Below are 72,089 nucleotides of genomic sequence, written 5' to 3' on the forward strand. Positions count from 1 at the left end.
TAAATCAGCCTCATGGTGGCGCTATAACATGCCGATTACTGTTTTTACCTATAACTGCACCGATCTGTGTAAAACTTTATATGTGCACTCCCTAGAGGTCAGGGAAAAACCTTTCCCCTGCATTTTTCACATCTGCCTTTTATAGCGCCACCAGGAGGCCGACCTATATAAAACACATTTTATTATATTACTCCTTCACATTTTATCAAAATTTCACGCAAATCGGTAGACATAATATCTATAGTCATGTGATCAAGACGGATCTGTTAGATTTTTCATGTTCCATCCTGATTGGCTAAGATTGACATCTAAAGTTTGCAGGAGTGGCCCGTTTTGAACAAAATGTTGCAAATCATGAACGCAGCGTCCGATTGCAATGAAACTTCGCACGCACATTTGCACTACGTTGACAAACAAATGCCACCCTTTCAACTTTGCCCTGTTATAGCGCCACCAGGAGGCCAACTTATATAAAACTATTTTTTTTAAATTACTCCTTCAGATTTTTTATCCAAACATCACGCAAATCGGTACACATGATCTCTATAGTCAACTGATCAAGACGGATCCGTCCGATCCGCCTGATTTTTCACATTCCAGCCTGATTGGCGAATTCCCAACATTGCTGCCCCACACTATCCTACCTGACCTGGCGGAGACCTGTGCTCCGAGGAGCACTTTTTCTAGTTCAGTTTGGATATAGGATTAAGGCTGTAAATCCTGGCTGTTAGTCTACAGCAGTTTTTATGCTGCGAGGGGGAAAAGAAGGCAGAGTGGGGGAAGAGGGTTAATAGCACACCTTGGCTTGGGAGACAGCATGGCATCCAGTTCAAAGCCCTGATGCACATCACTTCATTACCTTCACCAGGGGCACGTCTCTCTACCCAATCATACCGCTCAGCGGGAACTCCGAGGTTCATCCACAGAATCAATCTGGCTTCACCGACACGGTTATTAGATGAGATATTAATGCATTAAGTGCCACCTATATAGATTAGCAGTCAAGCAGACGTTGGGAAAACAAGCAAGGATGTTTGGTTTGTGAAAAATGTAAACGAAGACGGAGTGTCATTTAGTATGCTGCTGACTGCAGATGGCTTTGAACTAATTGTTACAGTCCATTTCCTCTCATTGCACATAAGGCAAACCAATAGAAATGCTACTACCGCTTACCAACTCTGTGTATAATGAACATATGATTCATGCTATTAATCAATGGGTTTTCCTAACCCTAGAACACTAACGTCGGGTGATTTTCACCCACACAATTATGGTTATGTGATTTTCATCGTGTTGCTGATGTCTGAGGTGGGCGGGTCCTTGGGTACCTTCAGGCTCAGTGACATCATCGAAGGTACTGTAGGCTTGTTTCCCTGCCCCCCATCCCTGTCTTTGGGCGGTGAAACCGCCCCTATATGTGAGGTTTGGATATTTGCACCTCCCAATCCTGCGCTGTGATTGGCCACCAGTGTACCCCCCTAACCCTGCACCGTGATTGGCCAATCACAGTCTATTCAGGACTGTGATTGGCTAGTGAAACATGACACATGTGCATAGCCCTATAAATAGGACTATGCACTTAAAAAAAACACATTTATGTTTTTTTTTAAAACCATAAATTAAAAAAAAAACTTAAAAAAAAACACATTTATGTTTTTTTTTAAGTTAGGGGTGTACAATGGTTGGTCCACAATATTACTTTTCTTCCATCACTTCTTCCATCACTGTGATGACCACTGTGACCACACCGCCCACTTCACACTGGGTGTGATTTTTATCCTACAGGCAGGTTTGAATGTAGGATTGGGTGATTTTCACCCGACGTTAGTGATAAATGGTTAATGGTGCATTTATATAGCGCTTTTATCCAAAGTGCATTACATTCACCCATTCACACACACATTCATACACCGATGGCGGAGGAAACCATGCACAACCTGCTCATCGGGAGCAATTAGGGGTTCAGTATCTTGCTCAAGGACACTTCGACACTAACTCTGGGGGAGCCCGGGATCGAACCACTGCCGCCCATGTAGGGAGACTGTGCCTTCACTTGACACGGCTCACATGTCCCAGGAATGGATGGACCAAAGAAGGAGAAGTTCCCAGCTCCATTCTTTTTTTTAGGGGGGAGAATTCTTTGTTAACACTTAGTTATCAATTCCCAAATTCACCGATTTTTCCTAAATTAGGTCTTATTATGGTATTTATTTTTTATAGGGCCCCCCGATGATTATACATTTTTTTTCCATTTTTTGTGAAATTTTATATTGAAACATTAAAGAAGAGTACCTCAATTTGCCATATTGTTGTACTATACTATACTGTACTATATATTTTGATGAGCAGTATTTTTTATGGAATATATTATATTGGGTAAAATATACCCAACGTTAGTAATGGTGTGATAATATTAATATTCAACGTTAGCGTTCTAGGGCTAAGATAAAATGGACACATTAGCATTTTTATTTTGTCTTACAATGATAATTCTTACAAAACCTTGGCCGTGAGAGCCTCTAATAGTGTTCATTCATTTTGAAACCTTGGCAAATGCAAAGTTACTTGCCAGTGTTTGCAGTGTCATGTGTTGTGATTAGCAGCAGTGTCCGCTGGGTCTTTTGCACTTCCTTAGTGAAGCCTTCAAGGTTACTTCATTAGTCCTACTATAGGGAAATTTGTCTTTGAAATACCGACTGTCATAAAAAATACAAACTATTATGGTGCAGTAACAATTAAAGTTCAGAAGACTTAAATACATCTACTAGTACAGGCGTTTTTCAGCCCAAGGACCCCCCTATTAGCCTAACACTCAGCCTGAATTGCCATTTCGTTTCACTCCATTATTCAGTCTGAAAGCCCTCTCAATGCAGCCGATTTCTGAGATGGGGGCGTGGCCAAAGTGGGATTCCACTATGAACCAACGCAATTGGTTCATACTGGATTATCCCGATCCCGATTCGTCGTACAGATTTTCAACCGAGAAACACCCGCCTTCGACAGCGTCACCAGACCCTGAATGCGAGGCAAACGATTCAGGGGGTGGAGCCAGGCTACCCCCCTATAGCTGATAGAGAGATGTGTAAAATTGTGTTGCAGATAGATTACACGTTTTCATAGATTTCATAGATGGCTGCCGCTGCATAGACTTGTTTGCCAGCACTATCTCATCAGTGTTTAGGTTGGATTCATGTTAATGTGTATTTTCAGACATTTAACAACTTAAACTGTCAATGCTTACTCAATATATAGTGCTTACTCAATACTTAGTCTACTCTTTATTCCCTCTACATCAAACCTCTTTGCCAAAAAAAGCAGATCTACAAGCTCACAACGCCTCGCAGAGCGAGGCGTTGTGAGCTTGTAGATCTGCTATTTTTGGCTAAAGTTCATAGGGATGCTAAAGTGCAAGTGATTAATGTAATAAAAGAAAAACACACACCAAGATTTGGAGCCCCCCTGCAGTAACTCTGGGGATCCCCTAGGGGTCCCAGACCCCTGTTGAAGACCCCTGTACTGGTAGAGTGGCATTATCATTAGCAATTGTAATTATTAGGTTTGTCAGGTCCATATAATAACAAATATTCGGGGTCGGTTCTGTAATATCTTGGACCCCGGATGATCTGGTCTCGGGGGGGGAAAAAAATACACAGGTCCATTACAGGCCTCGGGTCTGTCATTTAACAAAAACATGTCAGAACCAATCGGGTCTCGTAACAAATTTCACGGGTCCATTAGGTTTCAGGGGCTGTCATTTTGGACCCGTAAAGAGCTTTACTGTAGCGTCGGGGGTCAGCGTTATTGTTTCTAGACAGTTTGTTTAAGGTCTCCCTCATTCCCATCACTTTTATTGCTGTTCGAACCAGTTAACTATTCAACTTAAAGGAGAGATCCGCCCATTTTAAGTGTTATCTTTGATATGTCGCTAATCACTCACCAACATTGAAAGGGACGTTGAGTTATTCCAGAGAGTCCCCTGTCGTTCAGTCTGGCGACCCCCTCCGTGGCATAATGGGAGCCTGTGTAAGAGTGAAAATCGTCTTTTATAACCGATGCAAAGTTAGTTTTTTCTCTACTACTGCTCATCGTGGAGTCTCATGATACTCAAACATGCACTGAAAGTCGCGAACGAGCTATCGTTCGTGCAGAACGAGATGACGCTGGTTGCTTGTTTCTCTCAAAAGAACCTGGCGTCTGTGAAAAGAGAAAAAACTAACTTTGCATCGGTTATAATAGACGATTTTCACTCTTACACGGGCTCCCATTATGCCACGGAGGGGGTCGCCAGACTGAACGACAGGGAACTCTCTGGAATAACTCAACGTCCCTTTCAATGATGGTGAGTGATTAGCGACGCATCAAAGATAACACTTAAAATGGGCGGATCTCTCCTTTAAGACTCATACTGTATTACCAAGCCAAGCTGAAATTAGATAATGCAATATGCTGTGTCTATCTCAGAGTGTCGGACATGGTGAAACTGGCTATTACACTCTATGGGCAGTCAGTGGTGGAAAGTAACTTAAGTACATTTATTCAAGTACTGTACTTAAAGGTAGGGTACGTGGTATTTTGTTAAAAGGTTAAAGCACTATATTCTGATAGTAATCATTGCTATAGAGTGTTTGTTCAGTAACAGGAGTCTCCCCATCTCTCCAGCTCTTTAATAAACAGAAAATACATTTTCCGGTAGGTGTCAAAATCTCAGCCAATCAGGAGAAAGTAACAATTTTTAAGCTTCTTTTTTATAGTGTTCCAGTTCCAATTTTGCCTGCTCATTTCTTAGTGTCATCACTTCCAATTTCACTTGTTTAATCTATATCCTGATTGAGTTCTCTATCCTGATTGGGTAAAATTGAAAATGAAACTGAAACTGAAACGAAAATGCATTTTCTGTTTTATAAAGAGCTGGAGAGACAAGGAGACTCCTTTTACTGAACAAACACTCTATAGCAATGAGTACTATCAGAACATAGAGCTATTTAACACTTATTTTAACCAAAGAAAATCACTTACCCTACCTTTAAGTAAAATGTCAGGTATTTTTTACTTTACTGAGTATTTCCAATTTTCAATACTTTTGACATGTTGTGAGCTTGTAGGATGTATCTACAGGGGCGGCCATAGCTGAGTGGTTAGTGAGCCCGCCTAGGGAGCCAGAGGCCCTGGTTGCCCCAGGTACGATTCCAGGCCACGCCAGCATATGTGTCGATGAAACGAAATTTGTCCCTGAGCAAGACTCTTAACCCCTAATTGCTCACAGGCCCTCATTGGAAACAAGCCCGCAAGGACTTTCATGAACGTCCTGTTAAAAGGAATTATCCTTATCCTTATCTGCTATTTTCAAAATATTTTAAATACATTTTATACACGATACCTTTTACTTTTGGTACTTAAGTACATTCTGATCCTGTGGCGCGTGTCACCGTTTTAGCGCTCCTTCAGCAGCCGCTGCTTAAAAGTTTCTGTGCTTTTCGGCAGTAGTTCAGTCTTCTTTCACTTTCTCCCCGCCGTTTGGTGCCCCCCCCCCAAGCCCCCCCAAGGTTGGTGCCCTGTGCTTCAGCACCTACAGCCCTTCCGTTAATCCTGCACTGGATTTACACTGAAACCTAGGATAATTTCCCACAATATACTTATACTTGATAAATACTTAACTTCACTTAAACCCCATGAACCATATTCTCGGGCGAACATTCGGCAAATATCGCAGATCTACAACTAGCTCACATTGCGTTTCGCTGTAAAGCGATGTTAGCTTATAGATCGGTTATTTTTGGCGACATTATTTAGTGTGGAGCAAAAACGGGAGGAGGCCTAGTATAGAGAGCCCTGGAGGTGTTGTGGGTAAGAAGCATGTGTCTTAAAGTTGTACAATGCAGATTCACAAATAACGATTTTTAGCAACCTCTGCTGGTCACTACCGTCACTGCATACAATTTCCGTAGTCCTCGATTACCCAGAATTCCATTTGTTTTCACCGGAAGCGTTTCAAAAAGCGTTCTTTTAATTGTTTTATACTATCTGCGGATCGTTTCTCTTAGCCAGTGGAGCATTAGTTACCATGAGCTGTGCTTTCTTTTCGATCTTCCAATCCTACATTCTCTTAAAATCAGCGTGAGGTTCCTTTTTGTTATTAGCGCGGTAGTTCCTGGCCAAACGGGAAACCGTTGCGGTAGTTCCTGGCCAAACAGGAAACCAGTGCATTTCCGCCTCCGTTTTCCGGCCAGATGACGTCATTTTCCCGGGAAAGTCCCCCCCGTCACCGTTCAATAGAAAATATATAAATAAAAGGCTTCCGGGGGTGAAATTCACGGAGTGGGTGTTGTGAAACTTTTGCCACTCACAAAATATATACAATTTAACTTTAGTTTTATTGAAAACGTTACCTAGTATTACTTTAAGCACCTTAAATCTTAAATGATGTTACATTTAAGAACAACCACAGTTGAGTTAATCTTTGCACATTTGCACAATTTACAGCATCTGCCATCATGTCTAATTGAAAACACAGTGGGTCTGGATAGATAGGCTTAATTCCTCACACCTGTACCTGATAAAATGGCAGTCTGTTTGCTTATAAATAGAGCACACAGTTCTCTACAGATTTGTGCTCCTGTGCGTATGGCATACAATAGGCAAATGCACTTACATCTAGTCTGCATTGGCTTAGACATACAATAATTTCCACATCTAAGCAAGATTTTAAAAACATGTACTTGATTAGATCATCAATTTTGTGCGGTTAACCCAGTAAAACCGGGAACGCATCTGTGTAACCACTTTACCCATTATTATCATACTTTGGCTATTCAAAAATAGCAGATATACAAGCTCGTAGCGCGCTTGTAGATCTGCTATTTTTTGGGGGGGAAATCGTGAAGATTTGTGCAAATCTTTTAATATATATATTTCTTAAAGCAAACATTTGTAACTCAAATCTTTGCTTCTGGGGATTCAAATGTCTTCTAAATCCTAACAGTTAAAAAACTAACACAAAAATAACTTATGTTGATATTAGTGGTTCTCAAACTTTTTCATGTCAAGGATCCGCAAAATGATATGTATTTATCCCATCTCAAAATATTTTCCAGGGACCCCCAGAAGTAAAGATTTGAGTTAAAAGTGTATATGTTACAGGGTGAATGGAGAACCAGGGTGATTGAAGAAGGCTCGCTCGTTTTTACCCACCCAGCAATTCTGTAGAAGAAACACTAGAGGGAGCCACAAGCCAGGCTTGTGCACAAGCACATATGGCCGCGACCACCCACACACACACAGTCACACACACACACACACACACACATGCGCGCGCACGCACACGCGCTCATGCTTTCAATGGACTGTTAAGATACTTTTATTGTGTTCTGCTGGCTTTTGTTTTAGTTTCTCCCTGACACACACACACACACACACACACACACGCACACAGTGATCCATGAAAATAACTATTCTGTCCCTATCGGTTTACAACTCAAACGGCGCTGAGTCGACAAGTGGAGCATCGGCCGGTCAGCGCGGGCACTCGCGCCTGGAGGCGCGAGGGCGCGCTTCCTCGGCCTCAAGCTCCACTTGTCGGCGCGCCTCCGTCGTGGACAAGCGTGTGCGTGTGCGTGTGTCTTTTCTCTCTCCTCCCGTGCTCTCCTCCCCTTCCTCGTCTTTTCTCTCTCCTCCCGTGCTCTCCTCCCCTTCCTCGTCTTTTCTCTCTCCTCCCGTGCTCTCCTCCCCTTCCTCGTCCGTGTCTCTCTCTCTCTCTCTCTCTCTCTCTCCTCCCGTGCTCTCCTCCCCTTCCTCGTCCGTGTCTCTCTCTCTCTCTCTCTCTCTCTCTCCTCCTGTGCTCTCCTCCCCTTCCTCGTCCGTGTCTCTCTCTCTCTCTCTCTCTCCTCCCGTGCTCTCCTCCCCTTCCTCGTCCGTGTCTCTCTCTCTCTCTCTCTCCTCCCGTGCTCTCCTCCCCTTCCTCGTCCCTCCCAAGGAGGACGGTTTATTTCGCGAGGAGGAGCTCCTCCTCGCGAAATAAACCGTCCCCCTTCTCAGAAGGAGGACGGTTTATTTCGCGAGGAGGAGCTCCTCCTCGCCTCACGTAATAAACCCCCGCCTCGCAGTGCCGCGTCCTCCTTCTCCTCCTCCTCGCGAGCCTCGCTAATAAACCCTATCTCGAAAATCCCCGCCTCGCCCCGAAGCCCCGTGCCTAAAAACGAGCGCTCTGTCTTCAATCACCCTGGATCTCCATTCACCCTGTGACATATATATATATATATATTCAAAGATTTGCACACATTTAAAAAAAAAAAATCCTCAAAAATAGCAGATCTACAAGCTCATAGCGCGGCACTCGGTGCCGCGCTATGAGCTTGTATATCTGCTAGTTTTGAATAGCCAAAGAAATCTAAAATAACACAGTATGTGCTCCCGGATTGAATGGGTTAAGTAACTTAAGTTTTAATATGACCTTAAGGTCTCATGAGTGAAATACTGGTGTTCAAGATATCACAGGAGAATAATACTAATATGGTAATATCTCCTATCTATAGCGCTTTTCTAAGTACCCAAAGTTGCTATACGTGGGGGAGGTAGAAAACAAAATTGAATCAACTTTAATAGGAAAAAGAGAACACATTTAAGAAGTGATAACCATTGGTCTTTATTAATCTACACAATAAACAATCCAAACAATAACTTGGCACCGCTATGGTGGACACAAGGGCCCATCTAAGCTAGTTCACAGAACCTTACATTCCTTTCCCTTCAAAAACCTCTACTATTACCCTGTGGACAAGCTTATAGCCCCAAAATTAAATTCACTGCATTGGTTTATATTTCCACTGTAGCACAGGAAATAGAATAGACAAGTACTGTAGTGATGGTGCAATATTTTTGTAGCCTAGGGTACCTCATGGTTGTTTGGCCTTTTTGTCTCCACCAGGCAGAAAGGCATGGCGAGAGAGTATGTTTTGCACCTTGTCCGTCCGTCCGTGTGTTTTTGTCCTGTTATAGCGCCACCAGGAGGCTGCTTTTTTGCAAAACACATTTTTTGACAGTACTCCTGCAGATGTTGTCCAAACATCACGCAAATCGATACACAGTAGGGGAGAACGGGGTAAGATGAACCACTTTTTACTTATGTTGACCTCTAGGCAAGGAAAAATGAGATGGAAGTAAAGTCTAAACATCTACTAAGACTTCAAGATGTCTTCTATCAATTGAAATAATGAGTGTGCATCTATGACAAATGGTTGTAAAAATATGGGTTCTAAAAAAGTGGTCATGTGGTTCAACTTGCCCCAGGTAAGGGGTAAGTTGATCCTAGTCAAGGGGTAAATTTACCCATATGATATTTTGCATTTTCAAGTTTAAACTTGAACAAATAATGTATTCACGTATCAACAATAATTTAATAACACATTTCCCTTTTGCAAATAGTCTTATTTATTTTCTTAATGGTATTTAAAGAATATAAAACCAATTAAATAATGTGTGTTATTCAGAACCTTTTAATATTTGCAATTGTTAATACAATATTGAAAACTTCTCTTAAATGAGTGTATTCATCCAAATGAAAGGTCATACAGCATAATTTGAGAAGAATAGTCATAATGAAAAATATGAATGGTGATTAATATTGGGATAATTGGTTCAATTTACCCCAAGGCATTTGGTTCATCTTGCCCCATGACCACCATTTGGACCTAACCTGGCTAGCTTAATGCTTCAGGCTAATCTTTATCTAAATGATTCACATGGTTTAATACATTGGAATATCACCAACATGCATGATATATAAGTTTCAACCTGGGTACATTTGCTTTAAAATAAAAATCATTATACCAGAAAAGTAAAAAAAAAAACTTTGACCAGCAAAAAACACTTTTTTGTGTAGAAATATGCTTATCACTTTGCCCATGTGTCTCTCTTCTTCACAGCCAGGTGGAAATGATGGGTGTGTCCTGATTTTAAGGTCACATGACAACTCATGTGTATAGTTTTAAAGATACAGGGGGTGGTTCAACTTACCCAGAGGTTCATCTTACCCCGTTCTCCCCTATCTCTATAGTCATTAAAGGGTAAGACCACTTTGGTAGAGGTTTGGGTTGTGTAGTTACCTTACCATGATGTAACTCCAAAGGTGGGCAAGAAATAAAAAATAATTGCTCCATTGATTAGAAATTGATAATTCAAAATATGCTCCTCATTGATTTACATTGTACGGTAAAACAGCTCTCAAAGTCACTCTTTTTGCACATAAACGAACGCAAACCAAGTTGATTCAGACAATATAGAACATCACCAAACCCAGTACTGTTTTTTTTATTTATTAAAATGTCAACTTCCTGTTGATTTTGCCATTTTTAATAAATAGAAAACCTGGACTGGATCCGCGGATCCGGATCCAGATCTTCAAATAGTAAAATCAACAGGAAGTTGACATTTTTATTAAAAAAATAAACAGTACTGGGTTTGGTGATGCTCTATATTGCCTGAATCAGCTATGTTTGGGTTCATTTATGTGCTAAAAGAGTGACTTTGAGAGCTGTTTTACCGTACAATGTAAGTCAATGAGGAGCATATTTTGAATTATCCATTTCTAATCAATGGAGCAATTATTTTTGATTTCTTGCCCATCTTTGGAGTTACATCATGGCAAGGTAACTACATAACCCAAACCTCTACCAAAGTGGTCTTACCCTTTAAAGCAAACGTGTTTTTCAGATTTCTCATATTCCATCCTGATTGGCTAAGAATGGCTTCCAAAGTTTGCATAAGTGCTCAGTTTTGAACAAAATGCCTCAAATCATGAAAACAGCCAGCAATTTCCGTGAAATTTGCACGCACATTCTCACTAAGCCAAGGAATTGACACTTGATCAATTTTCAAATCAGCCTCATGGTGGCGCTATAACAGGCTGATTCCTGTTTTTACCTATAACTGCACCGATCTCAGTAAAACGTTGTATGTGCTCTGCCCAAAGGCCAAGGAAAAACCTTTCCCCTGCATTTTTCACATCTGCCTTCTATAGCGCCACCAGGAGGCCGACTTATGTAAAACACATTTTTGAATATTACTCCCTCAGATTTGATCCAAATTTCATGCAAATCGGTACACATGATCTCTATAGTTATGTGATCAAGACGAATCGGTTAGATTTTCCGTATTCCATCCTGATTGGCTAAGATTGACATCTAAAGTTTGCAGGAGTGGCCCGTTTTGAGCAAAAGGCAGCAAATCATGAACGCAGCGTCCAATTGCGGTGAAACTTTGCACTACGTTGAGGAACAAATGCCACCCTTTCAACATTGCCCTGTTACAGCGCCACCAGGAGGCCGATTTTTGCAAAATATTGTTTTAAAATATTACTCCTACAAATGGTGTCCAAACATTGCGCAAATCGGTACATATTATCTCTTTAGTCAAGTCATCAAGACGGATCCGTCCAATCCGTCCGATTTTTCACATTCCAGCCTGATTGGCGAATTCCAAACATTGCTGGCCCACACTAACCTACCTTACCTGGCGGAGACCTGTATCTAGTTTTTATTGATTTCCAAAGTCACAAAGCCTAGAACAATCTCACGTTGATCGGTCCAACGCTGCTGGAGATGAGCTCCTCACCAATCTGGGAGCCCATTCGGTTAAAAACTAAATAATTCCCCCCCCCTGTTTTTGCCTCTGGGGGCACCATCTCCTTTTTTTGTGTAGAAACAGGAACGTTTATTATTAGTAGTAGTATTACCCTACATCAAAAAGCTTCATCAGTACTGTCAGGAAATAATTAAGAAAGATGCTTGGCGTTACACACTTTGTAATAAGAACTGAAAGCAGAAGTTTTTCAAATATACTTTTATGTTGACATCAGATAAGGCCCTCATTCCAATTCTGGCTGGTCTCTTTGGGGTGTTTTGTAAGTCCTTAAGCAAGTAAAAAAAAACTGCTAAAATTGGATGGAACTGTGAAGCAAAAGTTGTGCTGAAGTCTTCCTAAAGAAAAAGGCAAACTCAGTTGTGAACTGAGAGGTTCTTCCTTGTCCTACTGGGAGTGTGCGTGCACAGTTTCACGCCTGATCGGTCCATTGTGCTGGAGATTAGCTCCTCACCAATCTGGGATAGGCATGGGACGATATACGATATTATCGTATATCGCGATAAAAAACGTCCACGATAACTGTATCGCGGGGTACTGTAATTATCGCGAAAATTATCAGGCTTTTGGGAGCACCCCGGACAGTTGCTTGATTCAGTATTTAGATATTTGATATTCATTTTATCAGACACGCCCCTCTCTCTAGTCTTTTATGTTTCCTCTTCGTCTGCATTTTCTCCTGAGGGCCATCATCTTCCTCTTCATCATCTTTCTCCGATATGCTTCGACCCCGTTGCCATTTGCAGTTTGTTTGTTTGTTTATTATTTTTTATTTATTTATTATCATTATTATTGCCAGACCCAAGGGGTCGGCCTACATGAGGCTTTGTCCCCTTTCGTCCATACATGGGCAAAAAAGAGGGTTAGGGTTCGCATGACGTGCCTACATGAGGCTTTGTCCATACATGGGCAAAAAAGAGGGTTAGGGTTCGCATGACGTGTCAAGCTGACACGTCATGCGAAGTCCGGCGTGACGTAGTGCTCTGATCTTATAAAGTACTAGGAATTTATTCTGGGTCTGGCAGAACCAGGGCCCTATTCCTCAAAAGGTGAATTAAATAAGCCTGGATTTAAGTCAAATCCAGGCTTGACAAAGTCGGGTCCGTATAGCCTGGTTTATTCGGTTCCTGGAACGCCAAGCCAGGCTGAAAAGGAGCGACTTTGTCGAGCTAGACCTTGTCAAGCCAGGCTGTGTCGAGCCAGGATAATGAAGCCAGGCTTCACGTATTTCTATAAAAGACCATGAAAGTCGATAGCAGAATCCTTGAACTTGACCAATCACGGAGTCCAAAACCAGAGCGGCGTTCTTCTTTGTGGCTGAACAGCAGCACTGCAGCAGCTCATGAAATCATACAAGGAAGTAAAATGTATTTAAGCAAGAAATGAAACGCGACCGCAATAAATAGATCCAGGGAGAAAGCGTGGCAAAGTATTGCAAGCACACACTGTGTGTGTGTGTGTGTGTGTGTGTGTGTGTGTGTGTGTGTGTGTGTGTGTGTGTGTGTGTGTGTGTGTGTGTGTGTGTGTGTGTGTGTGTGTGTGTGTGTGTGTGTGTGTGTGTGTGTGTGTGTGTGTGTGTGTGTGTGTGTGTGTGCGTGCGTGCGTGCGTGCGTGCGCACAGGACGGACGGACGGACGGACGGACGGACGGACGGACGGACGGACGGACGGACGGACGGACGGACGGACGGACGGACGGACGGACGGACGGACGGACGGACGGACGGACGGACGGACGGACGGACGGACGGACGGACGGACGGACGGGACGTGGGGGTGCGGTGTACTGCGACGGGGGCCGCAACGGGACGCACAGGACGGATGGGACGGGACGGGGGGTTGACCGCGACGGGATGAGCGGGGGACGGGACGAGACACGCAATAACCCCACATTTGCAAGACCACTTTGGTAGAGGTTTGGGTTGTGTACCTTGCCATCATGATGTAACTCCAAAGGTGGACAAGAAACACAAAATAATTTCTCCATTGACTAGAAATTGATAATTTAAAATATGCTCCTTATTGACTTACAAAGAGGCTCCTTTAAACCCGTAACTAATAATTTATATATATATTTAAATATATATATATATATATATATATATATATATATATATATGTATATGTATGTGTTAGACATTTTTTATAATCATAAAAAAAAAGATAATATATTATCAAACATCTAACAACAATATGAACTATAGTGTTAACAGAGTGACAATAACATATCACATGAGTCATTGTGAAACAATTATGATTCATGGTCACACACTATTTCAGTAATATAATTACATTGATTATATCTTATTGTATTGATTTCATTTTATTTGAATGCAGGGTCATTCAAATGAGTCCATATACAAACACATGTGTTGAATTAACAGTGGAAAAACTTGAAGAACAAGGCACTGGATTAAGTAAGCTTGGCTGTTAGCCTGCTCCTGGCCAGGCTAACTTCACAGCTGAATTGCCATGGTAACTAAGGTAGGCTTGCTTAAATTCTCTTTCGTGGAATCGGGTCATGGCTAAACTTAGCCAGGGTGAACTGGCTAAACTAATCTTCAAGATAATTCAGCTTTCTAGGAACCGATTCAGCCCTAATCCTGGCTAAATTAAGCCAGGATAGGGGTTAAAGCCAGGCTTTAGCTCTAATTCACCTTTCAAGGAATAGGGCCCAGGTCTCCTTGTCTTGTTTTCATTATTGTTATAATTTTTGAGCGGTGTAGCCGCTCCTATAAGTGGGGTTGGGAATTCGTCCTTCCCTGTACTGTGATTGGCCGACTCTATTCACACCCTTAACGTCCTTCCCTGTACTGTGATTGGCTGACTCTATTCACACCCTTTTCGCTGTACCGTGATTGGCTGACTCTATTCAGACCCTTTGCTTTGATTGGCTAGCGAGACGCATGATGAAATTAATAACCTATAAATAGTACCACGCACTTCAAAAAAAAAAAAAATTAAGTGAGCTTCCATCACTGTGATGACACCGCTCACTTCACACTGGGTGTGATTTTTGGGCGGTGTAGCCGCCCCTATAAGTGGGGTTGGGACACCTCATTAGTACACCCTTTCCTGCACTGTGATTGGCCCATAATAGTACACCCCTCTACATTAGTACACCCCTAGCTGTACTGTGATTGGCGGACTCTATTGGCTGACTTTATTCAGCACTGTGATTGGCCAGTGAGACACATGATGAAATCAATAACCTATAAATAGGATTATGCACTTAAAAAAAAAAACTTTTTTTTAGGTGAGCTTCCATCACTGTGATGACCACTGTGATGACCACACCGCCCACTTCACACTGGGTGTGATTTGTTTTAATGGAATCACAGTTTGTTTCTTTTTTTTGTTGGTAGTCATGCCTGCCATTTCCCACCTGATGTTATGTGGTAGTTCAGACTGCTCCAAACCGTAATGAGTAACTGCTAGCTTGCATAACATCTTCAGATTATAAGGACTTAAATCTAAGATATACAGGTCATCAGGTGTGTTGTATCCTCCAAAGAGGAAGATACGTTCTCCCACCATGCTGCAACGAAGCTTCCAAGTCGTCCCACACGGGGCTTTCCCTTTGGGCTCAACCTCCTTCCATGAGAAGGTCTGTGGATTGAATTTCCACAGATCATTGTGGTTCGAGTGGTTGCGACCAAATATGTACAGCTCTCCATTGTAGGCAAAGGCAGAATGACCATGGCGTCCTTTTGGACGAAGCTTTGCAGAAGGTGTGCTCAGCCAGCAGTTGGTCTCTGTGTCAAACACTCTGATGTTGTTGTATAAGCGCTCCGAGCCACAGCCCCCAAATATATACATCTTTGTCCCGATGATGGTGGCAGAGTCATATGATGAAACAGGTGGTGAAGTGCCTCTGGTGTTAATTAAAGACCAGACCATTGTAGTGGTGTCCAACTTGTAGATGTCATTAGTGGGTCCAGTCAGCTGGGTGATTCCTCCATAGATATACATGACCTTCCTCAAGACGCAGGCTGAGTGGTGGCTTCTCCCCTCTGGCACAGTTCCGGCAATATTGGGTTTGGACCATCTGTGGTTGTCAACGTCAAATGAATAAAGCACGTTACAGTAAGGATATCCCCCCCCAGATGTAGGCAATATCGTCTACCAGAACAGCTGTGTGTTCCACACGCACGCAGGGAACCTCAGGGTGATGTTCTCCTCCTCCAGTTTTCACTGTGGTCAACTTCCTCCAGAGTAAAGACAGTGTGTTGAAGATGTGGACATCAATAGACTGGTTGTTACGGTAACTTCCAAAAGAGTACAGCTTGTGTCCGACTACCACAGCAGCCGGCCAGGAAAGCCCACGTCCTCCTTTCAGATGTATCGTCCAGTGAAACATTTCACACACCAGCACCACTGTGAATCAGTGCAACTAATTTACAGAAGTGGTTAGTAGGCAGGGCAATTTGCTGCTAACAGTTGCTGAATGGTGTTGTGTTGGGAAATAGAATAAAAACATTTAAAAGGACAATTATGTTGAATGTGATGACGATGGTGTGATGTCATTCCTTGATGACATCATTATTATGGAATAGCTAATGACGTTACTCAAAGTGAATGGCCATTTTAGCCAAATCTATAATCTGAAATGTGCTAATAATAAGATGTGTTTTGTCAGTACTATGACACCAGTACTATGACATCAGTCATCCATATTGGGCACATCGAGATAAAGACAGAAGATAAAACACATACAGATATGCCAGGGATTCCGTTAGCCGGTATTTACCGGCCATTGACCGGTAAAAGTTTTGATTGGCCGGTAATTATAAACACCACCGGCCACCGTGGCCGGTTGGGAAAATGCTGTTATTATTATTAGGCTATTTTATCATTTAAGCCTATTATTAATATTATTATTTGGATAAAGTAGTTACAAACAACCATTAAAATCATAATCATTTAAAGTTTTTATTATGATCTGGCTGTGGTTTAATTCCCGACAGCCTGCTCTGCTGCTGCTGCGCACTGCAGTAGTAGATTCGCCTATTCGTTGTACGATGGTGTCGCGCATTGAGCTACAAGCTCACAGCACGTTGCAACGCGCCTCGTTGTGAGCTTGTATGTCTGCTATTTTTGATACGCCACAAAACAGCTGATAGACACTGAGGTGGAAAGACTGGTGACGCGAGGTTAGATAGACACAGCTGTGTCTCCTCCTCATCAGCCAGCGCGGTTCGCTCGTGTGTGTTGATAAACAGAACCGGGATTTTCCGAGGTGATAGAATCTGAACCAAACCGGACCCAATTGTCGATAAAGGGACCCGAACACGTGTGGGTCGTGGATATTATGCAAGCACAGTGACTGTCTGTCTGCAATGGATAAAGTGGTGAAAGTTGGGCGACGGTGTCGCGCATGGAAAGGCTCTGCCGCAGCTCGCCCCAAAACACCCTCGCCCCCATTTTTCAGGCGGACCAGCGGTTCTTATATTCTTGTATTTGTTTTACTGAGGATAAGGGTAGAAATAGGTAGGATCAGGTATAGTTTTACTGAGGTTAAGATTAGGAATAAGGTTAGGTTTAGGCATAGTTTACTGATATGTTTAGGAATACCAGGCGAATACAGCCGGATTTTCCCCGGGGCGACTGTGTTTTGGGGCGAGCGGGCGGTATTCGTTGCGAAGCAGTTCACTCATGCCCACTTTATTCATTTCATTTTTGGCAAGCGACATCTCTGCATGATATAGTAGATCATATAATTTAGTTATCTTTAAAAACAGGAACAGATTGCATCTGTGATAAAGTGGAAAGAAGCGCAGCTCTAAAGTAACAAGGTGTAATGATCAGTTGCATGGGTTGCATGTATGCAGTGCAAACGCGCATGTGACGTTAATTATAATGAATGGCCGGTAAATTTATTCTTTGGCCGGTAAAATATAATCCTGCCGGCCCAAAAAATGCCTAGCGGAAACCCTGAGATATGCAGAGATGTAGAAATGGCAACAACACCTTGGAAAACGGAGTGTTTGTGGACTGGTAAGAGTTTGAGGCTCAATTCTCAGGAAGAGCTTCTACGCAGCAGCTGTTAAGAGTCATGAACAAGGACATGGTCAGTTCCTGTCTTTCTAGAATGTCTAATATTCTTCATCTTCAACCCCCCCCCCCTCCCCTCTCTCTCTCTCCTTCTTGTCATCCTCCTCTCTCCCTGCTCGTCTCCTCTGTGGCCCAAACCTCTAGTACAGTAGTTGCACATATACATTAAACCTCTAGTACAGTATGTGCACTTATACATTAAACCTCTAGTACAGTAGGTGCACTTATACATTGGCATTTAACCCATTCAATCCGGAAATGCATCCGGAAATGCATCTGCGTAACCATTTAAACCGTTATTTTATACTATTCAAAAATATCAGATCTACAAGCTCTTTGCCGCGCTATGAGCTTTAGATCTGACATTTAAAAAAAAATAATGGATGTGAACATTTTTAACTCAAACATATTCTTAGATGGGGGTCCGCTGCCAAATACATATCACTTTGGGGGTCCTTCACATGAAAACGTTTGAGAACCACTGATTATAGCAGCATACGTTTTTTTTTTTAAACTGTTAGGAATCAGAAGACATTTGTAGAATCCCCCAGAAGCAAACATTTGAGTTACAAATGTTGCTTTAAAAATACACATATTCCCATTTTCACAAAAACGAATAGCCAAAGTATAAGATAATGGTTAAAGCAGAGTCCTGCAACGGGCCGGGTACCCGCGGATACCCGACGGGTACCCGCTGTCTGGGGGGCTCATAGAAGCCTGAGTAGACGATAAAATGACCAAACGTTTTTTTTAAGTGAAATATCCCTTAGTAGGCCTACTCTGAAAACCTTTTTAAAAATAGCACAAAAAAAGTTCATACTATTATAATTAATGGTATTGGTGTTATAATTTCAGTTTCAGTGCAGTCACAAGATTGATTGTTAGGAACCAAATGGACCTTTACATGCCTGTAACTCTGACAGTGTACAAATGGAACCAAATGGACTCACCCTACAGTTGCATTTGGTTCAATTTTGACACTGTCAGAGTTAAACTAACACAGTTTAGATTTTTGTTTTTGACGGTGTAGATTGATGGCCTAGAGATTAAAAAAATCTAAAATAAAATACAATCTCAAATGGGGGTCTGTGACCTACAATTTACAATTCAGGCAAATCCATTGAGACTTAAAAGGTTTCATGACGTTCAGTTTTACCACACATTAAAAGTCTTTGTCATGGTCCTTCAAACGTGTATAGAAAGTTTTAACAAAAAATTCCACACCGTTGATCCATGGCAGGTGTTTTTCTCTCACATTTCTAAAGCCTTTTCAACTGCAATGAAAAAAGAAATCTTTGCCTGCGGGTGTCGGTGAGGGATTTTGCCTGTCAATCATCGCCTCTGCTCTGCCCCCCCCCCCAAAGGAAAGTATAGGGGAGGGGAGGGGCGAGGAGGAGAGTGGGCGGGATTAATTGGCTGTGACCTCACTGCCGAAGGGCCAAGCTCAGATTGCTTTTCAGCCTAATTATTCAGAAAACCCCAGACCACAAAAAATCCACTGAATGTTCAAAGTTCAGATTTTTGGGGTGTAATTGAGGTCATTAACCCCCCCAAAAAACAAAAAAAGTGAAAATGAATGTCATAGAACCTTTAAGGTAAGCAAGGTAAACACAAGGTAATACATCAAATGCATATTAGAGACAGTAATCTAGGATCACAGGTAAACCATGCACCTATCAGTCTAAACAGTATAATATCAAAACAATTATAATCTGTACATTGAAACTATACTCTCACTCTCTATATGTCTTTGCCAAAAATAGCCGATCTACAAGCTCGCAACATAACACGTTCTGAGCTTGTAGATCTGCTATTTTTGCCAAATGTTCCACCCCAGACTATGGATGCTGGGGTTCAACTGGTTAACAAAAGTGCCATTTTAAGATTTTTAAGCATAATTATTTACATTATCGTGACAATATTGTAAATCGCAATCATTTTGGTCACAATAATCATGACATGAAAATTTCATATCTTCCCATCCCTAATCTGGGAACCCATTCGTTTTTTTTGCCTCTGGGGCCCCATCTCCTTTTGTAGAAACAGTAACACGGTTTGTCTCTCCACACACTACATGTTTAGGGCAGTGGTGCTGACAGATTCTGCTGTTAGCAGAATGTCTTGAGAGATTAGCTGCTCACTGACGAGGACACAAACACACACACACGTGAGGGCGAGCGCACATGCACACAGACGAATGGACAGGAGCAAAAACATACTCTCTGGCCTCCGGTGACAAATATTCTCTACATCAAAAAGTTCATCAGTACTGTCATGAAATAATTAAGAAAGTATGCTTGGCATTACACACTTTGTAATAAGAACTGAAAGCATGTGTTTTTCCAAATATACTTTTATGTTGTATCAGATAAGGCCCTCATTCCAATTCTGGTTGGTCTCTTTGGGGTGTTATGTAAGTCCTTAAGCAAGTGAAAAGAACAGCCAAAATTAAATATCTAAAATTGGATGGAACTGTGAAGCAAAAGTTGTGCTGAATGATGTCTTCCTAAAAAGGGCATTCTCAGTTGGAAAATGCTAATGTCACCAAAGTGATCACACTTGCTGTGTGAGATTGATTTGCATGCAACTTCTCTTCATTACTTCTCAACTGATTTGAATTCAGTTTTTAATTATTTGATTTGATCATCTATCTACAGAAGTGGCACTTTAACCCAGTTTCATACTTTGGCTATTCGAAAATAGCCGATCTACAAGCTCACTGTCGCGATGCGACACGCTGTGAGCTTGTACATCTGCTATTTTCAAAACATTCGGAAAAATCGGGAATAATTTTGAAAACGTTGAACTCATTCACAGCCAGAACAACAGAATATTCTCCGTGACCGCCGTCCTCACGGAGATCGGCTCATTACACGCGCGGGGGTCCGGTGGAATCGTTTTTGTAAAACACTTAGAAAACAACAGAAATCCGGATTTAAAAAAAAGATCCTTCGTATCATTCCTATCATGGATGCCTAGATTTTTTTGGTTGTGATCACGTGATCTCTTGGTGTACTCTTCTTCGGTGGTGCTTGGATCATTCACAGGCTGCGGAGTACTTCTACTCCACTTGTACTTTTACTCAAGCACATTTTGAATTCCAGACTTTTACTTGTAACAGAGTAGCCTACTTCTACATTGCAGTATTGATACTTTTACTTAAAGGGTAGGGTAAGTGATTTGCAATTATTCAAATAATTGCAAAATGGGTCTATGTTCTGACAGTGCTTGTTATTATAGAGTGTCCTGTCCATATAAGGAGTCTCCCATGTCTCTCCAGCTCTTCATTAAACAGAACATGCATTTTCAGTGCTCTCTCCTGATTGGCTTAAAATGTGTCACCTACCTGAAAATGTACTATATTCTGTTTACTAAAGAGCTGGAGAGACCCCTGTGACCGCACAAACGCTCTGTAGCAATGATTACTATCAGAATATAGTACTTTAACCTTTTTAACTAAAAAAATATCACTTACCCTACCTTTAAGTAAAACATTTGAGTACTTTTCCCACTAATGGTTTTAGCAAGGCTTAAATGTCTGACAGTTGTGTGGAGACAAAGTGGCAGTTTTTCCTCCTGTTGTGAAATCTCCCGTCTGAACTTTTCAAACCCATCATCAGCAACAGCTACATGGACAGGCTACTGTATAGCTTATATAGGCAACCTTTCAACACAGAATGTCAAGTACATTGTAACAGTAGCTCAGTATTGTCTTGAAGAATGTGTGCAGACCAAAACCTCAACAATCATCATCATAAGAACAATCACTGTTGTTTTTTTAATTTGTTGTGAAGCACTTTGGATAAACATTTGCAACTCAAATCTTTGCTTCTGGGGGTCCCTGGAACAAAATTTGCCTTGACCTTGAAGACGGTGTGCAGGCTCTACCTCGTTAAATATGAGTTTGTTTAGCCTATAGCACCCATCCGCGTGTAATGAGGTATTCTTTGAAGATAATAAAGTATCACACAACATCACAACCAAGGGGACAAATCTACTTTCTTGTTCAGGCCTGCACTGCAGGGAAGTGGTGACTCGAAACCAGCAATTCAGTCCAATAAGTCTCACGCTGGAGCATAGCCGCGGGAAGATGTTTTAGGGTACGGGTGCTGTATGCACGCGCGTGCGTACGTACGTGACTAGCGAGCGCGAAAATGTGTGGTTATTTGCGGTTATTTTCCGTTTTTTTAAACCTTTTTGGGGGGGGGGTTTGTTACTTTAATTCGGTTGCTTCGGTGCCAGAACACATATTGCACTAAATCCCTCCCTAAATAACGACCAACAACAAACAAAAATGTTTTTAATTATTATTATTATCATTATTATTTTCATACATTATTTTCAGGGGGTGCTGCAGATCCCCCCCCCCCCTCCCCCCCCAGCACCCCTACTTCCCGCGGGTATGCGCTGGAGGAGATCTTTGAGTCTACCACCACCTCATACATTTGGGGATTATCCTCAATGAACAGGGGCTTCAGTGAATTGCGGTCCTTCTGACCCTGTAGTAATATTAGCCTCTACATCAAAAAGCTTCATCAGTACTGTCATGAAATAATAAAAAATATATACTTGGCATTATACACTTTGTAATAAGAACTGAAAGCATGCGTTTTTCCAAATATACTTTTATGTTGACATCAGATAAGGCCTCATTCCAATTCTGGTTGGTCTCTTTGGGGTGTTATGTAAGTCCTTAAGCAAGTGAAAAGAACAGCCAAAATTAAATATCTAAAATTGGATGGAACTGTGAAGCAAAAGTTGTGCTGAAGTCTTCCTAAAAAGGGCATTCTCAGTTGGAAAATGCTACTTTCACCAAAGTGAACACACTTGCCGTGTGAGATTGATTTGCATGCAACTTCTCTTCATTACTTTTCAACTGATTTAAAATGCAGTGTTTATTATTTGATTTGATCATCTACATGTATCTACTGCAGTGGTTCCTTCACAGGTGTTACCAATGAGACTAATGAAGACTTTTTAATTTCCACGACCACCATAAATCTCAGAGAGTACAATGGAACCAAATGGACGCTTGCGGGGTTCATTTGGTTCCATTTGTACACTCTCAGAGTTACACACCCGTAAGAGGCCATTTGGAAACCCCTTAAGGAACCATGAGGGTCCCTGAACCCCAATTTTAGACCCACTGGTGTAGCAGAGTGTTTCCAGTGAGCCAACGTGCACAATATCAGCACCCTAGCCTGGTTCCATCAGACAAATCTGCCTTTGCAAAATTGCATCGCACTTTAGCCCTCGGCAGATTAGGTCTGGCCCCCCTCAATAGAGATTTCATTTCTCTCCCTCCGAAGTCGTGAGGGATCAATCAGGGCCCAGTATCCAAATGTGGGCGGGCTTATCACCTTATTTGGAGCAATGACGTACAAGGAAGCACTGCTCTGATTGGTTCGTACAAGGAAGCACTGCTCTGATTGGTTTAGGTCTAACCAATAGAGTCCGTTTGGATCTTTTTGTATTCGCCCCTTGGAAAAAAATCTATCGTTGATAGGGACCAGACTAATATCCACGCAGTGTGTCGTGTGATATTGTCTGGCCACGCGAGGCTACTGGCCCCCCTCAATAGAGATTTCATTTCTCTCCCTCCGAAGTCGTGAGGGACCAATCAGGGCCCAGTATCCAAATGTGGGCGGGCTTATCACCTTATTTGGAGCAATGACGTACAATGCAGAATCACAGGTTTCATCACAAGGTAAAAAAGTGGGTGAAATTCATTTTAGTGCAGCTTAAAAAAACAACACCACAGCAGCCGTAAACGATGAACATGAACCATAAACATGAACCATGAACACCATGGCGCTAAACGATCCCTCATATCAAGAGTTGGGTGGGGGGGGGGGGTGGGATGGAATGGAATAGAACGGGCAAAAAAAGCACTACTCTCTGGGGGGGGGGGGGGGGTTTTGCCATCTTCACATTGTACTCGCTGGGGGAAAAAGTCCAGGTTTTTGGTGTGGGGGGTCCAAATCGATCCTAATAATCCGAAGCAGACAATTTGTCTACTTTTAGTTAATGGGGCCATCCAGTCTGTCAATGCCCGCTCGAATCATGGTCAAATCGCCTCGCAGAGCGGTCATATCGCCGCGCAGAGCAGTGGCTCGCTCAGCGATGATCTCAAGTGTGTTGCCTCTGGCTTCGTCCGCCACACGTGCCATGATGTTGTCCAGCTTGGTGTCCAACCCCCGGACCCTCTCGTTGATGTTATCCATTTCGTGCCTCAGTTCAGTGATGGTGCCCAACTTAACGTCCAGTTTGGGGATCCACTCGGTGATGTTATTCATGTCGCGTTTCAGCTCAGTGGTCACACCTGTCTGAGTAGCCAGCGCTCTGCTCGACTCCGCTCCGTCCAGGGCAGCTCTCTTGCCAATTTTTCGATACACAAGTGCAATGCCCGCTCCAATCAGCAAGAAACCTGTTATCATAAGAACGAAAATATAGACATCTTCTATGTCCTCGATCGACAGGATTTCCAAACACAGAACTCTCCACTTGTAGTCAGAGTCCCCCATGTATCCGGCCAAATAAGTCCCATCGGGGCAGATTGGGTCCTCCGGTCCAGATTGCCGGGTTGAGAAAATTTTGTCAATTGCGTTTAACGACCAGTTAATAATATAATCCATCTTTTCACCCGAGACTGTTCGCTCGTGCAGTGTAGAGAGGCTGGAGAGGTGGGGAGATAAGGTCAGGAGGGGAGATGAAAGAGTGCGACCGCCTTCGTGAGCAGCTAGAGGGAATGCAGGAGACTCATTTTCAGTTTTTCACAACAAAGATGGACGCCGCCATAGCATCGGTAGTAAACGCGTTAGAAAATATATATTTTCTTAAAGACGAACAAACCCTTAAAGCCCTTAAAGCTTTTGTTGGAAAGAAAGATGTGTTAAGAATAGTTTCATCTGTTTACCAGACTAAATACGTTTTTTCAGGACCGGCGCTTGTGTATGACGTAGCAGGAAGCACTGCTCTGATTGGTTTAGGTCTAACCAATAGAGTCCGTTTGGATATTTTTGTAACCGCCCCTTGGGAAAAAAATCTATCGTTGATAGGGACCAGACTAATATCCACGCAGTGTGTCGTGTGATATTGTCTGGCCATCATCACCCTGACTCTGTTTGACCAGAATGGAACAGAGCCTTCATTAGTATCATTGGCAACATCTGTGAATGTCTTCACAATATGGCTGCTGTGCATAGAGCCTATTTTGACCCTGTAGTGTTGTGCCATGGGGGATTTTGGCTTTTTCTGCCAGTCTGTCCCTGAGTCTTCTTTTTGTACACCCAACAGAAAGGCATTCACATTCCAGTCTGTATACCAATAGCATTATAAGAGAGAGAGAGAGAGAGACTCACCCTCACGTTGTAAAGCGTGAAGTGTGAAGGCGCTATATACATTTTACATAAGCCCAATCTCTAGGCATGTCCATATTACCCTTAACATGTCGAAATGGGTGATACGAATGACTCTAGTTTGGCATAATATTCCATGAAGGTTTATTCAAGCATCCAAGCAGAGATATAAGTCTTTTCTACACTGTAAAATCCTCAGTGTTGAGGAACCAAATGGAATGTAACCAAATGGACCCTTATATGGGTCTATTTGGGTCCATGTGTGCGTGCACACTGTCTGTGTATTTATACTGCACACATGAAACATGCATTGTTCCACATCAGTATGCACATTAGTCTGCAATATATATGCATCATTCAATACAGTAATCACTGCAGGAGAAGCACTTATATTCAAAGACGCCATTGGGGGAAGAAGAGAAGAGGATTAGCGTCCTACTTCACTGGTAAAGCACCATTATACACTTCAAACAACAAAACAAAAACAAAATAAAAGTTTTTGCACCCTGATGAGCAATACTTTAGTCCATTAAGACCGGGAAACGTGTCATTTTAAGATTACTTTGGCCATTCAAAAATAGCAGATATACAAGCTCATAGCGAGTTCCGCGGTAGGAGCTTGTAGATCTGCTATTTTTGAAAAGTTGAAAAAAGCGAACATTTGTAACTGTCAAATGTCTAAACAAATGTCTTGATTTTTCTGAAAAACATTTGTTGCTATATCAGCGGTGCTCAAACTTTTTCATGTCAAGAACCCCCCCAAAATTATATGTTTTTGGCCGCCGACCCCTATCAAAATATGTTGCCCCCCGCCAAGGCAAAGAGTTAAAAATGTAGTTTTAAAAATATATATATATATTCAAAGATTTGCAAAAATGTTCAAGATGTTTAAAAAAAAATGCAGATCTACAGTGCCGCGCTACGAGCTTGTAGATCTACTATTTATATATAGCTCCAAAGTTTAAAATAACGGTTATAGCAAGAAAATCGTAAAATGACACAGACACGTTCCACCGGGTTGAATGGGTTAGCAGATTTTTTGCTGAAAGGCAAAACAACATTCTTTAACGCCGGCCTCCCGTCTCCTGTTTATCCATGCAAATCGAGATGAGGGAGTGAAGTCTCCAGTGTCTTGTGCCTGGCCTAGATAGCATTATACAATCAAAGGAAAAGCCAGAGAAGGGGAGAAGCACATCATCTTCCCGCTGTAAACAGAAATCAGTATAACTTTACTCCCTGTGTTCTTTTCACTGAGTTCTTGTCAAAAGAACAGGAAATCCAGGCTAGTGCCAGCTCTGTGAACGAACGTCCCAGGCCATGCAGTGTGCACTTATATTAACCCATTCAATCCGGGAACGCATCTAGTGTCATTTTAAGATTTATTTGTTTTATTCAAAAATAGCAGATATACAAGCTCCAGCTCAAGATTATTCCCGTTTTTCCAAATGTTTTGAAAATAGCAGATGTACAAGCTCACAGCGTGTCGCATTGCGACGCATTGTGAGCACAGTAGATTGTCTATTTTCGAATAGCCTAAGTATGAAATAGGGTTAAAGTGATTTAGATGCTATTATCACATTTTGCCATGGGCTACCTAGAACCCCCCCTCCCCTCCCCAGGACCCCTGGGGGTCCCCCGACCCCACTTTGAGAACCACTGCAGTAGATAGATGATCAAATCAAATAATTAAAAACTGAATTTTAAATCAGTTGAAAAGTAATGAAGAGAAGTTGCATGCAAATCAATCTCACACGGCAAGTGTGATCACTTGGGTGAAATTAGCATTTTCCAACTGAGAATGCCATTTTTAGGAAGACTTCAGCACAACTTTTGCTTCACAGTTCCCTCCAATTTTAGATATTTAATTTTGGCTGTTCTTTTCACTTGTTTTAAGGACTTACATAACACCTCAAAGAGACCAACCAGAATTGGAATGAGGGCCTTATCTGATGTCAACATAAAAGTATATTTGAAAAAAATAAACACATGCTTTCAGTTCTTATTACAAAGTGTGTAATGCCAAGCATACTTCTATTATTTCATGACAGTACTGATGAAGCTTTTTGATGTAGAGGCTAATATTACTACAGGGTCAGAAGGTCTGCAATTCACTGAAGCCCCTGTTCATTGAGGATATCCCCAAAAATGTATGAGGTGGTGGTCAGTGGTGGAAAGTAACTAAGTACATTAACTTAGCTTGTATATCTGCTATTTTTTGAAAAAGCTATTTTTTGAATAGCCCAAAGTATAAAATAATGGTTATAGCTGGAAAATCTAAAATGACTCAATAGTATGCGTTCCTGGATTGAAAGGGTTAAACAACAAGAGAAAGAAGGGAAGTAAGAGTAAAGTTGGAAAATTGTGTGAGATGCTCTCTCTGGGGGTCACATGGCCAGGACACAGTGTTCCCGAACCGGTGGACAGGTTGCTGAGATGCCATACTTTAATAATAACTCCCCACACTCACAGAGAGGGTGGGGGGGGGGGGGGTGGAGAGAGAGAGAGAGAGAGAGAGACCAGAACACGGAGCAGAGCTACATTCATTCATCATTCTGCATCACCTTCTGGATGCATGGTCATCTGTAACTGTCGGTGAGATAAGAGCCACAGCGAGCTCTTTGGGCCACAGATGTGAGAGAGAGGGAAGGAACAGGTGCTTTGATCTATTGCCACATATGTTGAACAGTGTAGAGACATTGGGCGATTAATGTTTTCCAGGGGGCATGAAACCCCATTTGCTGTGGGAGTCATTACCGATCTGTTGAGCCGCAACATCAACAATCAGTGACTTGACAAGGACGCCAGCTTGTTGTTGATATTATTAAATGTCGCAGAGACACTGTGCATTTTTGATGCCCTCAAGCTTTGCTATATGATTACCCCTAGCCAGGAGAGAGAGTGTGTGTGTGTGTGTGTGTGTGTGTGTGTGTGTGTGTGTGTGTGTGTGTGTGTGTGTGTGTGTGTGTGTGTGTGTGTGTGTGTGTGTGTGTGTGTGTGTGTGTGTGTGTGTGTGTGTGTGTGTGTGTGTGTGTGTGTGTGTGTGTGTGTGTGTGTGTGTGGTGTCCTCAGCTAATTTTGCATTCCACTATATGCCGATCAGCATCTATTTATTGTGCGCACTAACGACAGGCCAAGGACCTCGGTTTATATTTGAGATAGCAGATCTACAAGCTCATAGCGCGGTACTCGGTGCCGCGCTATGAGCTTGTATCTCAAATATGAGCTTGTATCAAATATTTTTCAAATTGGTCAACGACAACTATGCTATATGTCATCGTTTTTCATTTATAATTGCAGTGCAGTCGTCCCTCCAGGCTATCTGATGAGCACCAACTAGCCAGTTGCAATGCTCCTGTCCCTCTGGCTTATGGGTTAGGTAGCGGAACTAGCCAATTGCAGACATTGAAATTTGCAGGTGCAAGCCAACTTTAGATTAACTCGGTACGGTACATTCTTAATGTCACCTTCAACTCCAAGTCCAAGTTGTCAGAAGTCATAGAGAATGATGGAGTGAGCTTGACAGTGAGTAAGAGAGAGAGCAGAAGATGCATTCCTCCTGGCAGAGTTTTGCGCACTGCTGAGCACACCTTTCTTTAGTTTTACTGGGTTTCGGATGGCCTGACATCCATTTTGAGTTTAGTTTTCCCTCCCATTGATTTATAAATTGTTATAATTGTGTGTGAGTGATTTAAGAGAGATTTTATGTGATTTGTTCTGGTGACGAAGACAGATCATCGCTGACTAGCTCAGTGTGTAATATAATGTAGGCTGAGCATTTTAAACGTTGATATGGTCTCACAAAGGTCTCAGTGTCGGACACAATTCAGTACTGTATGTGTATGTGTCATGACTCATGTGTCATGTATTAGAGGGGTAATGGGGTATTTTTAAACACCCGATCTACTATGAATCACCCCATTCAATGGAACGTGTGTTTTTAAAGATGTTCTCGTCAGGAAACGAGCAATGGGCTACACTGGGCACAAAACAGCAACTGTTTCGAAAACATTTAATAATGATTCCCTCCCCTAGGAGTCCCATTGTATTTGTTCTGTCTGTTGAAATGTCTGGGCCTTAAAATAGCTTGACGTATGGACCCAGTTGCACAATTCCTCGTCGAGTTGATAGCGCTTGTGTGTTTTTGTTTGTTTGGTTTGATGCCACACATATATATATCACTGGTGCAGAAATCTCGAGGCATCAGCAGACCGTTCATCATCGGATGCAAGCATCAAACAGTCAGAATAAAAACAGACATATGGAAATGAGTTACAGGGTAAACAGGCCGGTCTTTTTCTCCTCTTCTTTCTCTTCCAGATAACCTACCATGTGTCATATAACTTTAGAATTGAACAAGCGTCGCATGATTGTTTCATTTCACTATGGTTGTGTCTGCCAAGGAGGCTATAATTGTATTTCTTTTTCACCCCGCAGGAAATGGGGAGTAAAATGGGTTTCGCACAAACCGAGAGAAATTGCCACTATCTGTCACCATTTAAACATGGCTCTGTCACAGATAAGCTGATTTTGAGTCTTTTAGCCGATTTCCCCAATGCATTTGTTATGAGGAATCTTTTCACTACATGAAGGCCTCATTTTTGCCATATTGAACATGAGCGCACGGGTATAATGGCAGCATGGCAGCAGCTTTAGTTAGCATCTTTTTCTTGGAGAAAATGAGGGGAGCGGGAGCTGGCAGCGAGATGCACAGTATGGATTTATTAGTCGAGTCCCTGTTTGAAGTGCCACAGGTATATGGACACGGCGAGGCAGAGAGACACCTCGTTATAATTGTGATGAAGCAGCTGTCCTCGGCAGAGTTGATTTGGATTACCTCTCCTCTCTGTAACCACTGACAGCGCAAATGAAGAAACATTCAACGTCTTTCCTTGGGCAAGCACCTGCGTTCGCCACTTCAAGCAGGCAAACGTTAATTAATCTCAATAGGCCATCGGACAAACACCCCCTGTAACTGTTTAGGCAGAAGACAGAACCTCATTTACCTCCGTGTCATTTGCAATCAACAATAACTGTTTCTTATTAGCGCTGTCTGATTTTTATTCCCTGTTGATCGCGCTCTCTCGCTCACGCCAAGCCAGGGTGTGGTTTCCACTTACAGAATAATGTCTGTCTAATCTAAATTGATGACTGATAATACAACAATGTTTAACATTATGGTGTACTAGGATTCCAGAGAATGCTTACGCAGAATGTGTGTGTGTGTGTGTGTGTGTGTGTGCGTGTGTGTCATTTTTATTGACAGAAATGCATATACAGTACATGAACAGGTATGTGTCCATATTTGTCAAAAGGATAACACACAAAAATAACTGCTTTCCATTATGGTCGTAAATGTGTGTGTAATCATACTGTAGTTACTATCTAATATTAGCAATAGCAAGTACACCTTGACACTAGAGAGCTCCTTGGCAGCACTCTTGGCAAGCAAATGATGGTGATAAATGTCAGTACACTAGTGAAAAATTGTTATACCTTTAATCACACTCACATAGGGTTTAAAATATTTTTCAACGTTGTAATGAAGAGACTGCTTTGCAGCTCAGCATAGAGCGCCAGACTTTTTGTTGAATTACTTCCCTCCATTACTTAGAGCGAATTCTATTTTACTTTGGAATTACACAATTATGGTACAGTAGGTTGTAATCTTTGCTCACACACTGTGCTTCGCCATCATTCATTAAAGCACAAAGTAAAATCCTCCCTCTGAGATTGACACTGAACGATACAGGTACATTTGGGTCAATATTTTACACGCTCAGAGGGACAAATGTATGTGCCATTTGCACCGGTAAAGCACGTGGAATAACTTCTGATTTAGGTAGCAGCTAATTACACTATCGGAGCATGAGACCGCCTTTTAGCCACATTATGCATTTCAAGGGATAGTTCACCCCCAAAATGACACTTTTTCTATCGATTAGTCACCCCATGGAGACTTGAATTCATGTTTTTTTTTTTTTTTTGTCCCATTCCTAAACCAATAATTTGATGACCGGCAGCGGTTCCGGTAGGAGAAACAAAGAGTCTCCTTTGTGTCTCCTACCCGAACCGCTGCCTGCCGGTCTGCAAATTATTGTCTTAGGAATGCGACAAAAATAAAAAAAATGTCCATGAATTCAAGTGACTAATAGATAGAAACAAAGCATTTTTTTGGGGTGAACTATCCCTTTAAACTTAAAAGGTGCAGTGGGACTGGTGGGATTTGGAGCCCTCATCAAGCCCAAGAATAAATAGAAAATCTAAATTCAATGATGCTGAAATTGATTAATTAACACTGACACCATTTTGGTGGGAGAGTGCCACTCCAAATGAGTTAAATTGAATTTGGTTGCCTATAGTAGCTCATTTAATGAATGCATTTGGATTCACAAAGCAAACTCCTGACAGATGGACAAGGATTTGGTGCCTCGTGTTCCAACAGATGACTTGAACATTCATTTGTGTGTTTTCTGTTTCTGGAAATGTGTTTAGTCCATTAAGACCGGAAAAGCATCTGTGTCATTTTTAAGATTTCTTTGGCTATTCAAAAATAGCACATCTACAAGCTCATAGCGCGACACCGAGTGCCACGCTATGAGCTTGTAGAATTGTGAAAAACCTCGAAAATGTGTGCAGATCTTTGAATATATATTTTTTTTCAAGCGACCATTTCTAACTCCGATATTTGCTTCTGGGGGTCCCTGGAACTAAATATTTTCAGAAGTAAAGATTTGAGTTACAAATGTTCGCTTTAAAAGTATATATATTCAAAGATTTGCACACATTTTCAAGATTAAAAAAATATAGCAGATCTACAAGCTCATAGCGCGACCACCTTGAGCTTGTAGATCTGCTATTTATGAATAATAACTGTGACATGGATGTGTTCCCGGATTGAATGGGTTAAACAAAATCTCCTGTTTAGTATGTTGAATGTTGCCATTGGATAAGGCATAAACTCGGGCACCCTAACAGCAAATCCACCTGAGACAGGCCATGTGGGCTGTGATATTCAAGGTGTATTATAGTGCTATTGTGGATTTATTTATCCAGATGCCATATAGTGTTGGCTAGACTTTCAAGGAGCTGCTTGACTATTGCCAAATGGTAACGTTGTGTGTGAGGTTGATGTGTTAATTATCATGTGACTGCTTAATTCAGTGATGCAATTTTTGTTTCCCCTAGTTTGATATGCATTAGGCCACAAATTCCCATCCGATATATGTATATATATATATATATATATATAAATATCTCTGGGACCCCAATCTATATTGTATAATCCTCAGCGTTAACTCTTTAAGACTGGGAGAAGCATCTCTGCCATTTTTTTATTTGAGCTAAAAAGCATTATTTTACACTTTGGCTATTTTTGAGAAATCGTGAAAATTTGTGCAAATCTTTGAATATACATTTTTTTCAAGCGAACATTTGTAACTCAAATCTTTGCTTCTGGGGGTCCCTGGAACAAAATATTTTGAGATGGGGGTCCATGGCCAAATACATTTTGAGATCCTTGACATGAAAACGTTTGAGAACCACTGACATACAGTAGTAATATACGTTTAAAAAAAAAAAAAATGTTAGGATTTAGAAGACATTTTGTAGAATCGGCCTCAGGTCTTAATGGGTTAATTTAACTCTGAGCCATTTGTACACTCTGTTGTACCATTTGGTTCCTAAATATCAATCCTTTAGCTGGGGGCCTGGAACGCCCTCAAGGACCCCCTGCGGTTGACCAGGCCCCACCGTTCAGAACCAGTGGTTTTGATCATTTCTTGATTCTTTCGGCGCACAAGACTTATCGGCAATCTGTGTCCTACTGTGGCTATACTGTCATCTACCATAAGCTTCATTTAATATAGTCTGCCCGCGCTCATTTCCACACAAAACCGACCCTTACAAATTGTGTGTGAGTGTTAGTGAGTAAGGAATGCAGAATCAACCAAACTTCACCCTTATTTGCGCAATCCCCCTTAAATGCATAATAATATCTTCCCCCATTATTTGTGTGATCGTCCCTTAACCCTTTAAGACCGGGAACGCATCTGTGTGTCATTTTTAGATTTCTTTGGCTATTAAAAAATAGCAGATATACAAGCTCATAGTGGCCGAGTGCCGCGCTATGAGCTTGTAGATCTGCAATTTTTTTTTTAATCTTGAACCTTTGTGCAAATCTTTGAATATATATTTTTTAAGGCAAACATATATAACTAAAATCTTTGCTTCTGGGGGTCCCTGGAACAACATATTTTGAGATGGGTCCGTGGCCATTGATTATAGCAACATACGTTTAAAAAAAAAAAGGATTTAGAAGAAATTTTGTAGAATCCCCCTGAAGCAAAATCATTTTCACGATTCTTAAAAAAAATAGAAGATCTACAAGCTCGTAGCACGGCACTCAGTGCCGCGTTTTGAGCTTGTAGATCTGCTATTTTTGAATAGCCAAAGACATCTGAAATGACACACAGATGCGTTCCCGGTCTTAATGGGTTAAACACATAGGAGAGTGGTGCCGGTTGCAATGACACACAAGGCGCGCTTAAAATGACAAGTAAACTACGTTTCTAGGCTGGGCCGCCTGTTTGATAAATTACACGCATGTTTGCTAGGTGCAGAATCTGAAATGTGGTGCAGAAGGCTAAGTAAATGAACACTGAGGATTTCACAGGGTAGGGATTTGTACATTACACATTGCACAACCCTTTTCTACTCTCTCTCTATACAGTATATAGTCTGCACAGCCACCTCTCATGGTAATTGTCTCCGGCAGGCCGAAAGGCATGGCCAAAACTATGTTTTGTGACCTGTCCGTGTGTCCGTCGCCCTCTCCGTCTGTGGACAGCTAATCTCCGGCACCGTTGGCTTGATCGCAGCGAAACACTGCACACACACTGCCTGGATGCCAGAGAAGAACCTCTGCCCCAATGTTTTCACATGAGCCTGTTATAGCGCCACCAGGAGGCGGCTTTTTGCACAAAAAAAATTTGACACTACTCCTACAGATTTTGTCCAAACATCCCGCAAATCGGTACACAGTATCTCTGTAGTCGTTAAACGAAACGGGTCTTTCAGATTTCTCATATTCCATCCTGATTGGCCAAGATTGGCTTCCAAAGTTTGGAGGACTGCTCCGCTTTGAACAAAAGGACTCAAATCATGAACACAGCATGTAATATCCGTGAAGTTTTGCACACACATTCTCACTATGCCGAGGAAGAAATGCCAAATTGTTTAAATCAGCCTCATGGTGGCACTATAACAGGTCGATTTGTGTTTTTACCTATAACTGCACCGATCTGTGTAAAACTTTGTATGCGCACTCCCTAGAGCATTTTTCACATCTGCCTTTTATAGGCACCAGGAGGTCGACTTATGTAAAACACATTTTTGGATATTACTCCTTCAGATTTTATCCAAATTTCACGCAAATTGATACGCATGATCTCTATAGTAATGTGATCAAGACGGATCTGTTTGATTTTTTATATTCCAACCTGATTCGCTAAGATTGACATCTAAAGTTTGCAAGAGTGGCCCGTTTTGAACAAAATGCTGCAAATCATGAACGCAGCGTCCAATTGCGGTGAAACTTTGCACGCATGTTTGCACTACGTTGAGGAACAAATGCCACCCTTTCAACATTGCCCTATTATAGCGCCACCAGGAGGCCGATTTTTGCAAAATATTTTGTTTTAACACATCGTTAAGTTTGTAAAGTTTGCAAGAGTGGCCCGTTTTGAACAAAATGCCGCAAATCATAAAACGCAGCGTTTGAACATGCCACCCTTTCAACATTGCCCTATTACAGCGCCACCAGGAGGCCGACTTTTGTCAAACTGTTATTTTATTTCATCACGCAAATCGGTACACATCATCTCTATAGTCAAGTGATCAAGACGGATCCGTCCGATTTTTCTCATTCCATCCTGATTGGCAAATTCAGAACATTGCTGGCCCACAATAACCTACCTGACCTGGCGGAGACCTGTGCTCCGAGGAGCTCTTTTTCTAGTTGTCTTTGTTTCATTTTCTTCCATCTTGTAGGCTACACTTTAGTTTGCTCTTCCATGGTTATTAAGAATAACGTTACAAAAAACAAAACCCCACATCTCACACTTCTTTCTTCCCAATTGACATCCTTTGGGGGATCTTTTTCTTAAAAAAATTCAGCTTTGTGGTTCACTGTTATTCTTTTTTTTATTTCACATATTTCCTCTGCTTTCCTCCTCTAACATGTATTACCTTTGACTAGAAAAACAACAACAACGCACAGCACACACACGCGCGCCATGCTGTAAGGAAGTGGGATCAATCAAGGATAAATGATGAGCCACATAATTAAATGTACTTGACAGTGCCCAGAGAGTGTGTGTGTGTGTGTGTGTGTGTGTGTGTGTGTGTGTGTGTGTGTGTGTGTGTGTGTGTGTGTGTGTGTGCGTGTGCGCGTGTGCGTGCGTGCGTGTACGTGTGTGCGCGCGCAGCATAGGCATAAGATAAAGACTGCAGGTCCATATTTGTAAACACACACGTCATATGAGGAGGCATGTTGACAAAAGGCTAATTAATCCATTCAATCCTAGAACACATCTGTGTCATTTTAGATTTGAGCTATATAACATTTTTTTTTACTTTTGAGCTTGTAGATCTGCTATTTTTGAAACATGGTGACAATTTGTGCAAATCTTTGAATATATAGATGTTTATTTTTAAAGTGAACATTTGTAACTCAAATCTTTGCTTCTGGAGGTCCCTGGAACTAAATATTTTACAAATATTTGCTTTTAAAGAGGTGGTGCCATGGTTTTGCACTTTTTCTGTTTTTCATGTGTCTATGAGGTTGATAGAACTTCATTAAGCCCCCCGGTGGTGTTTTTATGGTGTTTTATGTCTTCTCTGACTATTTGGAGTTTCTTCCTGGAGGCTGAAACCTTGAGGGTCAAATGTGCCAATAGAGAAACAGCGCTTTAGTGACATCACAAAGCCATACCCTCCCCCTCATTATCATAACACAACAGGTGTGGGCATGAGGAGGAGGAGGGACAAGGACAGGTGGGTGGTGCTAAGGTGGTGGAGGAGGTGCTAAGGTGAGAACCAGGTATACTTAATGAACTGGAGGCGTGTCCACATAAAAACATAATTTTAACCATTTCTGTACACTTTTTTGTTGTTGAAAAAAATCCTTACATAATAATAATACCTTATGATCAGGTTTTAGGGTTGAAAAATATCGTGGCACCCCATCTTTAAAAATATATATTCAAAAATGTGCACACATTTTCACGTTTTTTTCCCAAAAAATAGCAGATCTACAAGCTCATAGCGCGGCACTCGGTGCCGCGCTATGAGCTTGTATATCTGCTATTTTTTTAATAGCCTCAAAGTAAATCTCTAAAATGACACTGATGCGTTGTTGTTCCCGGATAGAATGGGTTAAGATGTGGCCAGGTTTGCTGTGACTCCCCAGGGCACAGCAGAGCGAGCAGGAGTCTCTGTGTGTAAGAGTATCTATCACTGATATGGAGAAGAAGCCCCGGGGCTTGACATCCATGCTATTCCTCACATGTGGCAAGAAGTGTAGGCCATGGATTTCACACCTCTGGTTCTCCCAGACAGAGCTAGACCACCACACACACACACACACACACACACACACACACACACACACACACACACACACACACACACACACACACACACACACACACACACACACACACACACACACACACACACACGCACACACAATGACACACACGGTGGGAGTGCTAACGGAGGCTTACACAAGGGCCACATTATATCTATAAATTATAGGTTGAATCTGTTCATTCTCATATCTCATGAACTGAATCTAATCCAGTGATTTTCAAACTTTTTCATGCCAAGGACCCCTAAAATGATATATATTTGGCCGCGGATCCCCATATGAAAATGTTTTGTACCAGGGACCCCAGAAGGAGAAGATTTATGAAAAAAATAAATAAGAAAAAATGTTCCAAACTTTTTCAATATTTGTAAAAAATAGCAGATGCACACGCTCGCAGTTTGTAGATCTGCTGTGATGCTGGGGAACCCCTCCAAGGACCCCTGGGGGTCCCCGGACGCCCACTTTGAGAACCAACGATCTAATCGACTTCACACTTGGCGGGTGTCCAGCTGAGGACCCACGGGGGTGCAGTGTAGAGTGTGAAGTTGATCAGATGAGCAGGTCATTGAGAACACTACAAGCAGCCAAATGTACGGTTCTTGTTGAGAACCCTGTAAGCAGCAGCACCGAGCACACGTTCCGGGCCACTCCCTGCACTCCCCTTATATGGCATTGTCATGCCAATTAACCCATTCAGTCCGGGAACGCATCTGTGTCACTTTAGATTTCTTTGGCTATGCAAAAATAGCAGATATACAAGCTCATATATCACGGCACCGAGTGCCGCACTATGCGCTTGTAGATCTGCTATTTTTTTCAAAATCGTGAACATTAAGTGCAAATCTTTGAATATATATATATATATATATTTATATATATATATATATTTATATATATATATATTTATATTTATATATATATATATATATATATATATATATATATATTTTTTTTTGTATGCCTTTATTTAGAGAGGGATAGGGAAAGCAGGCCGTCACGCTACGGCCCAGGCCTAATGTATATATATTTTTAAGCAAATATTTGTAACTCAAATCTTTGCTTCTGGGGGTCCCTGGAACAAAACGTTTTACAAATGTTCGCTTTAAAAAATATACATTCAAATATTTGATTTTGACTTCAAAAATAGCAGATCTGCAAGCTCATAGCGCGGCACTCGGTGCCGCGCTATGAGCTTGTAGATCTGCTATTTTTGAATAGCCAAATAAATCTTTAAAATGACACAGATGCGTTCCCGGATTGAATGGGTTAACCCTCACCATATATGTGTGTTATACCCCTGCTATTGTACCCTACTGGCTCACCTGCCAGTGAGGATTCCCCATCAGGAGGATATAGCACCTCATAGCATCCTACTCCTCCAGTTCAACACATAGACGCTCGGCCAAGCTTCATGGAGGCACCATTGTGGTTTCAAAGACACATTGTGGTGGTGGTGGACACTGGTACTTTCACCTGCACCATAGGGCTGGTGAATTAATATTCCAATATCGAATATTCCTCGAATATGGGGAAAATATGTATATTCGAATATATATATATATATATATTTTTTATGTTTATTTGACAGGGACAATACAAAAAACAATGTATCAAGTTATAAAAACAAACAAAATATATGTTTTATTGTATCCGAGCACTCGATACATTGTCTTTTGTATTTTTCTGTAAAAAAAAAATGTTTTATTTTTTTATATATATATTTTTTTTTATATATATATATTTTTTTATATAATAATAATAATATTCGAATATCTGCCAATTTTTAAGACCAATATTCGAATATCATTTCTGAGGAAAGTGGACAGCCCTACTGCACCAGTACATAAAGGCAGCTCTCCACCGCACCGTTTTAGTCCCGACATCGGCGGCGGGAGGCGTTGGAAAGTGTCTGCTGCCGACAACTTATTGTCGGATAGCGTCGTTCCGTTGGGTCGGGACCTCTATCGACCCCGACGATGAGAAACCAAGCATGTTCAGTCTTTGGGCCGATCGACTGGTAGAGCTGTGGGGTAGAGAAGAGGGGCGAGAGAGGGGAGTAAACATAGACATATAAAGGTAGACGCCTCATCTGGCTCTGAAGCGTCTGTATGGCGGGCGCGCTTCCGCTTCCGGGGGGGGGGGGTGCAGCTGGAAATGTACGCGTGCGTCACAGAAGGGGCGTTCAGTCGGCCAATCAGAGGCAAGTGGGGGCGGGACAACTAGATTCTGACAAGTCCTGGAAAAGACGCGCTGTGATTGGCCAGTAGTCGACGCGCTGTGATCAAAAAAGAATCTTGAAAGCCAGCCTAAATAAGCAACTACACTTCAGAAACGAGCCCAAACTAAAGCAACCAGCAACTATGAATATATTTACAAGCGACTTTACAGGAAAGCCCAAAGTCGCTTATAATAAGCAGACCTGGCAACACTGGCCGGCCAGCCTGCCAGCTCTAACGCATTAGCACAACAATGTGCGCATCGGCTGACAGTTTGTGCTGAACTAAATGCCAACTTTTGCCAACAGACTACCAGTCTGTTGTAGTCTGAAGTAATCTGTTTGGAGGAGATTCACCTTAAGTTGCAGATACTTTTAGTCTTCTTAGACTAAAACGTAATGAAACTGTTGCCATGTAAAAAAAATGTGTGTGACCTGAAGAGTGGGCTATATTCTCCGAAATAAATTGGATGTTTAATAGGCAGAACCGCAATCGATATAGTTAATGCATGACCTCGCAGTCGGCTTGTTAGTACAATGTTGGCCATAGCCCAGAGATGCATTCAGATTCAATGTCAGCAAACAGTGCTGACTAACACAGCCACTGTATGGTATGACTCCATTTTTTGCCGAAGTAAACAAAAACTTTTAAATATGAACTCTAGACCATGATGCTGCTCTTGCCTCACTCTGTCCTCACAGCACAGACAGTACAGAACTCCTCATCCCCTCCAAGGCTAGCACTGCTTATGGCCACAGCTCCTTAAACTTAAACCTTAAACTGCCTGCCCCTGACTAAGCATAAAATCAAGTGTCTCGTAAATGATGTATGTAGGCTAACTGATGGTCTGCCATGTGTGCTTGACCATGTATTTTTCTTCTCCACCAGGCCAGAGGCAAGATGGGGAAATTATTTATTCGCCCCCGTCAGTGAGTGAGTCTGTTTATTTCGAATGTTAATAAAAACAGATTTTTTTTTGCACACAAATAAAAACTGTTTAAATGAATAGGCTATCAGATTAAAATATAGCAAAAAATCAAAAATAAACAAGACAAAAAAATAGAGAAAGTAATCTAAACGTATCCGAAAAGGAGTGAAAAAATGTTCAGCGAGTACACCAAAGGAATTAACTATTATATTTATCTTTTTAAAACGTACTTCTGGATGGATCTTCTGGATACCATGGTGGTAGAATCGGGCTGAAACCCTGCCCAAGTGGAGATGAACGACGTCATAATCGACAGATTACAACTCGTCCAAAATGCGGCAGCCAGAGTTTTAACTAAAACTAAGATGAGGGAACATATCACCCCAGTCTTAGCATCATTACATTGTCTCCCTGTTGTTTTTAGGATTGATTTTAAAATAAATGTACTTGTTTATAAAGCTCTTAATGGCCTGGCACCTTCCTACCTAAAGGACCTCCTGCCTAGATACGTTCCAAATCGCCCCCTCAGGTCCTCTAGTGCTGGCCTACTTGACGTGCCTGAAATGTCATATAAAAAATGCGGTGAAGCAGCATTTTGCCTCTATGGGCCGACTGCTTGGAATAAACTCCCAATATACCTAAGACAGGCCCCCTCCGTGGATAGCTTTAAAGCACAGCTCAAGACGTACTTCTTCACTCTTGCTTTTAGTTGATCTTTTTCCTATGTCGCTATGTTGCTGTTTATGTCTTCGCTGTTTGCTTGATTCACTGCCTTCTGCTTTCACCATTATTTTAATACCATTGCTATTATTTCCTGCCTTTTTTATATGCCATTGTTAAACTGCTTTGATGTTTTTTCTCTGCTTTGTTGTTGATTTGTGTTGCTTTTTCTGTAAAGCACTTACGCTTTATTTTATTTTCTGAATTTCACCCTGTAAAGCACTTTGAGCTGCATTTATGTATGAAAGGTGCTATATAAATAAAGTTTATTATTATTATTATTATAATGATATCAGGGACGTCATAGATGAGTGATGTCATAGACTGCACCGTGCTGTCTGTGTTCATGTATTTTACTGTATCTTGTAATGTTCTCTTTTTGCCAGACCCAAGGGGTCGGGCTTACATGAGGCTTTGTATCTGTTTTCTCCATACATGGGCATGGTCACTTTGTCCCCCAGCCCCAGCCAAAAAAGTCTGTCCCCCTTTCGTCCCCTTTCGTCACGAACTATTCATGACATCATTATTATGTCACAAGTATGTAATTAAGTAAAGCTCATCAACCACTGTACTCTCCATTCTGGAACCCACACAAAAAAACTCCACACCAAATGCCTAAAATGATTTATGCTTTTCAGTTATAAAGTGGTTTGTAGGTGTGTTACATACTAGGACTTCATTCTGGGTCTGGCAGAACCAGGTCTCCTGGTCTTGTTTAACTAATATCTTGTTTTTGCCCTGTGGACCTCTTAGCTGAGAGACAGATGAAGCAGGGACCCCCTCTATAATGTATAAAATTGTGTTGATATGACCCATATGGGCATATACTGATGACATCGGGGATCTCCATATACAGTATGGGCATAAAAAGGACACAGACACACAGACGGGTACAATACTCTATACAACGGGTACAAGGAGTATTGCATAGCCGGGTGGGGCATGCATCCCAAACTTGCTAGAAAGGCTGGTTTCCATTTGTTAAGCATACATGTTGTTCCCTTGTTGGTTTAATCAACTCTATTATAAAAGCTAATGGCTACATGAGCTAATTATCAGCAGTATGGTCTGTTGAGCATGTAGCTCAAGTGATACGTGTTTCATAATAAATCTGTAAGAAGTTCACTGTTACTTTCCTACATTTGTTTTATAATAACAAGGCAAGCTGTCAGGGAAGTAAGACATCTGATTTTGACGGCTTGCTGGTCTTCATTCTATTCTATTGGGGGTAAAACTGACAACAAAATGACAACATTTACTGGATCTCTCCTCGTATAATAAGACACTTATAACGACACTTATAATCAGGGTGAATTCTCCATGCAACCTCCTTGCAGAAAGGTGATACTCAGCATCTAGTGAGGCGCTCATTACTTGTTCCAGGGTTGAATAATGAGGCTATTACTGCATGGAGATATCCTGCTCAAGATCCGCTCTACAAAACCCACTCTGTGTGTGTGTGTGTGTGTGTGTGTGTGTGTGTGTGTGTGTGTGTGTGTGTGTGTGTGTGTGTGTGTGTGTGTGTGTGTGTGTGTGTGTGTGTGTGTGTGTGTGTGTGTGTGTGTGTGTGTGTGTGTGTGTGTGTGTGTGTGTGTGTGTGTGTGTGCAGTAGGTGATTTGAGTTTTACCCAGGCGGTACAGTATGTTAACAGTCTGGTGTAGAGTTTGTACTGTATGTCACATAATGCATAATATCAAGAAGTACAGCCTACTCCGTACTATGGGAGTCATTTTCTTAAATGATATATACTGTCAGGGTGATGGGAAAGATGGGAGAGGCCTAGTATCGCTGTCCCCGTTTGCGCCCTTTTTTTCTGATGGCCTCCATTTGCAGGATGAGGAAGTGGTGTATTAAAGTTGTGGGCCCATCTTCACTCCCTAGGGGATTGTGCCTCATTATCTAAGAAGCTGCTTACACTCCACTGCTTAGCTCATTACAGATGGCAGAACAGAGAGAGAGAGAGAGAGAGAGAGAGAGAGAGAGGGAGACAGTACATGCTTGCCTGGGTTTCCACGGTTTCCTATGGAGGTGCAAAGTTGATATAATTAGCTACATGCTTTTTCCTAACCATCTGCTTCTTGTCAAGAGTTCGTCATCACAGTGGTATAAAGTTTTACTTTCCCAGCCCTCTAAGAGCAAGACAGTGCTAAGTGTGCCTGAAATGCCATACATAATTCATAATGAAGGAAGAACTAAAGAATATTTGCCGAAAAGAGTGATGTTTTTCATTTTCCGGCTCGTAATGTTTGTTTTGTTGAAATGTGGGAGAAAATAGGGACATGAAAGAATGTTTTAACTCATTTAGACCGGGAAAGAATCTGTGTCGTTTTTATATTTCTTTGGCTATTTAAAAAATAGCAGATCTACAAGCTCATAGCGCGGCACCGAGTGCCGCGCTACGAGCTTGTAGATCTGCTATTTTTTGAAAAATCTTGAACATTTTGTGCGGGGATTTGAATACATCCTTTTTAAAGGGAACATTCGTAACTCAAATCTTTGAGTGCCGCACTACGAGCTTGTATATCTGCTATTTTTGAAAAATCTTGAACATTTTGTGCGGGTATTTGAATACATCCTTTTTAAAGGGAACATTTGTAACTCAAATCTTTGCTTCTGGGGATTCTACAAATGTCTTCTAATTCCTAACAGTTTTCTGAAAAACGTATGCTGCTATAATATCAGTGGTTCTCAAACTTTTTCAGGTCAAGGACCCCCCAAAATTATATGTATTTGGCCACGGACCCCCCATCTAAAAACATTTTTGTTCCAGGGACCCCCACCAGAATGATGGTTTGCTTAAAATATATATATATATATATATTCAAAGATTTGCAGTTTTGCAAAGAAAATCTCGTTTTTTTATTTTTTTAATAGCCGATTAAATCTTAAAATGACACACACAGATGCGTTCCCGGTCTTAATGGGTTAAAATGGGATCCCCCCATAGTATAAAATAAGTGGGCCACTGTGCCCGAAACATCCAGAAAAACAGCTTTCAGCTATGAGGGAGAACCATAAAACAGAAACACCTCTGGCGAAGAAAAGCGCTTAATTTCTCATTGTAAAAACGTAGCGGGCAGACATGAAATAACATGAAACAAAGGAAAGGCATCATTCTTTCATATCCCCGCTGTGACATTACTCGGATGTATTGGTTTTGCCAATTTCTTGCCTTTGCAGGAAGGGCGGGCAATGTTGCTGAATCCTATTGGACTCTTAACCCATTGAGACCGGGAACGCATTTTTAGATTTCTTTGGGCTATTCAAATATAGCAGATATACAAGCTCACCGAGTGCCGCACTACGAGCTTGTAGATCTGCTATTTTTGAAAAATCGTGAAAACATGTGCACAATCACATCTTTGAATATATATGTATTTTTTAAAGCGAACATTTGTAACTTTGCTTCTGGGGATTCTAAAAATGTCTTCTAAATCCAAAAACAGTTTTCTGAAAAACGCATGTTGCTATATCAGTGGTGCTTAAATGTTTTCATGTCAAGGACCCCCAAATTTATTTGGCTGTGGACCCCCATCTCAAAATATTTTGTTCCAGGGACCCCACCAGAAGCAAAGATTTGAGTTACAAATGTTCGCTTTAAAAATATATTTATTCAAAGATTTACACACATTTTCCCGATTTTTCAAAAATAGCATATCTACAAGCTCATAGTGTGCCGACTCGTGCCGCGCTATGAGCTTGTAGATCTGCTATTTTTTAAAAGCCAAAGAAATCAAAAAATGACACAGATGCGTTCCCGGTCTGAAGGGGTTAAAAGTGACACTGCCACACCACATTGTGAAGATTAATAGCCAAACAGAGCTCTCAATGAGGAGGGCTGAAGCATGGGCTCATATATCGGAGGTTATCACTATCAGGGATTAATGGGACACACACAAACGTTAAAAGCATCAAATTTAAGGCTCCACCGGCATCATAATCCTCTTTGTTTCCCCCCCAAAGATACCCTTATTGGTCCTGCAGGCTCAACACAAGCCTGATCTCCGCGGCTACGAGCACTTTACCTCCAATTCCGTAGCAATTTCCTCAAATATCCCTTTGAGACCTGGAACACATCTTTGTCACTTTTTGATTTGAGCTAAAAAAAGCATTATTTTACACTTTGGGTTATTCAAAAATAGCAGATATACAAGCTCATAGCGCGGCACTGAGTGCCGCGCTATGAGCTTGTAGATCTGCTATTTTTTTTAAAATCTTGAAAATTTGTGCAAATCTTGGAATAGATATTTTTTTAAGCGAACATTTGTAACTAAAATCTTCGCTTCTGGGGGGGTCCCTGGAACAAAATATTTTGAGATGGGGGTCTGCGGCCAAATACATTCTGGTGTCCTTGACATGAAAGAGTTTGAGAATCACTGACATAGTAGCAGACGTTTTTTTCAAAAAACAGTTAGGATTTAGAAGATATTTTGTAGAATCGGCCTCAGGTCTTAAGGCGATATAACAAAAACAGAATTAGTTTGACCCGCGGCAGAGAGGAAGGGGAAGACCACACAGTGTCTACACACACACAAAGGCTTTTCTGAAGGAGAGCAACAGGGATATAATGCCCAGGCTGCTGAATGTTGTGTCGTGATGACAATACAAAAAAAAAGGAGACATGTTCCTTCAATTCGAACAGTGTCAATCTTCACTGTGTTAAAGCTGTCTCTATGTGACATGGTTTGAAATTCCTCTTATGGGTTGCGTTAGAAGTCTCCCCCCCCCCCCTTTCCTACCTGACACTTAAGAAAAAAAGAGCCTCAGAATTGTTTTAAAAATAGAACATGGATCAAAAAAGGCTTGAGCTGACAACCTAGGCTATAATGTGACTGCAAGCAGCTCTGGAATCCAGGGGCATAGTGAGAAGAAGAGAATCCAGGGGCATAGTGAGAAGAAGAGAATCCAGGGGCATAGTGAGAAGAAGAGGAAACAGTATTCAAGCATATTTCAAATGATGAAAATAACATAAAAAACGCCTTTAGAGCTTAGTGTTTTTGCACAATGTAAAACACAGCAGACCAATTACAAATGCCTGTGGCGTAGTGTATAAATGGAATACCTGCTCATATGGGGTATATTAGCCTGGCTCCACCCCCTGAATCGTTTGCCTCGCATTCAGGGTCTGGTGACGCTGTCGAAGGCGGGTGTTTCTCGGTTGAAAATCTGTACGACAAATCGGGATCGGGATAATCCAGTATGAACCAATTGCCAAAGAGTCCCACTTTGGCCACGCCCCCATCTCAGAAAGCGGCTGCATTGAGAGGGCTTTCAGACTGAATAATGGAGTGAAACGAAATGAAATTTCAGGCTGAGTGTCAGGGTAGGGTATGCAGTGGTGGAAAGAAACTAAGTACATGTACTCAAGTACTGTACTTAAGTACAATTTTGAAGTATTTTTACTTTACTGGAGTATTTCCAATTTTCAATACTTTTACTTCTACTCCACTACATCTCAGAGACAAATATTGTACTTTTACTCCATTAAAATAATTTGAACATTTTAGTTGTTAGTTACTTTGTAGATTTGTATTAATATTACACAACATACATTAACCACTTCAGCTCTATTTAAACTTTGGCTATTTGAAAATAGCCGATCTACAAGCTCACAACGCGTTGTGAGCTTGTAGATCGGCTATTGTCAAAAGATTTTAATACATGATACCTTCTGAAACGGGACATTCTGCATAATGAGTACTTTTACTTTTGGTACTTTAAGTACATTTTGATGCCAATACTTGTGCTTTTACTCAAGTACATTTTTAATTCCGGACTTTTACTCGTAAGGGCGCACTCCCACCGCACTTTTATTTTACCTCTGGGGCGGAATCTGACGATGCTTTGTCAATGTAAATGCGTGGATTCACTTAAGAGCGGATCTTTCCGCTTGTCGCGCAGACCGTGCGTTTATACACGACTTGTCCATTTGAAGCATAAAACTGCTGGAGGCAGGAGCTGATTTTTCCCCCTCTGTCTCGGGTGAGTTGAAGGCGGACCGTCCCAAGACTCAGGAAGCACCATGGTGCTCAAGGCAGAAGGCGGTGCGGGCTACAGGGAGGGTCCTGAAAGTGAGTGACAGGTGCGTCACTCCCGTTTTTTAGAATCCGCTGGCTGCAAAAAACTGTGGCCGCGCACAACATAGATATAGAAACCTAGATACCTCATTGGCCTCTGCAGTTCATTGTAACGACTGGTATCTCAATACAAGGCTCTTCCGCAGGGCTGTTTGACTACTGACCAATCACATCGCGTTAACTACTGGCCAATCACAGGGCGTCTAACTGACTAGTTGCTGCACGGCTGCCTCTCCGCCCCACCTGCCTCTGATTGGCCTACTGAACGCCCCCTTCTGTGACGCACACGGAAGTTTCCAGCTTGTCCTGCTGAAGCGGAAGGAAGTGGAAGGCTAGCCCAAGCCTTATATGGGCTAGCCCTGCGGAACAAGGAAGCGCGCCCGAGATACGAACGCTTCAGAGCCGAAGGAGGCGTCTACCTTTATATGTCTATGGCGCACAACCTGCGTTTAACAGCAGCCAACCATGTTTTGGTGGGAGCGCGCCCTAACAGAGTATTTCTACATTGCAGTATTGATACTTTTACTTAAGCAAGAAATGTGAGTACTTTTTCCACCATCTGCTTTATCTAGTCAGTTTGACAGGATGAAAACATAATTAGAGCAAATGAGTCATGCATTCTGTTATAGGCTCCTGGGACTTAATTGATGACTGTCAGTGTATAATTGTATTGTATAATGTCTACCAACATGCAATAGTGTTTGTTTTTCTCCTTGCATACAGACACATCTCTGGTTGTCAAGGAGTCATTTCTTTCTACCAGTGGTATAAAGTAACTAAGTACATTTACTCAAGTACTGTACTTGAGTACAATTTGAGGTATTTTTTACTTTAGCGGAGTATTTCCAATTGTCAATACTTTCACTTCTACTCCACTACATCTCTGAGGAAAATATTGTACTTTCACTCCACTACAATTATTTGAAAACTTTATAGTTACTGCTTTTTTTTTAGATTTAGACATTGATTACTAACAACTTAAGCTCTATATATATTTTGGCTATTTGAAAATAGCTGATCTACAAGCTCACAACGCGTCGCGATGCGATGCGTTGTGAGCTTGTAGATCTACTATTTTCAAAAGATTTTTATACATTTTCAAAACATGAAATGGGACAGTCTGCGTAATGAGTACTTTTACTTTTTGGTACTTTATGTATATTTCGATGCCAATACTTTTGTACTTTTACTCAAGTAAATTCTGAATACCAGACTTTTTTACTTGTAACCGAGTATTTCTACATTGTGGTATTGATACTTTTACTCAAGTAAAACATTTCAGTACTGCTTTTATTCTACCATATAGGTGAACAGGAGGCATAGAAGATAAATGGGGAGAGACAGACAACGAGAGCAATTTGAAAAAAAGGCAATTTGCACTTCTCTTCTTTTCTTTTCGTCATTACCAATGCATGAGGCATATATATATACCAAAGCACTTCCAGGATAGTCTTTGCAATGTTTCACCACGTCATTTAGATAATTGGCTGGGGAAATCATTCGTTGTAATTAACAATTTAAAGGCGTTTTAATGGTGTGTACACTTTTTTCCCCCCACACTTCCCGGGGAGAGCGCCTATAGCTCACTGTGTAGCCACTGCAGCAAAAATATTTGACCAGTTGATGGTAACCTTTACAGGGTGAGAGTTTGGCTTTGTTAACACACCTCACACGTCACATCCAGTGATTTCCGATGTTTGTGAAACCTCAAATGGGACCCACCGCGGAGAGAAGAGCAAGAATGTCAGCCCTGTCCGGCCGATATCTCAACGTAAGATATGTGTCTTTGACAGCTGCAATAACATATTGATCAGGCGCTCTGTTAGAGGTGCATGGGCTCAATATAAAGTATACGGCAAAATGCCCCTGGCTGGCAAAGTGGCAAGAGTTAGAGAGAAAGCAAGATGTGAATTCCAAATGTCAAATCAGTAGCGTTTGCAACCTTTAGAGCAGAGGCGTGTCCAGAACGGTCCAGCCATATGATAGATGTCTGGTTAGATGACCACAGACAAAGAATATAAATATACTAAGATTGTTTTAAGGAGTTTTGCTTACAATGCAGAGAAAAGTGCGAGGATGTAGGATGTATTATTGGTGTGTATTATTGCTCATGAGATTGCAAAAGTGGTATATCAAAGGCACCCATAGAAACAAAAGGCTTGCATTACCAATATCTGCCTGCACAGTAAAAAAATACTCAGTTATTTGTAACTCCTAGAATGTAGAAACAGTATCAAACAAAAGGGAGGAGGGCGCACACCAGTATCGGTGAGGTGCTGTTGACCTTGGTAAATCCTCCTATAATTCCACAAACCTCTGTCACCGTAATCCCTGTTCTGCCCGGTTCTCCTCAGTGGTTGGAGCAATTGATCTGAATTTGCACACGGGCCATTGACCATTAGCATGTGCACGGAACAGTGACGCCCGTTTTTTCACTTTTCCCAAATGTAAGTTGTTTATTAGCGTTTTCATGTAAAATAATTCGGGCTATGTGAGCTATCGTCGGCATTCCTACAGCTGTCATGGTTACAGCCCCCCAAGCTATGGGAAGAAAGGGTCCTCCTTGGGGCCAAAAAGGTTTGGGACTATTGCTGTACAGCACAGTACATAATAACCCAAAGTCTGTTACTACTTTGACTGCACACATCACCGGGTATGGACTAGTACGTATAAAAGTAAAGAAAAGGCCGCACACCACAATGCAGGATTTATTTGAATGAAAACCAACGTTTTGACCTGGAAAGGTCTTCTCCAGGGAATCAACTTAAACTAGAAAAAGTGCTCCTCGGAGCACAAGTCTCCGCCAGGTCAGGTAGATTATTGTGGCCTCCTGGTGGCGCTATAATAGGCCAATGTGAAAAATGTATGATAAAGTAAGGTATGCTCTAGGAGGGGCGTGGCTACCTTGTGATGCTTTGATTGACAAGCTACACAACATTCAATACACAACAATAGCATTCATTCCCCACCCCCGCTCTGGTCCCAAACAATAGCGTTAATTTCCGGTGTCATAGGATATGACGCGATATAGAAAGATGGCGGATTTGAAATAGCTTAAAAATAGGCTTCATTTAAGGTCTAGAGGAGAGGAGTGTAGGGGCGGCAGTGGCTCAGGGGTAGAGTGGCCGGGTAGCGGGAACTGGCAACTGCAAGGTTCCCAGTTCGATCCCGGGTTCTCCCAGAGTTAGTGTCGAAGTGTCCTTGAGCAAGACGCTGAACCCCTTATTGCTCCCGATGAGCAGGTTGGTGCCTTGCATGGTTTCCTCCGCCATCGGTGTGTGAATGAATGGGTGAATGTAATGCACAATCTATGTAAAGCGCTTTGGATAAAAGCGCTATATAAATGCACCATTTACCATTTCTATGGGCATAACACTGTCCATTGTTTTTTACAGTCTATGAGCTAGATACAGTAGACTGACTGACTGACTGACTGACTGACTGACTCCCCGTGTTGCAGCGGAGCTGAAACGCCTCGGCCTTTATTTCAGTCAATCACAATCAAGTAATTGCTGGGCTGGCACATTGAAATCATGGCACCCTTGGAGGTTAATGCAAATTGGACCTTTGCTTGACATAACAACTGATCCTGTTAGATGTGTCAAGCATAGTACTTAAGCCATGTCGAGTGGATTTCCCCCGAGAGCAGCTGACGCTGTATAAGTAATAGGTGGTTATTAATATGCATATTGCCTTGTTAATTTCATATCGCACTGTATCTGAACGCTATCAAACAAATTACATCCATTCTTACAACAGAAACACCGATATAGCATGATTACTGATTTACTCATTATGGAGTGTGTTTGTACATGTGCTGTACATATATACTCACATCATGTGGCGCTAATCGCAAGATTTCACCCAATTTATGGGCCCCAAATGAAAATAAAGTGAACTGAGCAGTTTTGAGGTTGAACATGTTTAACAGTAATGCACAGTAATTCCCCAAGCCAGAACTACAGCTTATAGTAGGCAGTCAGAATTATTTTTAGAAGCCTATTGTGATTTAATTAGCTGGTTTGGTTACAAAAGGAGAAGGAAAAGGGTTCAGGATGTGATGTGAGCCAACTTGTATGCTTTCCAATATGCAAGTTTGCCATCACTTATTGACTTTTTAAAATCTGGCAGCTTGTATCGTGGTAAGTGATAACTATGTTTGAGTAAAAGAGAGACAATTGATTGAATATTGTATTAGACAAAAATGCTAAACGGCACGAGTCACAGTCAAACACTTGGTCTAAAAGGATAATAACACCAAAAACTTTGTGGGTGTTATCTTGTGGTCTTGTTTCCATTGGGGTCCTATGTATTCAATTCATCAACATGTAAAAAAAAATAACACCAAAATTCAATATCATCACGAATATAAAACACTACAGTATATGTACAGAGTAGAAACAAAGTGTGTGTGTGTGTGTGTGTGTGTGTGTGTGTGGGGGGGGGGGGGGGGTTGCCTTTCTAATTACCTCCCCCTTTAGCCTCCTGAAAGGTGAATTTTCAGGGCCGTTTTAAAGGAAGCCAGTGAACCACAAGATAGCTCCTAGACACTGCGTTTGGATCACGTGAATACACCTGCACGTGTACATTGTGTAATAATTAAAAGCCAATGGCCTGATGATGGAGGAGGAGGAGGGATCACAGTACTGTACAGCAGAGGGGTGTCCACACACACACACACACACACGCGCCAACAGTGGTGGCCATTTCCGAGTCATTAGGCGATTGCTCTAATCGTGCCATTATGCTGCTCATTACAAAAAGGACTGTGGCTATAATCTCCCCTGGGTTCACACAGTCACCACTCAATTCCATTAGACGCCGTTTCCCATCCTGGGGAATCATCCTCTCTTCATGCCCACCCCCCTAATGACGGACCCCTCGGTGATTCAAAAGCCCCACACTCATTCTGACACGCTGGTGTTTCCGACTGGCGTCGAGCCAAAAGAACTCCCTCTGAGACAAGCCGGCCCCTTTCAAGCTTAAACAGTGGACTACAAGTAGATTATGGATGAAACACAAGTGGGAGATTCATTGGCTTGAGAAAAGGACTTTAACCCATTCAAGACCGGGACACGCATCTGTGTGTCATTTTGAGATTTGAGCTATAACCGTTATTTTATACTTTGGGCTATTCAAAAACATTTGAATTGAACTTTGGGCTATTTAAAAACAGCAGATCTACAAGCTCGTAGCGCGGCAACCCGGTTGCCTCGCTACGAGCTTGTAGATCTGCTATTTTTGCTAACGTTTGTGCAAATCTTTGAATACATATACTTTTTAAAACATTTTTAACTCAAATTCTTTTTTCTTCTGGGGGTCCCTGGAACAACGTATTTTGATGGGGTCGGCGGCCAAATACATATAATTTTGGGAGGTCTCAAAAAGTTTGAGAACCACTGATATATTATAGCACCATTATAGCAAGTTTTTCAGAAAACTGAAGACATTCGTAAGAGATTTGCTCAAATTTTCACGATTTAAAAATAAATAGCAGATCTACAAGCTCGTAGCGCGGCACTCGGTGCCGCGCTATGAGCTTGTATATCTGCTATTTTTTAATAGCCAAATAAAATCTTAAAATGACACAGATGCGTTCCCGGTCTTAATGGATTAAATGGCAAAGCAGACAGAAGATGACTACATGACCAGACTAGGCGATGTCTGTCCGGCTTACAGCAGGATATATTTGAGGCAGGTTAAGTTGACATGAAAGGGATTCTGCCAATCACTTTAATGAAAACTAGACTTAGCCAGACAACAATGCTGTGCAGAATCGGTTTTCTCTTTCTCTTTTCATTCTTCCCCAAAATTCTGCAATGTGCTTATTATATTATTTATGTTTAGTACATTGTGACAGAAAATCTGTACTTTGTTCTTGGTAAATGTTGGGTATTCTGTTTAGTGCCAGTTATTAAAGCACTTTAAACAGAACACCAAGAGCAGATTGTGTAAAATGATTTTGGGAAGAAATAACAAAGGATTTCTCAGTGTAAAGCACAGTTCAAGTCCAGTTCATAAGAATGACTGCTGTGTAGGGTTGTGAATCTTCTGCTATCTCACGACTCGATTCGATTCCGATTTTTGGGGTCACGATTCAGATTTTTTCAGGTTTTTTCAAAACAAACGATTCTCGATTCAAAAAGGTTTTTTGAGGTTCCGATTCTGCAAAATGTCTTCTAAATCCAAACGAAGGGGTCCGCGATGTTTCACGAGGGTCCACGGGGGTCCCAACAATCCCAGGGGGTCCGCGGACCCCCAGGGGGTCCCTCATGTATTTTTTTTTTTTTTATAATTCTTTTTGAAAACTTTTTTTTGGGATATTTTTATCCCACGATTTTGGTACCCCAAAATAAGCGCGCCCTCGCTAGAGCCCCGTGCACGGCTAGTGGCCTCTAGTATATATATATTGCACACATTTTGCACGATTTTTCAAAAATAGCAGAACTACAAGCTCGTAGCATGGCACTACGTGCTTGTAGATCTGCTATTTTTGAATAGCCCAAAGTGTAAAATAATGCTCTTTAGCTCAAATGAAAAAGTGACACAGATCTCTCATTGAGATCCAATGGGTTAAAAGTCATGAAATTGTCACTTTAGAAATGTGCAGATACCCTGTACTGTATATACACTGTATCTTGGTCTGTTTACTGTTGAGTGAGAAAACAATGTTGCAATCATCTGGGGACCCCCCAAAATATTTTTGGGACCCCCCCCCCCTAGGGGTCCGACCCCCAATTTGGGAACCACTGCTTTAAAGAGGTGCTGCCATGGTTTTGCACTTTTTCAGTTTTTCATGTGTCTATTAGGTTGATAGAACTTCATTAAGCCCCCTGGTGGTGTTTTTATGGTGTTTTATGTCTTCTCTGACTATTTTTAGTTTCTTCCTGGAGGCTGAAACCTTGAGGGTCAAACGTGCCAATAGAGAAACAGCGCTTTAGTAGTGACATAGTAAAAACATACCCTCCCCCACATTATCATAACACAACAGGTGTGTGCATGAGGAGGAGGAGGGACTAGGACAGGTGGGTGGTGTTAAGGTGGCGGAGGAGGTGCTAAGGTGGCGGAGGAGGTGCTAAGGTGAGAACCAGGTAAACTTAATGAACTGGAGGCGTGTCCACAGAAAAACATAATATTAACACTTTCTGTACACTTTTTTGAAAAAAATCTTGTATAACCATAAAGCTGATGATTATGTTTTAGGGGGGCAAAAAAATTACTGAAAATCACGGCACCCCGTCCTTAAGTAACAGTTCAATGATGTCCAGTGATGAGCCAAACTGAACATAGCAGTATTTGTAATAATCCTAACGAATTGACCATTCAGTAAGCTTTGTGGGAAGGAGAAACTGATAAGGACATGCCTTCAATATGCTCCATTTAGTGTCACAACATTCAGTTTCGATACAAGCATTTAGCATTAAACCATTTTCATGTTTGGGTTAGAATGCATGAACGAAACATGCAAAAACATTATGCTATATACTATACCAACGTGAAACAGTCGAGCATTAGGCTAGAAAGCGATTTTGTGTAATTTTGGAGAGGTCTGTGTGCTTCCGGCACACAGACCAAGCACGCACCTCTCTATGCACCAGTTAACCTGCTCTAAGCAGGTGGGTAGTGGGCGGAATCTTGATACTCGCTGTGAATCTGCTGAATTGCAAACAAGACACCTCCCACTCCTTCTCTCCTCACACAGGTGCATGCATAGCAATTCAGCCAAAATAACACATGTATGCACATTTGCACAGGTGGGGGAAAAAGAACACACCTCTCCCACCTGCAGAAATTGTCAATTCACCCCTATGTGCCTCTCGCCTCATGCCAATCCACCGGCCTAAAAATAGGGCCCATAGGTCGTGCTGCTCCTATACACCCTATGACATTATTACACCTGGGAAAAACGGAATCCATTCTCTTTGGGTCTAAAATTAACCTCGGCAAGGCCGACAAAAGTGGGTGACGGTGTTATCACAAGAAAAGAGGAAATTACCTACCTAGTAGGGCTGGTAACTTTCCTCAGAAATGATATTCGAATATTGGTCTTAAAAATTGGCAGATATTCGAATATATTTGATTATTATTATTATTATTATTATTATTATTATTATTACCCTTATTATTAGATTTATTACCCTTATTATTATTACAATTATTATTATTATTATTATTATTATTATTATTATTATTATTATTATTATTATTATTATTATTATTATATTGTATTATGTTTATTGACAGGGACAATACAACAAACAATGTATCAAGTGCTCGGATCCAATAAAACATAGTTTTTTGTATTGCCCCTGTCAAATAAACATTTTTTTTTTTAATATTAATGTTGATATTCGAATATACATATTTTCCCCATATTCGAGGAATATCCGAAATTCGAATATTAATTTACCAGCCCTACTACCTAGGTTCCGTTTTAGAGGCTACTCTTTCCAGTGATAAAATGGCAACAAGAGTAAAAAACAAAAAACAAAAAAAAAGTCAACCAAAGAACCAAGATTTTTGTTTCAGGATCTCCTCTCTGGTCAGTAAGAATACTTTGAGGACTCTAACAGGAGCACTCATCCAATACTACTTCGACTATGCATGCACCTCATGGAACAATAGCACCACAAAGGCCTTAAAAACAAGGCTCCAGACATCCCAAAACAAACTGGTAAGGCTACTTCTAGGCCTCACATCTACAACTCATTTAACCCCTGCTCACTTTGCTAGGGTGGGATGGCTCAGGGTAGAGGACAGAGTACAGCAACTTGCAATGGGCATGTTTTTGTTTTCAAACTGTTTATATGATGTTTTGCATAGTGTTTATTTGTCTGTCATTAAATGTGTCGATGAATTGAGTACAAAGGACCCCAATGGAAACAAGCGGTAGGCTTTCTTGGGTTTAAAATCCTCTTAGCAGACCTTGTATTGAACTGTACTTTCCTGTGCTTTTTTTGGCAAACTGCTAATAAAGTATTCAATCAATCAATCAATCAATGACGTGGTCGTTTTCAAGATAATATTGTTTGGGACCAAAGTTTTAGATGCATGTGTTTTATGTGCATGTGCAGATCTTGGCCTGTACGTTTGGCACTGAAGGAAAGGCCATAGGGCAGGGGTCTTCAACAGGGGGTCCGGGACCCCTAGGGGGTCCTCAGAGGTATTACAGGGGGTCCACCAAATCATTGTGTGATAGGAACTTCGTTTTTTACATTTGAACTTGAACCCTAGCATCCCTATTCTAAGGACAACGCCTCGCGCGTTGTGAGCTTGTAGATCGGCCATTTTCGTCAAAGAGAGGGGGATAAAGAGCAGACTAAGTACAGAGTGAAAGTTTACTAAGTTTACTAAGTATTGACGGTTTAAGTGGTTAAATGTCTGAAAATACACATTAACATGAATACAACATCTATGAAAAGCTTTAATCTGCAACACAAGTTTATGCAATATATAGTGTGGGGGGGGTTCCTGCTTAATCTCTGTCTCGGAGAGGGGGTCCTTTGGCTGAAAACGTTGAAGACCCCTGCCATAGGGTATAACCAAAATCAGTAGGGTTCCTCCTGCCTATTACATTATGAGATATTTTGTGCAAAGTTGACATTCCTGAAGGTGGCGCTAGAGGAAAGGTCACTCAAATGGTTTTTAGGGTTTAGGAGCATTATGCGCTCAGCAAGTGTCCTGGCAATCCGGCCATTCCATTTCCATAATATCTGGTGTGTAAAACGTTGGCATAGGAGTGGTGCTAGAGGCAGGGTCAGGAGGAGGTTAATCTCTCAAGAACAGATTCTGCTCTCCGCTTGAATCTGTCGGGGGGGGGTTCATCATATCGCGTACGCACTGGCCTACAAGTGGGCGTGCCTTCACATCAGGAAGCAGGCCGCGCTTTACCCAATCAAATGTAGTGGGCGGGATTTACGTGAGCGGCAGTGGCTCAGGCAGTGGCTCAGGGGTAGAGTGGCCGGGTAGAGTGAACTGGAAAACCGCAAGGTTCCCAGTTCGATCCCGGGCTGGGGCGCTCCCCTAGAGTTAGTGTCGAAGTGTCCTTGAGCAAGATGCTGAACCCCTAATTGCTCCCGATGAGCAGGTTGGTGCCTTGCATGGTTTCCTCCGCCATCGGTGTATGAATGTGTGTGAGAATGGGTTAATGGCACAATCAATGTAAAGCGCTTCGGATAGAAGCGCTATATAAATGCACCATTTACCATTTTACCATTTACGTGTGTGCCGATCCTTCCCCACTAGAAACAAGCCGAAACTCATTTAACAATAGCGTCCTCGGAGCAGACAAAACCACGGAAAGATATTCACATTTTAACTGGCTCTTTCATCATAGAAACAAGTGGGCTTATAACCAAAACGATCCATGTTCTCTGGGAGAAGTGGTGTTAGTGTTCCGTGTAGAAATATTGTTAGCGGGAATGAAAACATAAACGCACCACCGGAAGTGAAAGGCTGAAGGCAGACCAAAACCCTGGTTGCCTTGCGCACGGGTGCTCCATTTTGCTCCCCCCAGAGCTAAGTGAAAGAGTAAAAAGCAGCAGAGGGCGCTGTTTTTCCTTTTTTATTTGGCGATGGGTTCCCAGATTGGGAGGAGGTTAACGAAATCAGTAGCGTTCATCCGCCAGGCAGCATCAGTGCACTCAGAAAGGTTCAATCAACACACGCATACATTTCCCTAGATATCTTTGACAAAAGTGGTGAGACGGACGGACAAACATCAGCATACCTAGAGCCCTGCCATAAGCACGGCTATAAAAGCAGCACAGCAAAAATAATTTAGCATAAACCTGAGTATTCTTTCCATCCAGTGGTGGAAAGTAACTAAGTATATTTACTTAAGTACTGTTACTTAAGTAACATTTTGAGGTATTTGTACTTTACTTGAGTAATTCCAACTTCCAATACTTTTACTTCTACTCCACTGCATCTCGGAGGCAAATATTGTACTTTTTACTCCACTACAATTATTTGAAAACTAGTTACTTTGTAGATTTTGATTATTATTACAAAACATACATTAACCCCTTCAGCCCTATATATATTTCGGCCATTTGAAAATAGCCGATCTACAAGCTCACAATGCGTTGCATCGAGCTTGCAGATATGCTATTTTCAAAAGATGTGTATACATTTGAAAACTTGAAATGGGACATTCTGCATAATGAGCACTTTTACTTGTGGTGCTTTAAGTACCTTTTGATGCCAATACTTTTATACTTTACTCAAGTACATTTTGAATTCCGGACTTTTACTCTTAACAGAGTATCTCTAGATTGCAGTACTGATACTTTTACTTAAGTAAAACAAATACTTTTTCCACCACTGTATAAATGCCGCACAGCAAAAACGATGTAGCATAAACCTGAGCATTCTTTCCATCTGAAGTTGAAAAGGGAGGGGTAGGCACGCTTAAGCGACCGCTGTGCATTTGCCAAGAGATGTATTATCGATGCCAGGAGATAATGCATTCTGTTCGCATCCAATCTCGCACACTGCTAGACCAATCAGCGTCATGTTTCTTGTGCACACTGACAGCAGGGCCAACGATCTAAATTCTCAAATATCTTTCAAATAAACTGTCATTTTGTTTTCTATTTATAATCACAGAGCTATCATCCCTCCCAGGCTGTGGTACTAGGTACAGTATATAAGCATCAAAGCAACTTTCCTTTCTCTCTGGCTTTTGATACGTACAGGAACTACAGAACCCCAATCACAGACTTTCAAATTAGATTAACACCATTTATAGACGTGACAACGTACCCCCAAAACAACACATTACGAGAATATATATATTTTTTTACTCTAAATTTGTATCCCACGATTTTGTAACCCCATTTTTTACACCCAGTGCCAACTGTCTATGTAATCCTGGGCACTACACTCCCTCTGCCAACCTAGGGAGGCCAGGGCCGAGCTCATGCCTCCTTCAATGCATGAGAGCCAACTGACCTTCTTGTCACCTGACAGGGGAGAGTTTCCCTGGTTGGACGTAGCGCGTGGAAGGAACACCTTATTCCAACCAGTTCCTTTCCCCTCCATCAGGTGCCCCGGCTGGCCTGGGGGAGGCAGTATAGTGACCAGGATTACTGCATGTTTTTGTGAGGGTACCTACCCTAGGGAACACGGGGAGAACATGCAGACTCCACACAGAGAGGCCCTTTCGCCAACCCCACCTAGGGTACCCCACCTAGGGACACATATATTTCATATAAATCCACATATATGCACATATATGAACCTGAATATGGCATATATGCAACATATATTCTGCATTTATATTTGCCAGTTATTGGCATATATGTTCATATATTTAGTAGGCGGTGCTCTAGACCGGATCCGGCATTTGCAGGAGATTTATTAACCACTCGCGGGTGTCTGAGAGCAGACGTTAATATCCTGGAGACTCCCGCAACTTCCGGGAGAGGTGGGATGTGTCTGCACACGTGTGTATGGCTTGAAACTGCAATCTCTCTTCCCCTCTCTCTGTCACAGTGTAACAGACGCACGCACGCACGCACACAATGTCCCCATGTCCAAATGGGAAGAAGTAAGAAAACACAGAGAGCTCTGAGGTCTCTCTCCTGCAGACATGCTGGCATGGTGTGGCACATTTCTGATATAGCTGTAAACATCTCATTCTGCCATGCTATCTGCCAATTATATGCACAATGGGTTGTGTTGTGTGTGTGTGTGTGTTTGTGTGTAGCCGTAGTGCCAGTGACATTACAGCAGCTCTCACTTCTCCTCGTGGAATGACTCACACCCAGAGAGTGAGTGGGAGAGAGAGAGAGAGCGAACAAACCTGACACTTTATACATTTCAAATCGCAAGCCTTTTGATTGACTGGTGATACAAACATAACTGACACCAGGAATTAGTGATCTGTCTTTGAGGGTTATACAGATAACAATGAATGACGGATGGACAATGAATGTGTGCACGAGAAAGACGGGGAGGAAGGCGGTACGCACAACGGCGTAATTACACGCTACCTTTTCATGACTGTATAGGTAGAAAATGTCACTGTGTATCAGTGGTGGAAGAAGTACTCGGATGTTTATACTTAAGTAAAAGTAGCAATACCGCAATATAAAAATACTCTGTTACAAGTAAAAGGCCTGTGTTCAAAATGTTACTTGAGTAAAAGTACAACAGTATTGGCATCAAAATATACTTAAAGTACCAAAAATAAAAGTACTAATGTTTGAAAATAGCGTAGGTACACTGTATAAAATAGGGCTAAAGTGGTTAATGTATGTCTTATAATGTAATAATGTATATCTGCAAAGTAACTAGTAACTAAAGTTTTCAAATAATTGTAGTGGAGTAAAAGTACAATATTTGCCTCTGAGATGTAGTGGAGTAGAAGTAAAAGCATAGACAATTGGAAATACTCCAGTAAAATAAAAAGTACCTCAAAATTGTACCTAAGCGCAGTACTTGAGTAAATGTACTTAGTTACTATACACCACTAGCAGGTAGAAATGTCACTGTACTGTATATATAAGTGTTATCAGAGCATATGCCTCCTGGCGGAGATTTGCGCTCTACTGAGCACACCTTTCTTTAGTGTGTTGGATTGTCTTTGGCTTTTTTTTCAGTGTTCCATCCATAACACACAGAGAGTACAGTAAGGTACTGATAGTGCTGCATGCGGCTTCCTCTGCTCCGCGCTGCGCCAACTCAGGTGTGAGACGGGCTGTCAAAAACCATGACAACTCTGAAGAACCTGCCTTTCACCATCTCTCCCGGAGCGCTGCTGCTGCATGCGAGTTCAGTTTCTCTTCAAAACCCCCCTTTCTCTTGCTTTAACCCTCAGCCACCTTTCTCCTCTTGGTCTGGTTCATCTTAGCGGTAGACCCATGGTGTTCTTGTTTCTCTTTCTGTTCCAGGTTGGATACTGAGAGCCATGTGAGAGATCTTGATGAGAGCAGGGTTTTTTTTGTGGGTGACTGGGTGAGAGCTGTTAATGCTGCCTTTGATGTGTGTGTCTTTTTTTTCTTCTTCCTCTTTTTTTTTTTTGGGTGGAAAGACTTCCCAGGGGCTGCATGGTGGTGAATACTTCAAACAAATTAGTCACCTCTGGAGTAATTTATTTCCTGCGTCTCTCCAGGGAGGGAAGAGAGATGGAGGGTGAGAGAGAGAGAGGGAGAGGAAGGAAGAAGAAATTGACACTATAGTGCTGTAAGAATCTTATTTCACCACTCAATAATCAATCAATAATGGTCCCTAGTCCTAGTGTCACGCACATTCATATCGCAATAATGAAGGAAACGTCTACTGTACATTACAAAACTGACATTTTACATGTGAAAATTAGTAAATAATGTATTTATTTATTAATTTATAAATCTATAATTTAGGGGCACGGTAGCGCTGTCGCCTCACAGCTCCTGACGTGTTCTCTGGCGTGTTCTCTCCTCCGCGTCATCAGTGCCCATACCCTAGGTGGGGTTGGTGAAAGGGTCTTTCTGTGTGGAGTTTGCATGTTCTCCCCGTGTCCACTAGGGTAGGTACCCTCACAAATAACATGCAGTAATCCTGGTCTCTATACTGCCTCCCACTGGTCAGCCGGGGCGCCTGATGGAGGGGAAAGGAACTGGTTGGAATAACGTGTTCCTTCCACCTCCAACCGGGGAAACTCCCCCCTGTCAGGTGATAAGAAGCGGCCTGCTCACTCCTCATGCGTTGAAGGAAGCATGAGCTCAGTTCGGGGCTCTCCCCAGGCTGGCAGAGGGAGAGTAGTGCCCAGGATTACAGCTTAGGCAATTGGCACTGGGTGAATAAATGGGTTACAAAATTGTGGGATAAAAATGAAAAAGAGATAATTGAATACTCACCCACTCATGACAGCTTGCAGGACTGTAATGTTACCATAACAATGACAACAAATACAACATTTCAAATTCAGGCACGCCCCTATAGTAAAAACAAAACAAAAACTAACTAGACATTTTTGCTGTGAAAGGTGCTAATTTTGCTTCTTAAATGCGTTACGTGTTTTGAATGAATGTTATAAAACCACTCAGCATGGAAGCAGTAACACATGAAAGAAAGAAGAAAGTAAAAAGAGAGAGCTTTCAAATGAGCAAGTGGGAGATTGAGTTTGACATGTACTAGGCTACAGTCACATTAGGAGAAGATGCACCAAGCATAATTTATGCAACAAAGAAACAACACCATAATTCCAGACAGAAAAAATTGGCTCATGTCTCACCGTGGGAGGTGGCAGACTCCTGGCAGCTATCCTTTGAATCTTGACGATGAATTTATACTTAAGTTTAACACACAACGCATCGAGAGCTTATAGATGAGCTATTTTTGACACGTGACACCGTCAAAAGACAACGTATAAATCATGCAGGCCTGAGCCTGCCAACTGGTGGAGAAAGTACAAAGATTAGAAATGGGTCAGGAAGGAAGAAGCCCGTCTTCCCCATTAAGAGATTGCACTCAATTTATGGTTGTTGAGGCGCTAAAAATTGCAGTCAATAATATTCACACTCACAATATCAAGAGAGAGAGAGAGAGAGAGAGAGAGAGAGTGAGAGAGAGAAGCGTTTTCTCTTTTCATGTACATCAATTACTGGCTGCAGCCAACTATCCCTTCACTTCCTTCTCTCCACCGACAGCTGCCTTGTGCTGATTCAAAAATTAGACCCAGCAAAGGAAGATGTTAGGAGTGGAACACGCTGTACCAAAATTGGGGGGGAAAGGACTTCAAGTCATGAATTTCAACAATGATAAAATGTTTTGCCGTGTAAATATGTTACATTGGATGTAATAAACAGACTATTTTGCTTGGTTTACATGGCAGTGTTTTGAGAGAAATTGAAGCAGCATATTTGAATGTCTGTCGATTGCTCTGCGACTTCCTTTGTAATGTTGTCTCAGACAAAAAGGACAAAGAAGTCATCAATGACTGCAGGGGTCTTGAAATAATACCTCAATCACTTTTCTATTCTTAAATACGGTGCAATTGACCGCCTTCTCGCAAACTTATTTTCCTTCAAGTGTAGTAGACATGTGTTGGGAACCCCCATATCTCCTTCCCTAGAGATAGGCCAGGCAGTGCAGAGGAGTCAGTCATGCACACAGCTGTGTCCAAAGCTATTACCAGAGAGCAACAGCACTCTATCCACTAGTCACCCCCACATACACACACACACACACACACACACACACACACACACACACACACACACACACACACACACACACACACACACACACACACACACACACACACTCACACACACCCCGAATGTCGCCATTGTGTAAAGTGAAGAGAAGAAAATAAACAAGACAAGGGCAAAACCTACAGTATGGCTGCCGCTGGACCCTGAATGAAACACTGGAGGACTCTCGTTTGAATCAGGTTATACAGGAAGCGCCGACACAACGACGAGCTGAACCAATGGTGTAACTTCATCATTCAGTGATGTTCGGTTTCCTGTGTTAGAGGTTTGGTCATGCCAGTTTAATAGATCATCCAGGCTGACTGGAAACAAGGGTCCATGTTACTGTATGCACTGAACCGTGACCGTGCAAGTAGCACCTGCCGCTCTCTGCTTGATTGACTACAGAGTAAAGAGCTCCAGTGGCGTAAAGTAACATTTACTCAAGTACTGTACTTTTACAATTGTACAATTTTTTGGTATTTCTACTGTACTGGAGTATTTTCAATTTTCAGTACTTTTACTTCTACTCAACTACTTGTCAGAGGCAAATATTATACTTTTACTCCACTACAATTATTTTTGAAACTTTAGTTACTAGTTACTTTGTAGATTGTGATTATTATTACAAAACATACATTAACCCCTTCAGCCCGATCTACAAGCTCACAACGTGTCACTTTGCGACGCGTTGTGAGCTTGTAGATCGGCTATTTTCAAAGGATTTTTATACATTTGAAAACTTGTGAAATGCATAACGAGTACTTTTACTTTGGGTGCGTTAAGTACATTTCGATACCAATACCTTTATACTTTTAGTCAAGTAAATTCTGAATTCCGGACTTTTACTTGTAACAGAGTATTTCTACATTGCAGTATTGATACTTTTACTTAAGTAACACATTTGAGTACTCCCTCCACCACTGCAGAGCACAGCAGAGGCTCAAACTGCACCTCTTATCAACCATGACGTTCTTTTTGACAGAAATGAGCACATTCTAAGACTGTTAAAAAAAACTGTGTGTCCGTGAAGCCTTTGAATTAGCTCTCTCTATCTGACCCCCCCCCCCTCCCCCGCCAACATAGCACACACGTTTGTTTTACCATTATTTGTGACTCAAATACGTCAACCTTTTAAGATGCCGATTTCATGAATGCAATTTGTATTTATTATTTTGCCATGTTTAACCGTATAACCCTGAGGCCAAAAAAACGACGATCTACAAGCTCACATCGCGACGCCAAGAATAAATCAGGCATATAACTCCACCCCCTAGGGCATACATGGGCAACTGGTGTCCCGGGGGCCACATGCGGCCCCCCACCTTCACTTATTGCGGCCCACAGTTTAATATCGGAATACTGATATATTATTGATTTCAGCTGTTACAATTCCAAACATGCAAACATGACCCGCTTTAGTTACTTCAGTCTATATTAGTAGCTTAATGACTAGTAAAAAATATATTGTCTTTTTTATGTCCAATGTATTTTGATTTAAGTTCATAAAGTTGACATAAGTATAACTAAATGCATTTGAAATTACTTTTCAGGATTCCAATAAAAAAAAAAATATATATATATCAGGATTCCAATTCAAAAATAGCAGATCTACAAGCTCAAAACGTGTCACACTGCGACGCGTTTTGAGCTTGTAAATCGGCTATTTTTGCTAGTTTTGGGAGGAAGAGGAGAATGGAGAGGAAGAAAATTGAGGGAGGAGGGGGGGGGAGAAAAAAGAAAATGTATTTCTAAATGTCATATGCAACGCATAGGTTTTTATTCTTTCTTTTTTTTTCTCCTTTTCTTTTTTCTGTTGTTTCTCATTTTTCTCTCTGTCTATGCTGCATGCCTTCTTTAATGCGAACATGGTGCTTAATAAACACAGCTATAAAAAAAGCTTACACACCGGGCGATTTTTTTCATGCGAATAATACGTTAAAACCTTATAAAGTCAATGCAAGCTTACATGGAGCGAAAAAGCGAAAAAGCGAAGCGAAAAAGTGTCTTTTAATTATTCGGAACAAGTCCGAATTTTGCGCATATTCGCATATTCGCCGGTGTGTAACCGCCTTAACTTCCCACATGGTTTTTAACCATAAACCAACCATTTATCTGGCGAGGACCATGCAGGAAAATTGTCCTCACAATGTCTTATTTCGTCGATTTCTCTACTCGATCTTACTATTATTATTATCCTCCTGACTTTATTTTTTATCAAAAGGGGGTCAAAAGTATGCCCAATAAAAGCAGGAGGGGCGAAATCCCAAAACGGCGGTGGCTGCCACCGCGCCTCCGCCGCGCTTCTGGCACGAGCCGCCACGAGCGCCACGACCGCCGCCTCCCGCCACCGCCACCCGCCACGAGCACCGCCGCCCGCCACAATCGCCGCCTCCCGCCATCTCCCGCCACGACCGCCGCCTCCCGCCACCGCCACCCACCACGAGCACCGCCGCCCGCCACAATCGCCGCCTCCCGCCATCTCCCGCCACGACCGCCGCCTCCCGCCACCGCCACCCACCACGAGCACCGCCGCCCGCCACAATCGCCGCCTCCCGCCATCTCCCGCCACGACCGCCGCCTCCCGCCACCGCCACCCGCCACGAGCACCGCCGCCCGCCACAATCGCCGCCTCCCGCCATGAGCGCCGCCTCCCGCCACCGCCTCCCGCCACCGCCACCCGCCACGAGCACCGCCGCCCGCCACAATCGCCGCCTCCCGCCATGAGCGCCACCTCCCGCCACGAGCGCCGCCTCCCGCCACGAACGCCAAGCCTGCCGCCACGAACCGTCACTGACCCGCCACTCTCAGTGGCGGACCGCCACTTGAGCGTCACTGACCGCCACCCGCCACGAGCACCGCCGCCCGCCACAATCGCCGCCTCCCGCCATGAGCGCCGCCTCCCGCCACGAGCGCCGCCTCCCGCCATGAGCGCCGCCTCCCGCCACGAACGCCAAGCCTGCCGCCACGAACCGTCACTGACCCGCCACTCTCAGTGGCGGACCGCCACTTTCCGCCACTGACCCGCCACTCTCAGTGGCGGTCCGCCACTGACAGCCACTCCTCCGCCATTACCGTGGCATATTTTGCGCATTGAGACAGAGGAGCAGTTGAGATTTCATTCTGCCAGATCTTTCTCAATTTTACTTGAATTCTTATAATTTTAATGTTTATATGATCTGTCAAGTTTATATTTTCCGGTCTATCAGTCATGAAATGATTATATATTTTTTTATAATTTATTATAATGTAAAACGATATCAAGCCGGAGTTTTCCGTGCGTAATTACGCACGTGGTCTGCTCTCCCCCCCCCCCCCTCTACACCGTTAACTATTTGCCAAAAATAGCCGATCTCCAAGCTCACATTCTGCGCATATAGTAAATAAGATGGTTATTATTATTCATATTATTATTATAATGACAAACAGTGAATGTCTGACGGACAGAAAGCCTTCTCGAATGATGCCCCGTAGAAATTATATCAAAACGAAATCAAAGTGAGTGTGCTCCAACGGCCTGGGTCGGTCGGTATGTCTGTCTGTCTGTCTGTCTGTCTGTCAAGCTCCTTGCCAAAAATATCTACAAGCTCACAACGCCTCTGCGAGTGACCTTGTAGATCGGCTATTTTTGGTGTGAGTGAGTGTGCTCTGACGGCCTGTCTGTCTGTCTGTCTGTCTGTCTGTCTGTCTGTCTGTCTGGCTGGCTGGCTGGCTGGCTGGCTGGCTATCTATCTGTCTGGCTATCTATATCTGTCAATCTCTTTGCCAAAAAGAGCCAATCTACAAGCTGTAGCTATGTTACAACATGCACTTACATGCGTTATTACGCACGTGTAAAATTCCGCTGTTACGGTAGAGAGAGAGAGAGAGAGAGAGAGAGAGAGAGAGAGAGAGAGAGAGAGAGAGAGAGAGAGAGAGAGAGAGAGAGAGAGAGAGAGAGAGAGAGAGAGAGAGAGAGAGAGAGAGAGAGAGAGAGAGAGAGAGAGAGAGAGAGAGAGAGAGAGAGAGAGAGAGAGAGAGAGAGAGAGAGCTTTTTATTTCTTCCTTTTTTCCATGTGTTGCATCCTGTGGTCGGAACATCAACCCGTCTGAACATATTGACACGGACCCGTGACATCGTGACCAACGGAGTATAGAAGCTACAGCCTTAAGGTCCAGTCTATATGTGTAGTCTTCATCCTTCCATTTGTGAAAGTGCTATTAACAACAACACTAATTTGGTGCAGCGTTAATGGAGTATCAAAGAAAGTCTGACTATATTGTGGTTAATTTAATTTACCTGTTCATTAATAATAATCGTATTAATCGAAACACTGACAACAGATACATTGTAAATATTTTATTGTTTTTGAAATACACAACACACAATGTTTTTCTACACATGCATTGGAAAATACAGCCTAATAGCAGTACAGCTAATGACAATTAGACATGTATTCATATTCACATTACTGTCAGGATATGACAGTCATGTTTCAGGGCAAAACACGTTCTTGATTAGGCTACGCCCTTCTCAAATAGATTACACAAAAGAAATTAAATACTGAGGCCCTTGGGTATGCACGTTTTATTACTTGATGCTTTGACAAGGGCAGTTAATCCACATAATCTAATCTGTAACGTTATGTGTTATGATCACATCAGTCAATGAAATCGGATATAAAATAAAGTAGCGTCACAGTCCGTGTATTATGACCGGTCCAGTGAAGCAGCTGTAGAATGTAATCAAAATGTGTAAAAAAAAAATAAAAATGTAAAGATCTTTTGAAATAACCATACGTACAAGCTCACACAAGCTACGCATTGTGACAATTGATGCCAATGAAAGTTATTAGCAATTTTTGGTTATTTATTATTGGTTCACTTCAGAGCCATGTTTTTGTAATGCAAAAATTAAGCTGCAGTAATCATAATTGTGCGTTTATTAAATGATCTTTTTGCCATTAAAAAAAAAATTGTCAAATCTCAGAGATGTGTTTTTGCTTTAAAAAGAATGATCAAAGTCCAGATTTGATAAATGGAGATCTTCATTCTTCCGTGGCCGTGCACTCTTCAACAGTGTCATCATCTGTTGCGATTTCAGGTAGAATAACTTTTTCCCATTTCATTTTCGCAGATCCACCATCCAGCATCTTTGCATTATTCAGATATTTTCTTCACTCCTAAAAAAAAAAAAGAATCTGAGTCAATGTTGTCACTTTTCATTAACTGAAATCATGACTTTGTTTTATCTGAAGGCATTGTGTGGTACGAATTATTAAGACATACACCTACCCATTTCCTGATGTGTCCGATCCGGACTGAAAGTGTACTGTTTTAGTGGGATCCTGAAAATATTAAATGAAATACAGCCAAAGTTAAATGCATCATTTACACTTTCAACTATTTTTGTTGACATTATTTAAAGGTCAGTCAGTGCAGGTTAAATTTGTGAAATATTACAAAATCACACAAATACCTCTGCTCTTGATGGATCTGTCTCTGTCATAGTTTTTGGCTCCTCCCTTTGTTAAAACAAATAATTACATATTTTCATTAGCATCTACCAACTATGTTTTCTTAAAAAGCATAAAATAAGTATATTTTGTACTACATTCTCCCTCCATTCTCTACTCATAAACAATACATTAAACTATGTACTGGGTGGTTATGGTGTTAAACTGTTATGAAAAATCAAAAAAAAATGAGGGTTAAATGTCATTGGTTCTGAAGGTGGCGATATAAATTTCCATATGATCAAAAAAGTCGTAGAGGACATCTGTTTCTCCACACTGACCATATTAGGCTATTATTATTTTATAAAAACAATGTTTAAAAAAGGTGAAGATTGTACTTGAAGATTTTATCGGCCGACATATTTGCGGTTCCCTCAAATACATTTTTGCTAATGACACAAATTGTGATCTTACTGTTTTTCAGGCGTTAGGAGAAGTTTTTCAGCCTGATATCGATTTGTGTGCATCTTCTTCATTAACCACAAGATGGTAACCTGTAAAATAAAAAAATTAAATCACTCTGCATATAATTCTAATGTAAAAAACTAATACTCTTGAGAATGTTTTCATATCTAAACACTGTGTATTTGGCCCAGTCATATCTATAGATCTGAGAGCATCTACAGTGGTGTCACTGTAAAAAAAAATACATGTTATATGTTTATTTCATACAATTACACTATTTAACATCCACAAAGGTAAATACATTTTGGATATTGGTCAGTTGTAACCATATACATTTTATGCTTATTAATTGCTCTCCTCTTCGTATAAGTAACCATCCTCCAAAGTCATTTTGTGTTCAGTAATATTTTCTTTTTTAAGAAAACATATTTTTAAACTTTTTTGTTATGGAAAACTGTATACGTCTGTGTGTGTGATGGGACACAATCGTTAACTCACCTCTGGCATCAGAACTTCATTGATAAACTTCACCTTTGCTTGTTTATTCTTGACCAGATTATGCTTTACTTTGTCATAATCTGAAATTTCGTTCATTTTTTCAGTGAATTTTCTCATCTGAAAATGAAACAGCAAGACATTTATACTTTTATATTTTCAAATTATTAATATTTTTTGGAGCACATTTACATTGATTATTATTTTCATTGTCCATATTCTTCAGATCAATTAGTTATGAAATGTGAGTACAAATAGCATTTTCAATTATTAACATCTTCAAAAGACAAAGTTAATAATAATATTTCTAATCCAACAACATTAAATATTTTACCACCCACTTATCTTAGTTACCTTATTGCGTGACATGGTTAGAGACTGGTGTGAATTGTACACAGCTGCTATGTTTTCATGCACGTTCTTGTTTGAGAACAGATAGTGTCTGTTTGATAATTTTTTGTTCTTCAGAATACTTTTCTCCAAACTCTGTGAAAAAAAAGGATACATATGTTTTCAACACAACTTTTAAAAATTAAATGTAGTTGTGATAATTAAAAATGTTTAAAAAATATATATAATCTTTTGAATTACCTTGATGTCATCATCACCCAGGTCTGCTATATCGAAATTATTCTGGCAGAGTTTGAGGGTCCTGAAACGTTGAGATGTTGTACCGTGTTATCGTTTATATTTCATTGTGTTATAAATAGATTATAAATGTGTAGCTATGTACAGTTAATATAACTTCAAGTTAAATTTATATATATAATTTTAAGTATTCAGTACTTCCGAACTTTAACTTTTAAAAATCAGAATAATTAACACAATTTCATTTCCATTTCATATTTCGGTGTGATAGTCTCCCGTCATATACTTACAAGTGCTTATGTGTACAACCACAATGAAATGTTTCTTGTTTTTTCGGCTTGTGCTTTTCATCTAAACCAGCACATGCATAATGGAGCCACCCCTTGCAGTCATCACAATGTGAACCCCTTTGGGTTTTTTTGGGGGTCAAAAACTGGAAGAGGCAGGCGTGCACAGCTTCTGCCAAACATACATCTCCTGTTTTTTTTGGGACAGTGACTGTGATCTTGATAGATTTGTTTCCTACGGAAGAGACAGACTGGTCTTTTTCCATTTCAGCCTGTTTTCCCGCTGTTTCTCCTTCAGCTGCGGTGGACTGCTGTTTTTTTGGGAATAGCAGTGGGGCAATTAAGTTTCTTAAGTTTATTTAAATTCTCCGCAGTAATGTGATAAATCAATCAACATTATTATGTGTCTAACCTGTCTCATCATGTCTTCCAAATTGTTATTTCCATATAACATTGCAGAACCATGGAATTTCCGCAAAATCTCCAAATGGTTTGCATACAGTCGCTCATCTGGGACGATTTTGTCTTGCACTTCGTGTAAGGCAGCCTGATTTACACAAAATACAGTCAAGTTACAAAACGTATTATTAAAATATAATTGATGAGTGGCTGTAGTTTGATGTGAAAATTTATACCTGGCAGGCAAAAATGCCGCAGTTCCACGAGTCGGTCTGTTGCCATTGGGTTGGGTATTGAATTGGCCATTCTTCGAGATTTCCAAGGTCCCTGAAAGCGCTCCTGAAAAAAAATTACCTTATAATGAGAAGGAGTCTCACTCAACCCTAATAGTGTTAGATATTGTTAATGATGAGTGTGGTTTAAAAAGGCAAATTAAATGCTCTATTGCACTGGCCCAGCTATTTGTCCCTTAAAAACTTCTCCAACTAGAGATATATATATATATATATATATATATATATATATACATATATGATGTGTGTGTGTGTGTGTGTGTGTGTGTGTGTGTGTGTGTGTGTGTGTCAGTGTGTGTGTGATGATTTATTTTGTCCACCAGAGGGGGACAGAGAGGCATCTCATGGTGATCATCTATGTAATAAAATTACCAGTGAACTTTATGAGGCATGTTCACTGGGGGCTATGCATAGTGTTAGATGGTGGGGGGGGGGGGGGGGGGGGGGAACTTAGTAAATGTCTGCGTTTAACGTGTGTGTGTTTTCCCAAAATGTATAGTTGAATAAAAAGTGTCTAGGCCTACACCAAAATTTGTCTTTGCAGCTGATTCATCGGATAGGCGTTCAAAGAATCGTACACTCTGAATTCTTTATCCAGAAAGTCCAGAACCTAAAAATGCCCCCAAAAAAACACAAACACATCAATTAATATGTTCAGATATGTAACTTTTCAAAGTTCCCATCCGTGCACTTGCAAAATGTATTCACAATTACGCTATGTTTTCTATACTCTATATTAATCCCTAATCAATAACCGTCCATTTATTTCAGAAATGTATAGATAGTGGCTAAACTTTGATCATGTCAGTTAAAAATGTCCTTTTTTTCTTTCCTCTAATACTTGGTATACCTTAAAAGTGATACATTTTATTTACCCAAAGAATGAAGTGGTTTCCTCCTGCAATGTCATCGTCGTTCCCCACGACAAATGGCAGTAAGTATCTCTCTGCAGGCTGAGGGTGAAATATTTTGATATTAAGTCAAATGTAGGCTTATGTTATTAGCAATACATTCTGTATTAAAAAACAAAAAACAAACCGTTAGCTTTTGGATAGAGCTGTCGTTGACCACACCAAAATCCCTGTATTGAGACTTCCACATAATCCAATAGAAGTCTGGCACACACTTGAACTGCCATGTGAAAAACATGTAATATGAATAGTTAATGTATTTTCCAAATTATTCTGGTCCATTAATTTCCCAAATATAGTGCATAACTACAACCAATGATATTAGTACCTCACTGTAGTCCTGGACAATTTGGCCCACCCGGAAGTTAACAGCCTGCATAAAAGAAAAACATTAAAAACAG

This window comes from Gymnoscopelus braueri (assembly GCF_963280865.1).
Source record: "Gymnoscopelus braueri genome assembly, chromosome: 6".
NCBI classification, from domain to species: Eukaryota; Metazoa; Chordata; class Actinopteri; order Myctophiformes; family Myctophidae; genus Gymnoscopelus; species Gymnoscopelus braueri.